The sequence below is a fragment of the Lygodium microphyllum genome, chromosome 16 (assembly GCF_053477565.2).
Source record: "Lygodium microphyllum isolate KBCC chromosome 16, Lygodium_microphyllum_v1.1.10, whole genome shotgun sequence".
Classification (NCBI taxonomy): Eukaryota; Viridiplantae; Streptophyta; class Polypodiopsida; order Schizaeales; family Lygodiaceae; genus Lygodium; species Lygodium microphyllum.
This window is the reverse complement of record NC_141150.1, coordinates 85,596,523-85,662,117: the sequence shown is the minus strand read 5'-3', so window position 1 is coordinate 85,662,117 and position 65,595 is coordinate 85,596,523. Positions and strand designations below refer to the sequence as shown.

At 40.9% G+C, this 65,595-nt stretch overlaps 1 pseudogene; it reads left to right on the top strand.

The window, feature by feature from the left end:
• The first annotated feature begins 5,015 nt into the window (after nucleotides 1-5,015).
• LOC148023065 (pentatricopeptide repeat-containing protein At4g18520, chloroplastic-like) lies at nucleotides 5,016-57,409 on the top strand (annotated as a pseudogene).
• Nucleotides 57,410-65,595: the final 8,186 nt, after the last annotated feature.

Sequence of the window (65,595 nt, the reverse complement as noted above, 5' to 3'; positions counted from 1 at the left end):
AGCCATATAGTGTTTCTTTCCCTTGCGTACGATGAAAAAGAAGTCAAATTCAAGAAGCAAAAGTAACCGTCGAGCTATATGCATCCTATAGCGCAAGGTTTGTTTACTAGATACAGCAAGGCTTGATGGTCAACAAAGAAAATAAAGGGCATAGCCAGAAGATAATGCTGAAATTTCTTTATGAAAAACACCATCACTAGCCCCTCTCCTTTGTTTGTGTGAGTAATTCATTTCTGTATAACTATGAGTTATTTGCTAGCAAATTTTAGTAGATAGTCGAGATTGTGGTCACCAAGCTAGCACAACACAGCTCCTAGTGTGGATTTCGATCACCAGGATGATTGTCCCTCTTGGTAGCAGCGTTTAACTTCTTGTAGTTGACGCACACTCTAATCTTTCCATTCTTCTTCAGTATGGTCACTATAGGCGAGACCCAATCTGTGTGCTCAATCTCATAAATGAAACGTGCCCTTAGCAGCTTGTCAATTTCTTTCTTGATAGAGTGAGCATGCTTGGGATTCATAGGGTACGATCGCTACTTTTGATCAGCATTGCATCGGGGGTCATGGGGATATTATGAGGTACGACACTTGGATCTACCCCTTTCAGCTCATCAAGGGACCAAGCAAAGACATCCATGTACTCTCACACAAGAGGGCAATGAGACTTTCTTCCTCTTCCTTGGTCAAGGAATCCGCAATAAAGACAAGTGAGGGTATCTCCCCTTCCTTAGGGAGATTAACCTCATTGACTTTGGTTAGCACCTCTATTAGTTCGCTTGCTTGCCCTTGTCATTTGTCTCCTAGCAAGATCACTACCCTCTTGCCTTTCTTAAACTTAGTAAATTGCTTTGGCAAGTCTTGTGGTTTCCTTTGATCTTCAGCCTGTATATCCCTAGACTACTTGTGTTGTTCTTCCTTCAACCTTCGACGCCTTAGGTGGAGTGGCAAGTCCCCTTTGGTGCGTCTGGTCTTAGGTGGTTGTGGCACCTCAAGATCATTGTGTGAACTTACCTCCGACTCATCACCGGTCAACTTGTACAACAACTCAAATTTGACAAGAGAAATTTCCTATGATTTATAGAAATTCAAAGAATAAAGAGAATTTGAACTCCTAAGGTGTTAGAAGGTTGAGTTTTATTGGGTATCCAAACCAACAAGCATTAACCAAATCTTTGTACAAGGTCTTCAAAAACCCAAAGTTAGGAGTTTTTAGGATTTTCACAAAAAGCATCACACCATAAAGGTGAAGGGAGTGAGCCCTAAAGTGAAAGCATGGAGCAGAAGCAAGAGCTATGGTGGAAGAAGCAAGAGTAAGAGAGAGAGACACACATAAGATATGGGAACTCTACTAATCACAATGTGTGATTACTCTTTCCTTTATTCAAATGTCATTGAAAGAATAAAGAATGAAGTGACAATGTGATGAGTATCCACCACTTGCAATGTATAAGTGTGCGGGTATGTAGGTACTGCCAGTGTAACTAATATACGAGTGGCTAGACATAGGCACCTTTATCCCCAACAACCTTCCACTTAAAGGAAAGTTTTCCCACTAATGAGGAGAGAATAAGAAAAAAGTGACAAAGTACAAATCTACATTATTACCACAAGATGAGAAAAGACGTCATCTCATCCAATGGCCATCAACTTCCTAAGGAAGGAAAAATGCTCCGCCGCTGCTGCTGAGAGACTTTTATTGAGCATATCTCTATGATTTTGATTACTTGAGATCATGACAAGCTCAATAAACTTATCCTCAATGACCTCTTGAATAAAGTGGTAACACACCTCAATGTGCTTCATTTTCACATGAAAGACTGGATTCTTGGCTGAGTGAATAGCACTCATAGAACCTGAATATAGTGTAGGGATTGCATCAATCACTACAAGGGATCGGGCTCATACCCGCGCTCCTAGCCGCACAAAATGACTTGGGAAAAAAAGTGTCGGGCCCGTGTAATAGCGCGTGTATCATCGCGGCCAGAGACATGCGTGTAAAAGCGCGTGTACAGTGACAGCCAGTCGCGCGAATACACGACCCCATACACGTGTTCTGCGCAGTTTTGCTGCAAATTTACACGCGAATCTAACAGACTATCCGCGCAAATATACGCGAGTTTGACAGATGACACGCGCTTATACACGCGATTACAGAGGGAAAAAAAAATCCAGAGAGTGCTTTTGGGTGCCTGGATGCTGTTCCAGCATCCAGCCACCCAAAGGCACTCTCTGGATTTTTTTTTTGGTGCATTGCACCATAAAAAAAGAGCGATTTAGATTTCAAGACACGAATCAAGACTCACTCTCTATGAATACACGATTCAATATTACTATCTAAAACTTAATACACGACTCAAGACTCCCTCCATGCCCTCTCTCACCGCGTGCCCTACTACCCCCCCCACCAAAGCACCCGCCACATAATCCTCCACTCCCGCTCTCCCTACTGCGGCGTCGGCTCTCATCTGTACTGCGGGAGTAGCCATGACTAGGGGTGGCTGCATGTGACTGTGTACGTGACTGTGGCTGTGAGGGAGCACGTGATGGTGGCCGTGAGCCCTCACGTGACGGTACAGAGGAGGGTGTGCGTGAGTGTGTCCGTGCAGGGGTGTGTCTCCTTGGTGAGCGTGTATGCGCAGGGGTACGTCTCGCCGGACTCGCAGGCGTAGACGGCAGTGGAGAGGCTTGTGTACTTGGGGGTGCGGTGTGACCTGGGAGTCTAGGAGGAGGATGGGCATACATATACTCTGTCAGCTCCACTGGATTAGGATGGCGTCCAAAATGGTTTATCATCTCTATCATCCAAGTGGCGTATGCCCACGGATCGGAGGAAGAGCCTGGATCCATGAAGAATCTGCAAAGCGTCGAAATTCCGCCTCAATGAACCAAGCAAAACATGCATATAAAAAATAAACATATCTCCTACAATATATCTCCTCAATATATCTCCTACAATATATAACCTACAACATATATCTACCATTCTAGAAAATAAACATATCTCTTACAATACCAAACATCGAATTAGTAGAAGATCATAAGCCAAAAGAAGAAGTTCATTTCGAATTAGTGACGAAATTCATGAAAAACAAAAACTCTTTCCTCTATCTTGACGGACATTGTCCATCAAGGGAGAAATGACTAAACACATACACAAGGGTTCCTTCTTCTCTCTTTCCTCTATCTTGACGGATGTCGTTTGTCAAGAAATAAATAGTTAAGCACATATACAATGTGTGTGAATTCTATCCTCAGTCGCTTTCAAGTACACATAGCACGGGTGGAAAGAAAGAAAGCGACAGATTTGCCAAAACAAACAAACGACAACCAACCTCTTTGAAAAGTCTTTGAAAAGTGAGTTCGTTGATTCTTGCTTCTCTCTCCCTTTCTGTGTTGTCTGCACCCTTTGCTTCTTTTGGGTAGTCCAAGAGGGAGAAGGCTGGTTGGAAGAGGCAGGTTCGGGGGTTTGGAAGAGCTGGAGGCAGAGGTACTGTAGCGACAAAGAAAGAAGAAGAAGAAGTGTTTTGAAAGAGGGCTTTTGAAAGAAAGAAAGCGACACGCGCGGTAGGTAAACGCAAAAAGCACGCGTGTAAAAGTGCGTGTAAAAGCGCAGCAGAATACATTGTAGACGCGCCTGTACACGCGACACAGAGATTGTTTATACTTTTTTAAAAAACTGATTGTTCTTGTGTATCCATTGTTTTGTGCATAGGATGTGTATGATTTCACTAAAAACTGATCCTACTTCTGTATTGGTTATTTTGGACATAGCATGTCATCATCCTCTTCAAGCAGTTCTGGTGAGGATGAGACAATGCGTCATCGTGATCGCGACGTGTGGCTGGCACAAAGGATCAAGTGTACGTGTAATCGATGTCAAGGGTGCATTGTACGAGCGCGTCGAATTACATTGAATCACATCTCGATGTATGGAGAATGGATTCAAACAGGTTTAGAGGTGAGAAGATGTGAATTGAAAGTATTAAAATAACTCATGGTGTGCAAATTAATGGAGCGCGTTGTAATATATATACTGTGATTGAAGCAGGATGCAGTACCACACCCTAACATGGTGCCATACGCACGGCGAGAGCATGCAAAGCGTCGACGAGATGATGCTGGAGCTTCGGGATCTGTTGTCGGAGATGAGTGGGAAAGGGATGACAATAGCCCTGCACCCCACGAAGTTGTGGAAGAGGAAGTGTTTGATGACATGGTGCGAAATCTTTTTAGGGATGATCACAAAGGTGTGGACGACAATGATATGGAACAAGAGCATCTCTACAACGCTTCATCGACACCGGTTTTTGAAGGGTGCACATTCTCTATTTTACGTGCTTCACTTGAACTGCTCAATATACAAACAGTTTATGGATGGAGCAATGCAAGTCTTGATGCATTATTGAAGTAAGCATTGTAACTTGCAAATTTGAGTTAGTGGTTTTTGGTTTACAGTATAGGGTTTAGGGTTATGGGCTAATTGATGATATTGGATGCAGGCTATTATCAAACATGCTTCCAAAGGGGAATAGACTACCCACCTCAAGAGACAAAGCGAGGCGCTATGTGACATCTCTTGGAGGATTGGATTATGATCGCATACATGCATGCGTCAATGATTGCATTCTCTTTCGTGGGACGCATAAGGAGGCTCGACAGTGTCCCACTTGTGGTGAAGCAAGGTATAGAATAGATGTGAAGAGTTTTGATGTACCTCGTAAAGTCTTGCGACACTTTCCTATAATTCCTTGCATCAAACACATGTTCAAGTGCAAATCCATAGCAGAGCTCATGTCATGGCATTCCTCGCATCGATCGGATGATGGCATGTGGAGAATTCCTGCAGACACTCCTGCTTGGAAGCATATTGAAGATGAGTGGCCCAGCTTTAAAACAGAGCCCAGAAACTTGAGACTTGGCCTAGGTATGGATGGAGTGAATCCGTTTGGTTTCAAGAGCACCGCATACAGCGTGTGGCCGGTTGTGTTGGTGAATTACAACCTTCCACCATCAATGGCGATCAAGAAGGGACATCTTATGTTATCCCTTCTGATTCCAGGGAAACATAAAGTCAAGCATATGGATGTTTATCTTGAACCGTTGATTGATGAGTTGGAGGAACTATGGAGAGGTGTTGCGGTAGTGGACATTAGTAGGCCTCCCTCCTCTCGACACTTCGACTTAAAAGCAGTGTTGATGTGGACAATGCATGACTTTCCAGGATACAGCGATTGTTCTGGTAAGAATTCTAACTACCTCCCGACTCTAATACTACTAGCTATATCAATTATAACTATTGACTTTATTATTCTAACTTTTTTTTTATTTTAACAGGTTTGAGGACATCGGGTAAACATGCATGTCCTATATGTGGCCCTTCATTGGTACATGAATAAGCTGATGGTTTGTGTAAGACCATATTCGATAATCATCATCGATTTCTCCCATCAGATCACCCTAAATATGCTCCTAGTAAGAGGAACATTCATCCACAGACACTTCGTGCAAAAGATTGGAAGCGTATTTGGGAGTCTTCAAATGTTCTTCCTCCAGATGGCATGAACAGGTACATCTCCATTGTTTTCAATCTTGTTTTGTGTAGTCTCTAAAGTTGGAATAAAGATGACAGTCTGCAATCCCTTGTGTAGGTACTCCATTTTTTTCCGGCTACCATATTGGACCCATCTCAAGATCAACCATCTTCTTGATCCCATGCACATCTTCAAGAATGTGGGATCTAGTATTTGGGAACATGTTATTGGTAAAAGAGACAATGTTAGCGTACGGGAGGACTTGTAGGTCGCAGGACGTATGCGTCAAGCTTGGCCACGAGAGGAGGGTGGGCACGTTCGTCTTCCGCCTGCTCCCTGGATTATATCAAAGAAGGAGGAGAAGCAGGTAAAGCAAGCCATCACCACTTTGCGTACTCCCACTGGATGCATGAGATCGTTGAAGGGAGCGTTTACAACCACTAAGAAAAGAGGGGTTGAGCAACTACATGGGTTGAAGTCCCACGATTGGCACAAGATGCTCCAAGTAAGTGTTTTCCAATTATTGTAGGTTGAAATTAAATTTTGTAATGCCCTAACCCAAATATACATGTGCTCTTATGTGCGCAGTTCATACTACCTACTAGCATCGACCATTGTGCAGACAGGAGTTTGAAAAGATGTATTTATAAGATGGGCGAGCTTGTGAGGTATGTAAATCCCATGTAAGATCACCCTTCATTATACCTTGCAAAATGAATGTGCATGAGGTATAACGTACTGTGCATTTATTTTTCAGATATGTTAGTTCCAAAGCAATTGATCCAGCCACATTGGATGATGCGCGTGTTATGGCAGTGGAGGTGGTTTGTATGGTAGAGGAGACTTTTCCGCGAACCATTCTCACAAGTCAACTACATCTCATTGTGCATTTAGTGGATGAAATTGCTTTATGTGGCACTGTGCATGCCCGTTGGATGTTCTTCCTAGAGCACTTCATGAAGACCTTAAAAGACTTTGTGAGGCAAAGTGCAAGGCCCGAAGGAAGCATGGCTGAGGGTTGGTTGATACAAGAGTCTCTTGTATATATATCAGAATTTCTTGATCAGGTGGATAGCTCTTTGCCGCGACTATGGAGCAATGAAGAGGACTTGAGGATGACATCTATTGTGCCTCAAGGAAAAGGACAGAGCAAAGTAATTGAGAGAACATTGATTGATGATCTTAATTTCACTTGCATCCTTAATAGTGATGTGATGGGAGACCAGTTGGGCATGCTCCTCCAGCTCCATTCTACTCTCATCTAGCTTAGCTTTAGCTTAGTCCATATCAAGTCTAGGAGCTCATCTCCCACTCCTTCTTCTCCAAATTTCGACCTTGTGGCAGCCATAGCCACCCTGCACATATCCTGCTTCAAGCCCTTACAACTCTTCAACCAGAAGAGATCTTGATAAACTTTCTTTTGGATAAGTGTTGTTTTGCTCCTAGAGCTTCTCTGTATCACCTTAGAACTTGACATTGCCCTGTCCACTAATCAACATTGTCATTTTTCTCAGGATCTATCATGTGGCCTCCATAGCCAAGCAATACCTAGGCATCTTGGAGCCTATGGATCTCACACTACAAGACACCATTCATCATGATGCCTTCTCGGAAAATCTTCCTCAACATCAGCCGCATCTCTATGCACATCATGCTGCAACATTGGCCATCATATGCTTCAGCATTGCTGAAGATTCGTCACGTTGTCAAAATATGTGCCCATGTTGATCGAATGCTTTGATCCATCTCTGTGCAGCACGATTTTAGTTGCCATCATAGGATAATGATAGCCCATGAAGTAAGCTTCATCCTCATATAAGAAATTTTCAAAATGATCAAGTATAGCTCCCACAATCAGTAAAAAACCAAGGCTGGGTCAAAACCCTAATCTAGGAAGCCATAGCAAAACTTCACCAAGCTCAAAAATCTTATCATTTTCTCTATCCTGCCACTTGGAACAAACCACTACCACTCCAATCTACTATCCCAGTATCAAATCAAGGAGGAGAAGAGCTTGGATTCATTGACAGAAGATCAACGACCCCGAACTAAGAAGATTTGAGTTCCCGGACATAGTCTTTACATAGTGTGTTTTCACATTGTCATTACTTGTGTCTCTTGACACACTATAATCTGCTCTTTCACTGATAAAATCTAAGAATTATGGAGTTATTTTCTATTGCTCTAGCCATTTAACATGGGCAAAGACTCTCCAACTTCTCGCTTCAAAGGATTCGGGTTTCATACCTGGCAGATCCACATCAAACTCATCCTGATGAAGAAGGGCCTCTGGGCCATTACTACTGGAAAAGAAAAGAAGCCTCATGATGTGGACCTTGCAGTCACTTGGAAAAAGAATGATGATAAGGCTCATGCCATTATGAAATTGGAGCTAGACGATAGCTATATCCACCATGTGGATAATTGTGACACTTCACAGGATACATGGAAGAGATTTGACACCTTGTTTAGTGCATAATCTAAATCATCAAAGTATGGTCTCCTGATTGAGTTTTCCAGGCTTGAAATGAAGTCCAGAACATCACTTGCCACACATCTGAATTACATGGAAGGACTTCTAACCCAACTTGCAGGAATCAACATTAAAATGGAAGAAGATGTTTGCATCAGCGCTCTACTTAAAAGTTTACCTCCTGAATATAATAATATATCAACAACTCTAATCAATATGCCAAACCCTGAACTTGTTGATATCCAGGCATCACTGTTAGAGGAGGAAAAGAAGCTAAAAACTAAGGAAGAACCAAGCATCTCTAGAGATGAACATGCATTATATGTTGGCAACAGGTACAAAGGCAAGAGGGATCAACTCTTTTGTGACTTCTACAAAAGGACCGAACACATTGAGAAGTTCTGCCAAGCCAAAAAGAGGTCCCAAAAGGCCTATCTAGTTGTAGTCAAAGAAGAAGAAGAAAACGGACCAAAGAAAGAAGAAGAAGAAGAAGACCACCACGAGAAGGACAAACCTCATCACTCCTTCTATTCAGATAGACTTTTTTAGCTTTGTATTTCCTAGCCCTAATGCTTCAGACCTAAACTTGTAAACTCCTCAGTTAGCCTTCTACTACAGCCTCTGTACACTTTGTGAGGCCCCTGCTACAGCCTCTAGATGACCACCATGTTTGTGGTATCCATACTTAGCCTTTTCTGCGATAGCCTCTGGTGTTTTGCCTTGTTTATGGTGTGCCAACACTTTACAAGTGTTGCTCTCACTAAAGCCTCTACACACTTTGTTCTTCTGATTGTGATTGAGGAGGGGTGTTGAGATATTTTGCAATCATACCTACTTCAATCCCTTTGTAAGGAGCAGTGAGGGCTCAGGACAAGAATCCCATATGCACAATTAAAAAAAAGGGCCACCACTCAATTCCTATAAAGCATTGTACTTGCACTCTTTTTCTAATGCAATGATAGTACTCTTTTCTTTTCAGTGAAGTGTCTATGTAACTATACACATACAATATTTGAAACGAGTATTTACGAGGCACCTATCAAGGTAAATTGTTATATAATTATATATGGTTTAGGATCATTTCCTTTTATATTAGAGAGGTACTATCTTAGAAATACATGAGTGATATAAGACTTGATAACAATATACGAAAAATGTAGAGTGCTAAGAATATTTTAAATGACAATAAGAAAGAAATTCACTCAAGATGATATAGAAGAGAAAAGGGATTTGTAAAGTTCAAGAGAAGAAGAAAAAGAAGATCAAAGCTCTGAGATCAAGAACCCCGATGTTTTTAGATATGCTCAATGTCGCACCCTTGTAAGGTGCCACCAAAGGTCCATGGTGCTCTAAGATGTAACGTCCCCATTATGAGGGGAAGCCATGTGTGAGCATAGACATTTGTTGGGTCTTGACTTGTATATCAGATGAGGTATATATGATTAGATGGAAAAAAGGTGACATTTGTGGATCTAGCCTTTGGGTTAGATACAGTAGTTATGATGGTAGCAACTGGAGGCACAATCCATCGAGTTGCCAGGTAGGTGTGGGAGTTATCAGGGACCCCTATTTTGGGATCTAGGGACCGCCAAAGTGGTCCTTCGCTGGGGGGATCTTAGGGGGGTCAACAAGCCCCTTGACAAGGATCAGAGAGTAGCACCCTTGGCCCCTTGGCCCAACCTTAAAGAAAATATTTCTTGGAATATTCCCTAGCCGACTAATGAATGTTCATAATATGGTTGGACATGCCGACTAGACTACAAGCAAAGCCCCTCAAAAGCCATCATCAATCTATCTTTCACCCAATGAGAGTTCTTCCAGCTATCCTTAAGGCCTTTGTCTATCATTTGTTTGGATCACCATCTAAGCCTCATAGTGAAAGCACAAGGATGACTAAATCTATCTTTGTATCAATTGGTTTGAAATTAAAGTACTTTTTTTATTCTCATAGTTGTTGTATGGTCTCTACTCCTTGCTAATATTTTGTTTATTACGTCGTGTAGTTTCTGCATGGTAGGGGGCTGTAAGGAGTAAAGAGTTCTTGAGAGGCAAGGGCTTCAATATGAAAGATAAGAAATTTCATTTGCTACATCAGGTAGTGGTGCTGGCACATCAAGTGGTAGTGGTATTGTATCGATAATTCAAACACTTAGGATTGGTCCACCAGCCTTCAATGAAGGCAAGTTAGATGGTAGAAACTACACTTTGTGAAAGTTTAAAATTACAACTATCATTGATTCTTATAAGCTTCTTAAGATAATGATGAGGGCATACCCAACACCCCAACCCATCCCTGGCCCATCAAATTTGAGTATCATGATTCCTCCAAATATAGATGCATTGTGTGACTTAGTTACACAGTATTCTAACTTTATTTTGACCTTGATTCAGCATACAACCAAGGCATCAAAAGCTTGAAACATAATGAGGAGAAAATAGAAAACGCAAAATCAAGCATAGATTTAAAACTTGGAGACTCAACTAGTAGTAGAGAAGTTTGCTAAAGGAGAGATAGATGAAGCATTCATCATTGTGATCAAGAATTTATGTGACTAGATGGTTGATGTTAGGATATAAAAGACTAGTGAGGAGCTAGATTAGAGATGTCTTCAAATTTTCCCACTAAAGTTTAATGGACGAATAACTACCCTAAACACTCAAGTGAGATTCCAAGCTTTGATGTTTAAGGAGTTTTATACACTACAAATGGAGGAGGAGTTGCAGGTAAAAGCTCACGAGAAGATAGCAATAGTGGAGATGCTGCATTATCTACAAATGAAAGGCAAAGGTGATTTCTCTACGAATGGTGACAAAAAGAAGAAGGGTGGAAAGAAAAAGGTGTTGCATTTTCTATGAACATGAAAAGAAAAGATTATTTCTCTACGAATGGTGACAAAAAGAAGAAGTGTGGTAAAAAAATTTTTCAAGAAGAGTGCTTCTACTACAAGAAGTAAGGATATGCGATTGTAGATTGCGTGTTAATAAGGCAGATGAAAAGAATAGCACCCTGAAGAGTAAAGGAAAGGAGAGAAGTCAATATGGCTGAACAAGAGTTGGATTTATTCATGGCAAGCATTGAGAAAGTTTGTTCCTTTAGTGCAAGAAATATCTACCATTGACTGATGGGTATTGGATAGTTGTGTCTCTTGTTGCATGACCAATAAGAAAGGTCTGATAGTTCTATAATGCCTTTGCAAGAATCCATTACTATGACTCTTGGAAATAATCCAAAATGTCCTACTAAGGATACAGGTACTTTTTCCTTTATTTTTCAAATGGTGATTTCAAAAATCCTTCATTGGCCATGAGGTGAGGTTCATTAAGACAAGTGTAAAAATCATTTACAGTTCTAGCAAAGCTATTGGCAAAGAAGAAATAAGGAACAACATGTATTAGCTCAGTTCTCTTACAGCCAGTGTTGGTGTGGGTGCAAGTAAGCCTCGGTATGAAAGATTTGGTCACATTGATTTTGCAGTGTTAAAAGAGATGCTTAAGCAATGTATGATTGCTCACCTACTCGCACTAGCTAAAATAAAGGACAAGAAAGCAAGATTATAGTGAGGGATCCTCTAGAGTTAGTGCATGCTGACTTGTATGGTAAAAGGCCTACACATGCATAATTTGGGAGGATCCTCTTGTTTTATGTTGATTGTTGACGACAATAGTAAGAAGATGTGGGTGTAAATCCTTCGTGATAAGGCTCAAGATTTTGGTAAGTTGAAAGGATGTCTAAAACTTGTTGAGAATGAAATAGGGAAAAGTGTGAAGAAGTTTAAAATAGATGGTGGTGCTGAGCTCAAATCAAAGGAGCTTGAAGTCTTGATCACGTATTAAACATGTTCAAATCCAGTATCACTATGTGCGTGACTTGATCGAGGATGGGATAGTAGAGGTCATCTACTATCCAAGGAAGGATAATGGAGCATATATCTTCATCAAAGCTCTTATACAAAGGATCTGCTTCGAGCTTATCTTTAGAGACTCACCATTAGGCTGAGGATGTAGTTCAAGGACATTGAGGGGGGATATTAGATATCCTCAATGGCTAACCTTCGTAAGGTGCCACATCAATGGTCCATGATAGTCTAAGTTGTAAGGCCCTCATTATAGGGAGAAGCCATGTGTGAGCATGAATATTGGTTGGGTCTCGACTTGTATTTTAGATAAGGTCAATGTGGTTGGATGGTAAAAAGGTGACCTTTGTGGATCTAGCCTTTGGGTTTGATAGAGTACTTATGCTAGTAGCAACTAGAGTCATAATGTATTGAGTTGTGGGGTGTGGAACTTATCAAGACCCTTATTTTGGGGTGTCAAGGTAGTGCCCCTAGTCCGCGGCCGTCGACAGTCCAGGGAATATTCCCTCACTAACTAGGGGAGGTTCATAATATAATTAGAGAGGCTGATCAGACTATTCTCTCAAGCTATAAAAGGAAGATCCTTCCAAAGCTATCATCAATCTATATTTCAACTAGTTCGAGTTCTTCTAGCTATCCTTAAGCTCTTCGCCTATTATCGATATAGATCACCATCTATGCTTCAAAGTAGAAGCACATGGGTGGATAGAACCATCTTCGTATTAGTTTGTTTGAACTTAAAGCAGTTTTTATTCTCCTTATAGTTGTTATGTGTTCTCTACTCATTGCTCAAACTCTGCCCGTTGTGCCATGTAATTTCTACATATGTTTCACCCCTTGCTGTAGAAATAAAATTGAAGTATGAAATCAAAGGACGAGGAAGTGGGTAAAGTTGAGGTCTCTCTAATGATATAGAGAAGAGGGATAAATGTAATTGAGAAATAGAAGATGATAATAAAAGTATGGAAGGTGATTAGCTTGGCAAAGTTGAGCTCTCTCTAATGATAGAGAGAAGAGGGATAAGCATAATTAAGAAATCAATGAAAACGTATGTTGAAAGAGATAGGAAGTTAGATTCCAACAGAAGATAATAGAGGTCTTCTGCTTTTATTTAAGAGATGAGAAAGAAATCTCCAAACTTTTAAAGTAAGAGATGAAAAAGAAAAGCAAGAGATTAAATTATATGGAAATCTGAGAAGAAGAGAGTCAATTGGAAGAGAATATAAATCCTTTTATCACAGTGGACTCACTATAAAGTTGGAAAAAGAAAGCTTAGAATGTAAGCAAGAGAGAATCGTTTAAAAAAGACTGTTCAGTCAATAGTTCTTAGTACATGTATAAAGTTAATGTTCGTGCTACTCAGGTAAGTTTCATAACCTTCTTTTTGGGATTTGGACTTAAGGAACATCGAGGTCTCTTGGTAAGAAAAATTTATGAATGTTTATAGTTTACTTAGTTATTTAAAAATACCTTTGATGTTCTTAAATATTTACATAATTATTGGATTTAATAATTAAACCTTGGGTGAGCATGTGGAAAGTGGCAAGCCCAATCTTAATTACTAACTCTTATGGATGGGTGGACACACTCAATCAAGTAACTTCTCAATCAAAGAAATTTTAGGAAGAATCATAGGAGCATAATCACCTTTAGTAGGATAGAACCCAGGCTAATACTATCTTAGGGGAGTGAGCTGAAATAATGCTAGGTTAATGGATGCAACTACCCCTCTCTAGAATTAAGTAATTTTTGGCTACTTGCATATTTCATTGGTTGCAAAGTGACAAATCTTAGATGGGTATTAGAATACTATGAGGATGACTCTCTAGGCTTTCTTTATAGACCATGTTTTCGCTAAGTTTGTTCTTCAACATAGTTGCAAACCTTTCAAGTAAGTTGCATGTTTCTCCTAAGGAGATTCCCTTGGATTCTCTAAAAAAACTTAAGAGAATGACTCATTTTTAAAAATTGGGTAAAAAATAACATATAAGTTTCTAATAATTTTAATTTTGTGCATTTCAAAATAAAAACTACTATGACACAAGGATGTTGATTTATAAACTAGATCATTTTTAAAGGATTTTTTTTCTAGGCAAGGTAGTATCTTAATATCATAAAGTTTATATAGCATAAATTTATATTTTTCTAGAAATTAATAATAAATTAGGCATGATACATTATAATTATCTCAAAACCTAAAAAATTAATTAGAAAAATTTTGATACTTAATTGACAAGAAATTTATTCATATATATCAATCTTGTATGAAAAAATGTGAAAATAACAATTTTCAAATGCTAATATGGGTTAATAACTTCATATGCAAGAAGAGGTGTCCAACTTCTCATGGGTACTCAATAAATCTAACAATTTGCATTGTCTAAGAATGCATAATTTGATGTCAAAGAGCTAGATGGAGACTCTTGAGTTTTACATGTCTGTGGATGCTCTTTAGGTTTTCATTTTATACATGAGGACTTTGATGGAGACTCTTGAGTTTTACATGTCAGTGGATCCTCTTTAGGTTTTCATTTTATACATGAGGACTTTGAAGGTAGAGCATGTTTTTGTTCAACACCTAAGGGTCCCTAGCTCCTTCATTATTATTTTGCCTCAATGCTTGTGCGGTCTTACTTTGTTCAGTAGAAGCATCACATGGGAAAAATGCTATCTTGCTTGGGGTTTGATACGTTAATGTGTTACCCAATTTGCTACCACTATCTCTCTTGCCACCAATTTCAATTTTGCTACTCTTCTTTGTCATGGTAGAGAGGGGAGGAGAATCAAATGGACCGGAGATATCCTATTTAAGAGTATACTCCCATGTTCTCTTTGACTTCTTGCTACTTTCTTCTTGACTCCTCTCTGGGACAAAAATGATTTAAAATTAGTGCAATAATTGCTCAATGTCTCTATTGTCCTTTGTCCATGGATGTGCTAGATGGGTACCTCACCTCTTTTGCAAGAAAATTTTTGAGAGATAGAGTTCTTGTGGTGGTCCTCTTTTCTAAGGCTTTTTAAAATGATCGTATTTTTTTACAATGTCAAGTAAGCTTCAACATATCCTTAAAATATTCCATCTTACAAAAGGTCTCAACCTTTATTTTCTAAGGAGGCATCTTTCTTTCCCTCTTGAATGATGCACATATAAGTTCCCTACCATGTAATCAATTCAAATGTCTTCAAATGAGGTAAAATTTAGAGGCTATGTGCCAGATTCATCTTAACACCCAACGTTGAAGGTTTCACAAGTAAAAATCCATATATGCTCTCTATCCATAGTGATAAGGCCCTTTGCAACCATAAGATGATTGTCTTTTTTAGAGATTTTTTTTTTGAAACCATTGGATGCTTTTCATGTAAGTGATACCAAGGGCAATGGAATGTCAGTCAGGCCCACATTTTCTTAAAAATGCCTCCCCGTCCAAAAATAGATTACCCATATACATACTGTCATCGTAGTTGCCCATGTTACTCTCAACATGCAGCTCGATCAGCGTTCCTATTGTTAGAGGTGAGAGTGCATGACCCCTGAGTTTTATAATTATAGAGGGGGTGAGACTCAGACTTAACTCCTCTACATAGCTTGTTCAAATCAACTAAAAGTTGCAGCCATTGAGATTAAGCTGTGCTATCAGCTTTGCAACTAATTGGTTACAATAAAAAAGGCAATCATCCCATGGCACATCCCTCCATATTTTGTCACCTATGGTGCTTCTAGGAGGGACATGTGAAGGGGAGACGCTTTTGCACATTCTCCCTTAGGTGAATAGTTATGATTTTTCTACATGAAATCTCACTTGCAACTCAATTTTTCTCATCCTACCAATAATAGAAGAGAATAGTTAGCCATTGAGTTATAGAGGGAGCATTTTACACATTGGAGATTGTGATCATCTCTCTTTTTGTCATCTTTTGGTACCCCCATAAAGGATTCAATATATTTTTATTTAAGAACTCAAGGAAACCTTCAATTGTATGAAGATGATGAGCTTATCGAGTCGAGTGTTTATGGGTAAGGAAGATCCAACGAAGTGGCTTGCACATTGTGAATGGTTTATGTTTATGAGTCACATGGTAACTCATGAAGAGAAGCTTTATGATTTTCGTCTAGTTATGCAGGGAGAAGTAAAGATTTGGTATGAAGCTTTGGATGATGCTGTGAAGCAAGATTGGGATAAACTAACAAGTTCTCTTGTATCACACTTTGCTCATCATGAAACAGCAATACAAGTTGATGAGAAGCTTCAACGTCTTCATCAAAATCCAAGAGAGGATTTCCAAAGTTTTCTACATCAATTTGAAGCTCTTTAGTTGAAGATAGGGAAGAATACTCATATTTAACATGAAAACAACCTCAAGCTTGACAAGTTTAAGGCTTGTCTTCACCAAACAGTTTGTGAAAAGGTGGAATTGGAAAAACCACATGTGCACGCCCAGAGCTCAGACATGAGGTCTACATTGTTGGAAACATTATTTGCAACTCTCCTATGTCTGTTCGTGTCTTTGTACCAAGCCTAAGTAAAGAAAGTGGTTCTATGTTGCCTAGTCAAACATGGGATCTATATTCTTGGACACCTTCTCTCTGGCTCTCCTGTGTCTGTCTATGCCTTTGTGTTCACCCTATACTACGGGTCTCTATATAAAAGGGCCACCCTTTTTAGCGGGTCAGCCCCTACCCCATTATATGGGCGTCCTCTCCATTAAATGGGTCTATAGATTTGTACATAAGACTCCACTTCAATGCAAAATATCTCATCACTCTTCTCCTCGGACTTGTCTAGCCACTCCTTGATTTTTGAATCGATGACTATGGCATGAGACAAGTAACCTGTGCATCATGGTCATGCATCCTCTTACATCCTTGCATTGTTGCCTCCTAGCTATTCCTACAAGTGGCATCCATGGCTATGGTACTAGACAAGCATCTTTGAGGAGATCTATAGGATGAGAAGCTTTCTATCCACACTTGAGTTTTTTGGGTTGATGCGGAGTTATGAATATATCTACCCATCTAGGTCATTTTTCGAGTGCTCACCCATGGATTCCTCTTCTGTGAGTGTTGACCCACTTAATAGATAGTTGTAGGTGACAATGTAAGGATGAAAGAGGATGCACGCTAGGACAAATTGGTACCTTATCCAGTACCATAGCCATCGATCCCAAAGTCAATGAGTGGCTAGACAAATACCCTTCTGCATATGCCTTAACCTACTCATGCATGTATGCCATGACTTGCTGTTACCCTGATGGGGTCCCTTCCCACCCGATCGTTCATTTTCCACCCACCCTTGGGGCTGTTCCCTTGCAGTTTTTCTTCATTCCCTAATTTTGAGGATCTGCCATGTGAATGCATCCTACATTTAGCGAAGTCCACATCCAACCTTATAGCCCTATTCCTCTCTTTGAACTGACCATTTTTCCTTTTTACCTACCCCTGTTCCGGTGTACGGTTTTCGCGTTATTAATTTTTGAAGCATTTTGCGCAAATTAGCCGGTTTTCCATATGAATGCACTTTTCTTGCTTCGAAACCGTGATCTGACGTCATAGCCCTACCAAGCACTTTTCCCTTGACATTTTTCCTTTTTACGCCGTGTCATTTTGATGCACGGTTTGTCCAATATTAATTTTCCGGTTTTTTACAACTTTTTTGTGCGTCTTTTTGACATTTTTCCATGAGAACCTGCCCTGTGTGCCTCGGAATTCCAATTTGATTTGACAGCCATGTCCCCGTGTCTTCCCCCACATTTTTCCTTTTTCCTCCCCCCTCTTTCGACTTCCGAATTTTTACTTATTAAATTTTCAGTGAGTTTTCAGGTGTATTTTTGGAGTTTTTCGCATGTGAACCCCTCCTACTTCCACCGGAACTGCGGTTTAACGTGATAACCCTATGCCACTCCTTCCGGCGAACGGTTCGTTCGATATTAATTTCCGATCCCATTTTCGGGGTTGTTTTTTGGGTTTTCTCCACGTGAATGCGTCTTATCTTCGTCGGAATTATGTGTTGATGTGATAAGATTGTTGGGCACGTCTTTTTGCACAGTTTTCCTTTTTTTTGCACCTCATTCCGATGCACGGATCTTCTGATATTAATTTTTAATTGCGTTTTTTAATCCGTTTTTTTGTGTTTTTTGCACGTGAACGGCCTGTGTTTCTCCCGGAACCCCCGTTGTCTATTTTTCCTGTCATCCCCCTGCAGTCTTGTCCACTTTTTGTTTTTACGCCATTTCATTTTGACGTCTGGATTGGGAGATATTATTTTTTCTTTATTTTTATGTGTTTTTGCGCGCCCGTCCCGCGCGTGAACGCGCCCGTTTTAAATTTTACGCATCTTAACGTGCCCCAATCTCATCCACGTGCCTCGTCCCCGCATCCGGGCACCCTTTCAATTCCGTCACGGCAAATTTTTTTACCCCGCCCCGCGCACGCGCGCGGGACGGGGGTACGCCTCTCTTGCCTGGGCCCCCCGCCCATTTTCTCCCTTGGGCACCCCCCCTATGGACCCCCCTGCCCCATCCCTTGGGTACCCTAACCCATGGGCCCCTGCCCATACCCTCCCACCCTTTTCACCCCCCCATACCCTTACCTATCCCCCCCCACCCTTCTCTCTCCCCGACCCTCCCCACCCCAACTACCTTTCCCTCTCCCTCTGTGTGTCCCCCCCTTCCTCCCTCCATCTCCATCTCCCTGCTCCTACCCTTCCCTCCTCCTCCTCTGTTCCATTCTCCTCCCCTCCTTCTTCTCCTCCCTCTCCTCCCCTCCTTCTTCTCCTCCCTCTCCTCCCTTCCTCCTTCTCTCCTCCCTTCTCTCCTCCCTCACGACGCCCTCCTTCCCTTCCCTCTTCCCCTCGTCCTCTTCTGCAGTCGCCGGCGCCCTTCTCTGCCAGCCCTACAGTGGTCGGCGCCCTCCCCTCGCCACCCTGCAGCCGTCGCCTCCAGGTGCGGGACGACGACGCCCTCTTGTGGCGTCCTGCAGCGCCGCCCTGCGCCGCCTCTGTGGACCGCTCTGCCTCTGCTCTAGCCTGCCGCCATCGCGCGACGTCAACCGCCCCGCCTATGCTCCAGCACGCTGTTGCCCGACGTCGATCGCCCGCCCCTGCTCGCCGTGCGAATGCCGTCGCAGCGCCCGTCGCAGCTGCCACGTGAGCCCCGCCGCCGCTCCACTGTGCAGCCTGCCGCCGTGACGACGTCAACCGCCCGCCTCTGCCACGACCTCCCGCTGCGTTGACCTCCTCCCACCCTGTCCGCCCTGCCACGTGCCCCCAGTTCAAACCCCTCCCCCCCCATTCCCCTAGCAACCACATCCACCCCCCATTTCCCTACCTTAGCCCTCATTCCCCCAGAACACACCCCTTCCCCCCCCCCCCCCCCCCCGCCCATACAAGCCCCCCTTCACACCCCCCATTAAGTACACACCTACCTCCTCTAAGCCCCCCTTCCCCCCAAACACACACACCAACCCTCCCACCCCCATTACCCCACCCAAGCCCCCCATCACACACATAACCACACCCCCCCACCTAAACCCCCCTTCCCCCCTTGCAACCAAACCCAGCTACCCCATCTAAGCCCTTTCCCCCCACCATTCCACACACACACTCTACCTCCTGCAAGCCCTTGTTCCTCCCCACCATTACACCTCCACCTAACCCCCACCCGCGCCCACAAACACACACAACCCCCCTACCCCGCTGTAAGCCCCCTATTCTCCCGGAGCAGCTCACCACACCCAAACCTCCATAAACCCCCGTCCCACCTGCAGCCACCCTCGAGCCGTCGACACACGCGTAGGTATGTACGCACGAGTGCGTGATCGCGATTGCTTGTGCGTGTTCGTGTGCGGGATCGTGTGCGGAAGATCATTAGCCCGTTGCTGACACGCAGCTGCCACGCAGCCTATTTCTGGGTATTTTCCCAGATTTTTAATTCAAACACCCGAAACCTTTCAACAAAAAAAAAACAAAACAAAACAAAACAAAACCATTGACAATTTAAAAAAAACATTAAAAGACACTTAAAATTTTGAAAAAAAATACAAAAAAATCTAGACACATTCCTACTATTTTTGCAACCAATTGCCTATTTTTTCTAACCTGTCAATTTCAAGAAAAAACTTCAACCTATTTTTTTAAAAAAATTCAACATTCTTTTAAAAATACTCAAAACCATGAAAAATTCTTTAAAAATGCTAAAAAATTTCCAAATTAATTTCCGAAAATTTCCTAAAACTTCCACTACCATTTTTACTTATTTTTGACATATTTTCTAAGATGAACAACTACTTCATGCAACACCTAAATTCATAAAAAAAAATCCAAAAAAAAAAAACATAAAAACTCATTTTTCATCCACATACCCACTAACTATCTAGGAAATAAAAATCCAGATATTTTTGGATTGAGGAGAGCGCATTCTTTGCATTTTCATACACCCACTACCAGGTATTTCCCTTTTTTTGTTATGTTTTTTAAAACAAAATAATAATAATAATAATAATAATAACAAAAGCTCCCCAAAACCCACGGTTAATATAAAACTACAAAACTCCACCACGAAAACCAACCACAACAAACAAACGAAACCCATAATTAACATAAATGACACCTGACTACTACCATGGCATGCGCATTCGCATTATATAACTACACCATATTTTTTTAATTAAAATAAACCCGCCGTTCACTTAGCACGCGCTACGTGCGCTACAGAGGCACTTTAATTTTTAATTAAAATGAACCCGCCGTCACAAGAGCACGCGCTGGCAAAAAAGCGCTCCACATCACCTTAATTTGTAATCCATGAACTTCCATTTAGAGACCCAATCTGGGTATCGAAGTCCGGGATTCGAATTAACGCACCGTTTTCACCTAATAATTGGTAATTAAATTTATAATAAGGAACCGCCATTTTTTTGCTAAGGTTTATCACTTAATAAAAATTCACCCATTCTTAATAAATTATTAAAATCAACCCTTCATTAAATTAATTCCCCCTCACTGCACTTAATTCCCCTTTTTAATAAACCGTTTCGTGGGATGAGTATGTTGAGATATCGAGCTCCACTCGTGATACGCCAGGGTGACCGTTGTGTATTTATGTCACCGACTTGTCAGTTGCAGATGCGGTTGGTACACCGCCCCTGAATAATAGCTACATGATAGCTATCCTTATCTACTCTAATTCGTGGCTCAGTTAGTATGCCACCTTAGTTAGTTGAGTTTGGTTTTGAGACCCATATCTAGGATTCTTCTATTTCTTTGTACTTGAGTTCTTTTGGCTTACACAACTAAGAAGAGGAAAACTGTTTTCAGCCTCCACCCTTGTGTGTATTCCCCCATTGTGCAAGCAAGAAAGCTACAAGTGAGACTCCTTCCTTCTCTCCCACAATCTTGACATGGTATCAGAGCCTTGTTCGTGGTAAGGAGCTCAAGAAAGCAAGCCAAGCTCGCGGTGTTCTGGTAAGAGGAGCAGTGTTGCTTTCATTTTCTGTTTTGGGAGCAGATCTCTGCAGGTAGCACAGCCGGAAAGTGCAGGAGTGCATTGTCTCAGGTTGAGACACCCTTCGCGGTGAAGCAAGAGGGCAGTATATGCTGCGGGAAATGGCTTTAGCCCTCGGCGACCTTATTTTTTTGATTTGAGGCCATTTCGGGGCCTGTTTTGGAGGCGGAAGTTTTCTGCACGCACTCAGAAAAAAGCCCAGTTTTATACTGTGCAGCCACTGTTCTACAGGTCGGTGAAAAGTTACTGTAGAAATTGCATCGTATGCTTATGTGCAGAGACATTGGGAGTTACAAAATCATCCCTGTTGCCTGTTGATGCAAAATCGTCACTAGGAAGTGACTGTGTGGTCAAATACCACTTTCGCCAGTTTTGCAGATTTGCCCTTGTGAGAGTGAAGCTGTGTTTTTTGCAGTGACAGAATTTTTTGCAGTGTTCTGTAATGGCGTCTGATTCTCTTTCACAGATTGTCACTGAAAAGCTTGACAAGAACAACTTCCAAGCATGGAAGTTTAGAATGACGAATTTCCTTATGGGAAAAGGATATTGGGAATTTGTTGCAGGAAATGAAGAAGAACCAGTTCTTCCTGATGTTCCCAATCAACAGCAAATGCAGGCATTCAAAGCATGGCATGAGAGAGCCAGGAAAGTTATGTACTGGCTGTCTATCAGTATTTCAGACTCTATGATTGTGCATATTCAGGATGCAAGTACGCCAAAGGAGGCATGGGATACTCTGTCAAAAATGTATAGTACAAATACGCAAGCCAGGAAAATGCAGCTCAAGCAAGAGTTGCATAACGTGCAAAGAGAAAGTATGAGCATCAATGACTACCACATGAAGGTGAAGAAGATTGCAGATGCACTTGCTTCCATTGGGTCGCCAGTGGAAGATGATGATTTAGTTTCTGTGACCTTGAATGGTCTAGGAAAGGATTACGCGCAGTTTCGGACATCCATTTCCGTCCGTGAAAGATTTCCTGATTTTGAGGAGTTGATTGCTCTTCTAATTTCTGAGGAGCAGAGAAATGGTGGTGCGTCTTCTTCAGGAGGAACTTTAAAGGAAGCTGTCTTCTACTCAAATGCTGGAAGAGGTAGAGGCAGAGGTAGAGGAGGCCGATTTGGAGGCCGTGGTAGAAATCAGAATATGCAGCAAACTCAAGAAAACCAGTCCTATGGAGGAGGACGTGGTAACTCTAGAGGCAGGGGGAGCCAAAGAGGTCGTGGTGGATGGCAAAGAGGCCAAAATGCAAACAGTAATGTTGAATGCTACTATTGTGGTAAAATGGGTCATATGGCTAAAGACTGCTATAAAAAGCAGAATGACATCATGAATGGAAAACTGTAACAAGGAAATTATGCATCTTCTAGTAGACAGGGTGATGACAGAAATGAGCATTTGTTTATGGTACAGCACATGAACAATTCTGTAACAAGTGCAGAAGAAAGCAATGATGTGTGGTATGTTGACTCATGTGCATCAAACCACATGACAGGTCATGCAGAATGGATGGAGGATGCAAGGAAAATGGAAAAACCAGGATTTGTGGAGACTGGTGATGATACTGCACATCCGATTGTGCAGATTGGAAAAATTCCTTTGTCTATGCAGGATGGGAAAAAGAAATACCTGTCCGATGTATTTCATGTCCCGAATATCACCAAGAATCTGGTTTCTGTTGGTCAAATGGTTGAGCAGGGCTTGCAGGTCAGATTTAATCCTCATGGATGCTTTGTTGAGGATATGAAAAATAAAGGTCGCGTGATAGCAAAAGGAAAGAAGAAGGGCAGAATGTTTACATTGGATGCAGACATGTCTGAATTGAGTGCAGCAATGTTTGCACATGGGACGGTGTAGTTGCAGATATTGATATCTGGCATAAACGCATTGGTCATGTTAATGTACAGCGACTTAAATCAATGCAAGCCCAAAATATTGTTGCAGGTTTGCCGAAATTCAAGGTTGCAGAAATGCATAAGGTATGTGAAGCCTGTCAGTTTGGAAAACAGGCAAGGAAACCATTTCCTAGACATGTTCAAGAGAGTGAGAAGCCATTGGAATTAATCCACTCTGATGTGTGGACTACTAAAGCTGCATCTCTTGGAGGCTGTCATTATTTTGTCACTTTTATTGATGACTATAGCAGAAAAGTTTGGGTGTATTTTATGAAAAAGAAAAGTGAAGTTTTTGGGCATTTCAAAACCCTTAAAGCTATGGCTGAAAAAGAAACAGGTCTGCAAATAAAATGCCTAAGGTCAGATGGAGGGGGAGAGTACCTCTCAAATGAGTTTGCAAAGTTCTTACAGGAGCATGGCATAAAGCAGCAATATTCATGCAATTATACCCCACAACAAAATGGAATTGCATAAAGGAAAAACAGGCATATTGGAGAGGTATCTCGTGCCATGCTCAATGAAAAAGACTTGCCAGATTTTTATTGGGCTGAAGCAGTTGCTACAGCAGTCTATATAATGAACAGGACTCCCATTGCAGCAATACATGGGATGACTCCAGAGGAGAGGTATACTGGTAGGAAACCAGATATTTCTCATTTGAAAATTTTTGGTTGCATTGCCTATGTACATGTGCCAGATGAGTTGAGATCCAAGTTGGATCCAAAAGCTGAGAAGTGCATCTTTATTGGTTACTCTCTGCAGCAAAAAGGGTATAGATGCTATAACCCTTCTACTCGTAAGTTTACAGTGAGCAGAGATATTGTTTTTGATGAGATGAGTAGCTGGTATAAACTAGTAAATGTGATTGATGATGTTGATGCAGAAAATGGTAATGCTGCACAGAATTCACAGCAGCAGTCACAAAATATTAGTGGACCTGGAGCGTCCTCTAGCAATGGTTCACATTCTTCACCGTGGACAGGCAGATTGAGATCAGGAGAATCTTCTCAAAGCAATGCAGATAGTGGTATGCAGGTATCACGAAAAGGAAAAGAGAAGGTTGATCAGCCCATGGTTGATGTGAATGCAGGTCACTCTTATGTGGATGGTGAATCCAGTGGCTCAGAACAGAGCATTGATGATGAGTTGGGTATTCCTTCTATTGTTACACCTGGAGTAAGGAAGACCAGGGATGTTTTGAGAGCACCTGGGAGTGAACCTACTTTGCGCAGGTCTACGAGAGCTAGGTATCCTGTGGATAGGCTGAAATATGATGGATTTACAGCCATTCACTATGCATATATGGTCAAAGTGATACAGGAACCAGAACCCACTTCTTTTGAGCAAGCCATGGGAAAAGAAAAATGGGAGAAAGCCATGGATGAAGAAATGGATGCCTTGGAAGAAAATGCTACATGGGAATTGGTACCTTTGCCTAAAGGTAAAAATGCAATTGGCTGTAAGTGGGTTTATAAGGTGAAGCACAATGCAGATGGTTCTGTGAACAGATACAAGGCAAGATTAGTAGTCAAGGGGTATGCACAAACATATGGCATTGACTATGAAGAAACATTCAGTCCGGTTGCAAGGATGGCAACCGTAAGAGCAGTCATTGCTATGGCTGCATCAAAGGGATGGTCTTTACATCAGATGGATGTAAAGAATGCCTTCTTGCATGGTGATTTGCAAGAAGAGGTCTATATGGAGCAGCCACCAGGTTATGTGCATGCTGTTCATCCTGAGTTTGTTTGCAGGTTGAAGAAAGCTTTGTATGGCTTGAAGCAAGCACCTAGAGCATGGTCTGACAAGATAGGACAGTATCTTGTCACTATTGGCTTTCAGATTTCCAAGGCAGATTTCTCACTTTATGTGAGAAAAACAGAGAAAGGTATTATGCTACTTGTCATTTATGTTGATGATTTGATTATGACAGGTGACAGTGATGAAGATATCCTTCATGTGAAAATGCTATTGAAGCAGAAGTTTGAGATGAAGGATTTGGGAGAGCTGCGTTATTTCTTGGGCATTGAGGTGATTAGATCACCAAGTGGGATACAGCTCTTGTAGAGGCAGTATGGATTGGACATGCTGTCCAAATATGGGATGACAGGCTGTAAGCCTATTTCAGTTCCTTTGGAGCAGAATGTGAAGCTGAGCGCAGATGCAGGTGAGCTTTTGGAAGACCCTACTATGTACAGACGCATAGTAGGAAGCTTGATTTATATGACTATTACCAGGCCAGATTTGAGCTATGCTGTTGGATTGGTAAGTCAGTTTATGCAGGCTCCAAGGAAATCGCATTTGGATGCGGCTAGACGCATACTCAGGTATGTGAAGTCCACATTGCAGTATGGGCTATTTTATGAGACTGGGGTTCAGATACAGCTGCATGGATACACTGATGCTGATTGGGCTGGTAGTATTTCTGATAGAAGATCTACCAGTGGATATGTGTTCTCTTTTGGGAGTGCTGCAGTCACTTGGAGCAGCAAGAAACAGCCTACAGTTGCCTTGTCGAGCACAGAGGCTGAGTACAGGGGTGCAGCAATGGCTGCATGTGAGGTAGCTTGGTTGCATAAGCTACTTTATGATATGCATCAGCCTACAGATGGGCCAGTTGTCATTTATTGTGACAACATGAGTAGTATACACTTGGCAAATAACCCAGTCTATCATGCTAGAACAAAGCACATTGAGGTGCATTATCACTATGTGTGAGAGAGGGTTTTACTAGGTCTTATTGATCTAGTTTATGTCAGCACAGAGGATCAGGTAGCTGACATATTCACGAAGGCATTGGGCGTAGAGAAGCTGCGCAAGTTCAGAGACCTGCTTGGTGTGCAGGAATTGGGATTGAGCTCGAGGGGGAGTGTTGAGATATCGAGCTCCACTCGTGATACGCCAGGGTGACCGTCGTGTATTTATGTCACCGACTTGTCAGTTGCAGATGCGGTTGGTACACCGCCCCTGAATAATAGCTACATGATAGCTATCCTTATCTACTCTAATTCGTGGCTCAGTTAGTATGCCACCTTAGTTAGTTGAGTTTGGTTTTGAGACCCATATCTAGGGTTCTTCTATTTCTTTGTACTTGAGTTCTTTTGGCTTACACAACTAAGAAGAGGAAAATTGTTTTCAGCCTCCACCCTTGTGTGTATTCCCCCATTGTGCAAGCAAGAAAGCTACAAGTGAGACTCCTTCCTTCTCTCCCACAATCTTGACAGAGTATGCGCAGTCATTGGAGTTATTTCCATGGTTAACCACTGGTTTATCAACGATGTAGTCTTGATATGTGTCGGATGTGGTATTGTTTTGGTTTCCTGTCTTTGATACGGTTACGGGTACGGTATGCAGTTTTTTCTTTCATTGCCTGATACGGGGTTCTGGGTGTTTGTCTGATGCATAGCATGAAGCTTTCGGTCGCATTTGTCTCAAGGTCATGTCGAATTTTTTCTAGGCTGTGGTTTGCTTGAGGTTAGTTGGTTGAGTCATGTTTTATTGTTTTGGTTATTCTCTTATCCTTGGATTTTTGTCTGTTGCTTTGCAGGCATTCTCCTTGATTGTCTGTGTTTGTGGTGTGTGTGTAACCATCTGAATGGTGTCTTCTCATGCTCCTCCGCCTATCCAGTACGTCCCATTAGTTAGTAGGGATTACTCTTCCCTACTTACTTTTGAGCCTCTCACGAAGGCAGGACTCGCTGCTTTTGTGGCTACCTCCTTTCCATTGCTTCCAGAGGATCCGTCGTTATGTGATGAGTTTCTGGCCTCCTACAGCAAGAAGACAGGACTAGTCCAGGGAATTTCTATGACTTTGACACCTCAAGGCTTAGGGAAGGCTCTGTCTCTTCCCTCCAAAGGTGAACCTTTTGTTACCACTCGTCAGCTTTTCTCTAATGAAGAGATTCTGAAGCTGTTGCAAAAGCAGACAAGGGAAATGCTGGATGTTAAGAAGGTGATCAACTCTTCAGGAGTTTCCTTTTCCATGATCACTCATTCCATATGGAAGACGATCTGTCAGTTTCTCTAGGACAGGTTTATGCCTGCCAAAACGCCATCCCAGTACTTGTCCAAAGAGCTTTTTACAGCTTCCAAGATGGTGTTGAAAGGAGTTGCTATTGATTGGAGCACTTACCTCCTCACTAAAATGGATCAACATTTCGTCAAAGTCACCAGGGGTAATGTTACCAATGTCACATATGGATCATATTTGTCTGCCTTCTTGACCTATTCAGGTTTACCGAAGACTCTGCCTCCACCTCCTCCATCAGATCCCGTACCTCCTCCTCCACCTTCAGATGAGTCCGAACCCATTGACATAGAGGATGATGATTCTCCGCCTCCCCTGGTCATCCAGCGCAAATGCTTGAAGAGGGTAGCGGATAAAGCTCCTTCCATACTTCCTTTAGTGCCCATTCCTGCTACCTCTGGCAGTGATCTTCCTGGGTATCTCACTTGTAATAACCTGTTCAGAGCACATCGAGAAGGATCATTGGACATATCAGTTCCCTCACTGAACAGTCTAGTCTCAGGAGATGCAATTCCTTTCCTCTGTAAAGATATTCAGAGTTCCATTGAGTTGTCAGTGACAGCCTGTGTTCAACAGCTGTACGCGTCTTTTTATGAAGAACTCATGCAGTCTAAGGACCAGTTGCATAAGGCAACATCCGAGTTAGCTTCTGCTAAGGATACCCTAGGAGATTTGTTTAAGCAAATGGAACAACAAACCCAACTGGTTGCCACCCAAAGCGATGAGATCTCTTCTTTGAAGATCCAGTTACTAGAGGCTCAATCCCAGGTTACTAGCCTTTCAGAGGAGAAGGAGAGGATGTCCAGAGAAGCAAAGGAGTTTCAAGCTATCTTAGATGACAAACTTTCAGCTTTACAGATTGCTAATGACACAGTGGTCTCCCAAGCCTCTCAAATCCAGCAATTGCAAGATCAAGTGGCAAAATCCCACTCTGTTCCTCCAAGCCCTAATGTTCCATTGATTCCTTCTCTTTCACAGCAGGACTTGGCTGCTCTTCAGAGACAGGCTACTTTGTGTCCTCTATTCCAAGATAAAGTGGAAAGATTGCAGTCCAGAATGGACTTGTTATGGTCTACATTTGAGCAGTTTCAGGAATATGTTCCACCAGACCATTCTTTCTTTGTCCACTACCACTTACAAAAGTTGGTCTTCTACATGAAGCTTTCCACGATGGATTTACCTCTTCCAGAGGATGGATGGAGTGGGGCTTGGTCTGTTGAGTTGCTGACAGAGGTAGTAAGGATGGTGTTTGAAGATTCTGTCATGCCAGATACCATGTTGATGTCCTACATGTATCTACGAGGAGACTTGTTAATTCCAGATGAGGTGGATATGGCATGGTATGTGGGGGATGTGGTCTTACAGGCTGTTTTGTATGTCAACCATTTGGAATTGCGCATAGCTGACATGTTCCAGAGTTACTCCTCCAAAGTGGCTGATTGTCATGATAATTCGTGGCATCCCATGATTGATTCTGTGGTCCTGAATCAAAGACAAAACACAGCTCCTATCTCTGCCCAGAGTACTAATGAACTGAGGATGGATCTCTTAGCCTATCTTTCAAAACATAATCCGTTTGATGCTTCCTTCTTTGATGCCTATCATCGACGATCTCTCTTAGGACCTTCTGTTCCTACCCTCCTCTATTACCAACAAATGGCTCACCGCTATGCTATATATCTTTCCCTTTGTCAATCTAATTCCACAATTATTTTACCCCTTCTTTTCCAACCTTCATCTTTCCCTCAAATTCCCATTTTTACATACTGTTCCTTTATTGAGGATAGGGTATTTTTCCCTTCTCCACCCTGTCCTTCTCCATCCATTCATGTACCCTCCACATTTCCTATGTATCAGTTAACACCCTTCCTTAGTGATTCCCTCCAAATTTCTGCCACTCCTTCTTTAACCTTTTCTTCCTTTTATGATTTTTCCTATCCCTCCCTTCATCCACTTTTTCTTATTCCACTACCCTCTCCTAACACTTCTATATCTCAACCACCTCAGTTGGTTAGTGACTATGACGGGTTTGATAATTAGATTTCCAGAAGAAGGGGATGGAGTTCGGATGATTCCCTTACAGGACCTCAGATCAATTGGCCAGTAATTCCAGGAGATTGGACAGCTTCCAGTCAAGCTTATCAGAACTATGTTCATTTTGCTCAGCAATATTCCCAGTCTGCGGATCCCTCAGTGAGATTAACTGCTCACTTTGCTTGGTACCTGGCGTATATGCATAGGCACTCTCATAATGATTCCAAGCCTATTCCAAAGTTGTGCATGAATGTCAATGTGAGCATTGATTCCCAACAGCTGGATATTTTGTATTTTCATGCCCTTTGTTTGCCTAGCAAATACCTGGTCCTGTTGGAAAGGATGTGCTGTCTTCAGTTTTTTCAAAATCCTCCCAAAAACTTTGTAGATGAATCCTTGTCTATGGATCGTTTCCGACAACATCAATCTTTCAAGAGGGATCATCTTCATTGATACCTTTCCAATGTATGGTGGATGCTTTTTAATGAAAATCTCTCTTTTTGGAGGAGTCATTCAGATGGTTGTGTTGTGTGTAGTGTTTGTGTTGTGAGTTCATTTATGTCAAACGAACGTGGTGGTTTCCTATTGGATTGGATTTCGTGTGCGAGTTACATTTTGGAGAATTGTTGTGCTGGGTCGTGGTTGCAGAGTTGAAGCTGATGCTGATGAAGAAGAAGAATCCTCTTATATCCTTTACAAATTTGTTGTGATTTTTTAGTTTGATGAGAAGTGTTACTGTAAAAAGGGTTTTCCTTTCTTTGTATTTTTATATCAGAAACAGGTTAAAAGTTGGGGTCATGGTGGATGGATTCTTTTTAAAGAGATATTGACGATCAAAGTTGAGCTTTTCCCTGAACTTGTATTCCCTTTTTCCTGGGTCGCGAGGACGCTTCCTTATTAAGTGTGGGGATATGTTGAGTGTTGAAATGACTTGTTTTTTGGCTGATTTTTGTTGTTTTTGAGAGCTGAATGGTTGATTTTATGAGATGCTTGATTGGTTTGGAAGTGGTTTGAGAGTGTTTTGGATGATATTGATTGTGTTTTGGAATTTCGTGATGTTTATTGGTGGTTCTATGATGTTCTGATAGGTTCTGTATACCTTCTGTTTTGCTCTGTTTTGGTCTGTTTTGTTCTGATTGTCTTCTGTAAGGAGGGATGGAGTGTTGATTGATGAAGATTGAGATCTTGTGAAAGCTTATTGAATGGTTTGTGAAAGTTTTGAATGGTTTGAGTACGAGTTATGTGGTTTTGATGACCTTTTGTAACCTTCTGTAGGTCTTCTGAGCTTCTGTCTCTGTTCTGTTTCTGTTCTGTACTGTAGCTGTTCTGGTACTGTTCTGTGACTGTTCTGTATGCTTCTGTATGTGTTCTGTAGAATGTATGTGTAGCTTGGGAAAGTTTTCTAGCCTTGGAAAGAGGTGAATACAAGTGCAAAAAGAGCTGAAAGAAGTGGAAGAAGTAGCTGGTGAAGACTCAAGTGAAGACTAGACTGAAGTGACAGTAGTGAGCTATGAAAAGACACTGTAGTGGCTCTGGTGACTCTTCATATCACACATACCTCTTGGGAGGGGTATCCACGACCTAAGAAGGATTTTTGAGAGTGATTTTGAGAGATTGTAGTGAGGATATGATGTATTATTGATGGAGAGAGAGAGAGAGAGAGAGAGTCAGAGATAGCCAAATCTACTGAAACAGAGTGATTGTATATGAGAGATTGAGAGAGAAGACTATAAAGATATTGAAGATGAATACTATGTGATGTATTTCCATTCCAAGATGGTGTATTCCTTTGCTTTCTTTGTTCTATTCATGGATTTTATGAAGATATTGAAGAATATGGTTGATTCTATCAAATCCGTGGGAGATCTACATGATGCTGCATGAAGATTTGTTGTGCCTGGTGTTCTTTTCTTCATTGTGATCATATGAAACATAATAAACAAGCTTGTTGGTGTTACAAGATAGACTTTCTTGCAAGAGAATTCCCTTTTCCTTGGTGTTCCTCTCGGGGCTCCACATCGGTGTTTTAGTTCCTGGTATGGGGGTATCTTCCCCCATTCCTTGGGCCATTTCTTTATTAACAAACTACTGTACCTGAGCCATGAGGTTGCTAGCATGCACTTTGGCTGTGGAGCTTAGAGTGGATATAGTTGTGGGGGTCGTGGGCACTAGGAGAGTAGGGATGGGATCGATTGGGGCCTTGCCCTTACCTTTTTTCACTACGGGTGGCGTGATCTCTAGTGCTTGTGTGCTTGAGCTAGGGTCTTCATCTCTAGTTGGCTCTCATGGCACACAACTCATCCTGTCTACACTGCTCCTCTATAGATATACGTGTTTCTAGAACCATGTCTTCATCTTCCTTCCTTTTCAACTCTTCCTCTTATTCAGTTGCCTTCCCTTTTCTCTCCTCCTCAGATTTTCTTGATTCTTCTTTCAGCCTCTCTGACTCCTCGTTTTATTTCTTCTTCCTCTCTTCCTCTTTCTTCTTAGACTCTTTTTTAGCTTTTTGTAAGTCTAATTTTTCTTTCTTCCTGCTTTCCTCCTCATCCTTCTCTTGCAAATCCTTCTTCTTTGGCTTTCGTTGGGCTTCTTGGCATTTATTTTTCTCCTTCCTCATCATCACTCACTGTCCTTTCACTAGAGTGTGGCTACTATTCATTGTGAGGAGGTGACCTCTCTAGTGTTTCTCCAATTCCTTCTCCTTCACCCTGTCCTTCCCCCAATGCTTCACTTATTACAGTTGTCAAAACCCCACCGAATCCGATGGTAGAGGCCTTTGAGGATGACACTTTTCTTTTTGCACTAGTAGTAGGGGACTCTCCTCCTAGCGGTCTTCCTCCCTCCTGTAGCTAGTTCTTTTGCTGAAGACTCAATGGTCTTCCACACAAAGCCATTTACATTTACTTCATCAAGGGATCTTGCTGCAATGCTCTCCAGCATAGGCACATTGATTCGGCTCATTATTGAGTTGTACCTTTGGCTAGAGAATAGTGTGTGCATCATTTTGGCTTGGAGTTGGATTTCGGGGTTGGGGATGTTTGCCAAGTTGATGCCATCATTTATGTGGACCATCAGCTTGTCCATTCCTAACATGGCATACACATCTCTCTTCAGCTGCCTTTCCACCTTATCATTGGCTAGACCCAATGCTTTCTCCACCAACTCTGGAGTCAATTCGATCTGGACTTGGCGGGTTTCTTCTATTTTCTGCACTGTCATGGTGCCGTGGCTCCTACCAAAGGTCCGAAGGAACTCCACACACTAGCTGTAGTCCACTCCTTGACCAAATACCTCCATGTACTTTTGCAGATGGCATTGTTCGACAATCTGCTTCACTACTTTTGCAAATAAGGGCTGGACTTGAACTGGTTAAAGGCCCTTATTTTCATGGAAAGGCCATATTTTGCTTGCTCTTCTTGTGAAAATGGCAACTTGCTGGCTTTCTCTTGGCCTGTCATCATGCTGGGTGCCTGTCATGAATCCGTGTTCACCATTAGTTCTTTTCAAAACAATTATATGCAGAGGAAAAAGATCAAATGCTAATGAAATTGAAATGCTTAATTATAGAATTAAATGTCTCCCTCAAGTAGTCCATACATTCCAAATTTTATGACCCTTTTTCTTAGCCATGAATTGGTTTTGATTTGTTTTCATTTTCTTTTGCGTTTTATTCTTATTTCCACCTTACCCCCTTCCCCTGCAGAAATAAGAAGAATCCTTCCTAGGATTATAGATTAAGGGGGTTCCACGCATGGTTACTGTGCTTACTTTTGCATAAGCCAAGGATAAAAATTGGGATTTTATTGCATTTGGGCATATTGGTCCATGTTGTAGGGTGGTCGAATGCTTTGAAAAATACGAATTCAGATTCCTCCCATGAGCAAGGTAGCATTCACACTTCCATTGCTAAAGGCTCATCCAAAAGATCTAAGTCTAGTCGATCGTAGCTTTCAGCAAGCATGGTCAACGTGTCATCCAAGCATCTGCGGAAAGCAACCAAGACATCGCATGTATTCTCACCTAATTCTACGGCCAAGGTTAGAATGGATCCCCTAAGGCTGACAAGTGATTGAGGTTTGGTTTGGCTTGACAGTTCAGTAGCTGACAGGTGCAACTCTGGTTGTGGTTCTGGTTGGGGTTGTGGCCTTCGTACACTTGGCATGGCCAGTGAGGTTGGTGGTGCACTACTAGATGCTTGGGCGGTGGTTGGGGTACTACCAGGGCAAGGTTGAGGTAGTTTAGGAGTAGCAGGCTACGATTTGGGTCTATAGACTTATTGAGTCTTGATGGATTTAGGTTTTCAAATGGCAATGGGCCTTGCAGCACAGCCAGAGGCTTTTGTGGCATTGATGCTTGATTCATCTTGATGTTTGGTGTGCTCATGCTTGAGGGTAGCGTTTCAATAGTGTCCTTAGCCATATTCATTGTAGGTATCCAAATCCAAGTATTACCTTCATAATATCCTTACGCTCGCAATATGGTTTCTTCTAGGCGTCCTAGGTTTTGAGGGGAGGTTTCTAGCCTTGCAAGCTCATGGTTGGGTGCTCCTAGGCGGCAGTCTTGGATGTTTTTGTACCCATTTGAACTAGTATTCAAGGGTTTTAGATTTTTGGTTGGCTTTTTTTTGGTGCTGAGGTTTGGTGGGTGGTGGCGACAAATCACGATCCCCCTCCTTAGGCTTGATGGTGGATTTCTCTACCGATGGTGATGGAGTCGCATAGCCCTTGCTGAAAGCTACGACGATTCGTACGTTGCCGATGGCTAGGTGAATACACTATGACTAGTAGTCAACATCACAGTGGGCCTACTTCTTAAAGGTTTGTCCTAACAACGATTTTGCACCTACATCTTTCGTGTTTGGAAACACATAAAAGATCATGGGCAAGATTTTTGACTTGATAGAGACTGCAACTTTGCACTTTCCCAGAAGTTCATATGATCGGCCCCCAAATGGGCTAAGTTTGGCATTAGTGGGCTGTAGCTATGGTTTGCCAATTTGAGTCCAATGATCGTGAGTCGTGATATTAAAGTTAACGCCCTCATCGATCAATGCATCAATGGTGTGTGTCTCCTGGGTTGTAATGGTCATGTGTAGGTAAGCCGACGGAGCTACAGCTTCCTCATCCTCATCTTTAATCTCCGTAATGGTGGCTACTCCTACATTGACAGGGGCTTCTAGCATAGGGGGTTCATGTAGTAGATGTGTGGGAGGGTAGTACTTTTTTATGTGGCTATCATTAAAGAAGCCTATGCCCTGACCCTTTAGGGTTTCAAGTTCTACATTACCAGTTTGGCGTATGGTGTGAACTCTAAAAGGTCTTAACCCCCTAAAATTCATTTTCTGCTTATGTCCCTTGATCGAGTAGAACAATACGAAGTCACCTTGTTTGAAATTTTACTGCTTGACATGCTTGTCAAACTAGCTCTTGCATCGTGTCTTTTTGCAGATCAGCGCATGGGTGGCTAGAAGTCAAGTGTTTTATAAGAGTTTTAGCTCAACTAGACATTCTGTCCATGCTTTCTTTCCCTCCCATATCTCTTGAATAGCAATTCTCAAGCTAGGAATGGAGAATTCCACAGGTAGAATTTCCTTAGTTTCATAGGTCAACCTAAAGGGAGTCTATCCCACAGCTACTTTATAAGCTATTCGATAGGCCCACAAGCCTGCCATTAGCTTGTTATCCTAGTTTCTACAAGAATAAGAGAATACCTTGGTCAGGACATTTACTAGAGTCTTATTTTTCGATTCCGCATCACCATTCTCTTGAGGGTAGTAGGGTGGGGATTTTCAATGGATGATCAAGAAGGTGGACAGGAGATGAGCAATCACCTCATTGATGAAGTGCATGCCTTGATCACTGACAAGTTCGATGGGGCAACCAAATCGAGAGATTACCTGCTCACATAAGAACTTAGCAGTGGCTTGTGCGTCATTCTTCCTGGTGGCTCGAGCTTTCGCCCACTTTGTGAGATAATTGGGGCAATGATGATGTATTTGGCTTGCAAATATTGAGCTGTGGGATTGATAGGCCCAATGAAGTCAATCCTCCATTTCTCGAATGATTGTCTTGCAATGATGGGACTTAGCTCCATTGTGTCCTTGAAAACTGGCACCTTGGTCCATTGGAACTCATCACATTGTTTCACAAATCATGTTGTATCTTGGAAAAGCGTGGGCTACCAGAGTTGAGACTATAGCACCTTGCGGGGTGTCGTATCTCCCCCCTAAAGTGTCCTCTGCAGCAATTCCACCGTGCACTGTCGTACTACTACGCATCCGAGGTGTGGAATCCACCAAAAAGTTGTGTGTGTGACATTTGTTACTTTGTACATACTTAGTTGTTGTGTTTACATTTTTGTTCTGCGTGCTAGTATAGTGGAGAGGGGTTTGGAAGTGAATATATTTGTGGGAAGCATAGTGGTGGAGATTTTTGGGAAGTTTGGCTCAGTTTCAGAAGCACTAGAAGATCGATTACCATCTACCTTGGATCTTGCAATGGAGGTGAAGAGGAAGAAGAAAGACTGAGCTTGTACATTCAAAATTTGCAAGGGATTGTTGTTCATAGTCTTAAGGGGCACAAAGATATCGTGTATTGTGTGGCCTATTCAAGGGATGGTAAAAGATTTGCATCAGGAGGAGCGGACAAGACAGTGATTACCTGGATTTATAAAGCCTCGGGCATAGATCTGGTCAGATTTGCTAGTAGATCAGTGAATTGCATTTGCAATCAATTTGTTAATAATGCAAATATATGCTGAAAGTATAAATCAAGTGAAGGCCATTTTGCAGCATATGTGGAACATGGCCTTGGTGATGAGGCACTGAAATGTTCTCAACAAATGCAACTTGAAGGTTGCAACCCGGATCCCATCACATTCGTTTCCATCTTGAAGGCATCTAGTATCACAGGAGCTCCAGAAACAGGTTATCAAATACATAGAGAAGTAATTACTAGGGGATTTGGAACATATGTGTACATGGGCAGCACACTGGTAGACATGTACATCAATTGTGGATCATTGGCAGAGGCATGCCAAATTTTTTATGCACTACTTGTTCGAGATGCAGTTGTGTGGTCTGCATTGATTGCAGGATACGCTGAACATGGTCTCAATGAGGAAGTACTGGAATGTTTCCAACATCTACAATTGGATGGTATTTCTGCAGATGCTGTCACATTTATTATTTGCTTGAAAGCATGTGGCAGTAGAGGAGCCATAAACGCATGTCGAGAGATCCATGCTGAGATCAGGAAATCAGGATTAGAAACAGATTTTTTAATAGGAAACACGCTGATAGACATGTATGGCAGATGTGGGTTGTATGCAGAAGGGCAGAAAGTGTTTGACAAACTGCTTGTTAAAGACATTGTCTCATGGACTGTAATGATAAAGGCATACGTTGATAACCATGAGGGCAATTTGGCTTTACAATGTTTTGAGGAAATGAAAGAGCAGGGTATATCTGTGGATACTGTCCTAGTTGTTCTCTGGTTAAAAGCTTGTGATACTACTCAAGCCTTGGAGACAGGTCGAGAAATACATGCAGAGTTGAGGAAATCAGGGTTGGAAAAAAACATTTTTGTTGGTAACACATTGATTGGCATGTATGGGAAGTGTGGATCAGTTTGCAGAAGGACGAGAGGTGTTTGATCAGTTGCTTGTTTGAGATGCAGTGTCATGGGCTGCATTGGTTGCATCTTATGCTCAGCATGGGCTCGGTGAATAAATTTTAGATTGTTTTAAACAAATGGTAGTGGAAGGTGTGTCTGTGGGTGCCATTACTTTGCTCTTTGTTTGAGAGCTTGTGCCACCTTAGGAGCTTTAGATACAGGCCGAGAACTCCATGTAGAGATATACAAAAGGGGACTGGATCAAGAGCTTCATGTTGGCAACACACTTGTGACTATGTACAACACAGCTGTGGCTTGTTTACAAAATCACGGCAGGTGTTCAGTTCAAGACATAGTTTCATGGAATGCACTTATCATAGGAATTACTGGAGGTGGGCGGCAAATTGTTGAAAACGGTGAAAGAGGGGAGGGGGCTATTGTGGGAGGAGGCCGCTTTTCTGGGAAAAAAGGAGGAGAGTGATCAGGAAGGGAAAAAACAAATGATTGCTAAGAAGGAGAGGACGCCAAGTTTGTGCGTTAAAAAAAAAATACCCGTTTAATCTCGCAGAACAGCAAGGGGATTATCAATTGCGATCCCAGCAGAATTCCTGAACGTATTGTCCATGCCAGAGGTACCAGCGCAAAGGGCTTCTTTGAAGTGACTCATGATATTTCACACCTCATATGTGCAGATTTTCTACGTGCTCCTGGTGTGCAGAGACCATTACTTGTCAGGTTTTCAACTGTGATTCATGAGCGGGGCAGTCCTGAGACACGGTTTTGCTGTGAAATTCTACACTGAGAAGGAAACTTTGACATGGTGTGGCAAATGGTCCAAAATTGTTCGAAAGCTTCCAGATCCTAAAATTCAATGCTACTCCTGTTGAGAAAGAAGTCCTCTTTATGCTGACTGTTCTTTCTTTCAGCAAATCAAAGAGCTATCTGCACTTCTAAGTGGCAGAATTCCAGCAAAGTGCCAGGGGGAGTAAAAATCAAGGACAGATTATGATGTGGAAATTACTAAACAGCCATAACAGATTCTGCTTTCAGATGATAACTGCCAATGATTGATACAATGATGTTGATTGATGCATTACTTATGGTTTTGATTAAACACTCTTTCTACAGTAATCTTCCACTGCTTGCAACCAAGTTCTGCTTCACCAAGGCTTAAACAATTGGGTCAAACCTTTGGAATTGTGCGAAATTGACAATTACCTGCATGTTTACCACTCATTACTTCCAAAACCCCTGAGAAACCATTGATGGATCTGGTCTGATTTGCCATTAAATCACTCTTCTGTACCTGAATACAAAGATGTCTTCTTGATCCTATTCCAACCTCTTAGATCTTAGTTCAGATTACTTTGTTCCTTTTGGGAGAGACAGGCTATTTATATGACATGAGTTTTTGTCAAGACATTTATTGGAGATGCTCCCAATCACATGTAGCTGATTGTAAGTCTCATATTATCTGAAATTGAGCTTTCAAATTGAATCTGATCTTACTAGATTGATCTTCTATCCTGAAATTAGACAAGGTCCTCCGTGGTTGCGACTTTGCTTTCGAAAACCCTTCGACAGCACCTCGACTAGTATGTGGTGCATTTCGTGCTCACACATGCATCTCTGCAACAATCTGTCTTGCCCTAGTTGATAGAGTTGGCCTATTATTAACTAATAGGGTTGGATTTTGAGAATGAGTCACCTTAGTCAGGCCTTTTCTATGGGTTGGTCAAGTAGTCTATACTCAAGCACTTGAACCATGTTGTATGCCTAGTATGGCATCAAGTTGGTTCTAAACACGTCTCTTTCGCTAGTAGATAGGGTGTATAGATGTGCATCTAGCAATTTGTCTCCAATGCCCTATCATCTAACGACTTCTCACCTGGGTATGTAAGACATATGATTAGCCATATAGTGTTTCTTTCCCTTGCATACGATGAAAAAGAAGTCAAATTCAAGAAGCAAAAGTAACCGTCGAGCTATATGCATCCTATAGCGCAAGGTTTGTTTACTAGATACAGCAAGGCTTGATGGTCAACAAAGAAAATAAAGGGCATATCCAGAAGATAATGCTGAATTTTCTTTATGAAAAACACCATCACTAGCCCCTCTCCTTTGTTTGTGTGAGTAATTCATTTCTGTATAACTATGAGTTATTTGCTAGCAAATTTTAGTAGATAGTCGAGATTGTGGTCACCAAGCTGGCACAACATAGCTCCTAGTATGGATTTCGATCACCAGGATGATTGTCCCTCTTGGTAGCAGCGTTTAACTTCTTGTAGTTGTTGCACACTCTAATCTTTCCATTCTTCTTCAGTATGATCACTATAGCCGAGACCCAATCTGTGTGCTCAATCTCATAAATGAAACGTGCCCTTAGCAGCTTGTCAATTTCTTTCTTGATAGCGTGAGCATGCTTGGGATTCATAGGGTATGATTGCTACTTTTGATCAGCATTGCATCGGGGGTCATGGGGATATTATGAGGTACGACACTTGGATCTACCCCTTTCAGCTCATCGAGGGACCAAGCAAAGACATCCATGTACTCTCACACAAGAGGGCAATGAGACTTTCTTCCTCTTCCTTGGTCAAGGAATCCGCAATAAAGACAAGTGAGGGTATCTCCCCTTCCTTAGGTAGATTAACCTCATTGACTTTGGTTAGCACCTCTATTAGTTCGCTTGCTTGCCCTTGTCATTAGGCTCCTAGCAAGATCACTACCCTCTTGCCTTTCTTAAACTTAGTAAATTGCTTTGGCAAGTCTTGCGGTTTCCTTTGATCTTCAGCCTATATATCCCTAGACTACTTGTGTTATTCTTCCTTCAACCTTCGATGCCTTAGGTGGAGTGGCAGGTCCCCTTTGGTGCGTCTAGTCTTAGGTGGTTGTGGCACCTCAAGATCACTGTGTGAACTTACCTCCGACTCATCACCGGTCAACTTGTACAACAACTCAAATTTGACAAGAGAAATTTCCTATGATTTATAGAAATTCAAAGAATAAAGAGAATTTGAACTCCTCAGGTGTTAGAAGGTTGAGTTTTATTGGGTATCCAAACCAACAAGCATTAACCAAATCTTTCTACAAGGTCTTCAAAAACCCAAAGTTAGGGGTTTTTAGGATTTTCACAAAAAGCATCACACCATAAAGGTGAAGGGAGTGAGCCCTAAAGTGAAAGCATGGAGCAGAAGCAAGAGCTATGGTGGAAGAAGCAAGAGTAAGAGAGAGAGACACACATAAGATATGGGAACTCCACTAATCACAATGTGTGATTACCCTTTCCTTTATTCAAATGTCATTGAAAGAATAAAGAATGAAGTGACAATGTGATGGGTATCCACCACTTGCAATGTATAAGTGTGCGGGTATGTAGGTACTGCCAGTGTAACTAATATACGAGTGGCTAGACATAGGCACCTTTATCCCCAACAACCTTCCACTTAAAGGAAAGTTTTCCCACTAATGAGGAGAGAATAATAAAAAAGTGACAAAGTACAAATCTACATTATTACCACAAGATGAGAAAAGATGTCATCTCATCCAATGGCTATCAACTTCCTAAGGAAGGAAAAATGCTCCGCCGCTGCTGCTGTTGAGAGACTTTTATTGAGCATATCTCTATGATTTTGATTAGTTGAGATCTTGACAAGCTCAATAAACTTATCCTCAATGACCTCTTGAATAAAGTGGTAACACACCTCAATGTGCTTCATTTTCACATGAAAGACTGGATTCTTGGCTGAGTGAATAGCACTCATGGAACCTGAATATAGTGTAGGGATTGCATCAATAATACCAAGGTCTTTGCCACCACTAGATAGCCTAAGGAAAGGCTTCCCTTGCAAGTCTTAGTGGCAGCAATGTAATCTGCCTCTATAGTAGATAGGGCGATGTATTTCTGCACCTTCGACATCCAAGAAACAACACCTTCAGCAAAGATAAAGACATAGCGAAAGGTGGACTTCTTCCTGCTATCTACATGTCCTGCACAATCAAAGTTAGTGTATCCCATGACTCCTATATCCTAGCCACCATAATAGATGCACATAGCTGTTGTGCCCTTTAAATATCTTATGATACCCTTGGTAGCATCCCAATGCCATCTTCTAGGTGTAGCCATATAGCATGTCACAACTCCCATTGCAAATGCTATGTCACACGATGAGTGTTGCTAGTGTCCACCTGGGTTGTAGAGCTAGGTGTGGATATGGTGGTGGTAGTGGTGGCCACCAAGAGAGTAACGTCATATTCATTCAACATTTGGTGGATCTTCTCTGGGAAACCTCCCAGATCAAGCTCCTCATTACGTGCGCGATCTAAGATGTATCCTCTGTGCCCCAAAGGGTGGGGTTCTACGCTCTCTCAACCAGTTGTTTCTCCCCAAGCCTTGCATTTTTACAAAAGGCATCTTGGCCATCTCAGCCTTCTACTCATCACATTGTGGAAAATCGGCTTGACTAACCTTCATGTGAGAAGGTAAAAGACAACCAATCCTACATATGAAACTGCTCAAGGACCTTTCGGATGTACTCCTTCTGCGATAAGTAGAGGATCCCCTTAGAGAAATTGTGCATAATGTGCATCCCAAGAATATGTGAGGCCTATCGCATGTCCTTGATTTCAAATATCTTCTTAATTTGACCTTTCAAGGCATTCAACTCATCATGAGCTCTCCCAACAATCGACATATCATCCACATAAAGGATCAAAATCATAAGGTTGTCATTATGAGCCTCACATAATACCACTAGAGAGTTTCTATTACATATGTTTAAAGGAGAGGAAAATAAAAAATAGAGAATGGTGGTTGGTTCTCGGCGTGCCGGCAGGTGGTACTTCTCTACTTTTCCTCATTTCTTTCACATGCTTCGCTTCAATGCAATGATTCTTCTTTTTCTTTTATTTCCTTTCTATCTAGCTAGGATGCAAGTATGAATCAATCCAAATCCAAATGCATCGTATCTCCACCAACGCAGGGTCTGCAACAAGGAGAGCCTCCCGGGGACAGACGAGGTAGGCGACACTGCTCTCCGCACAATTTATACTCAAAGCCTGGATTGCACGCCGTTGCATGGGATACGCGGGATGCAACAGTGTTGAAGGATAAGGCATCCTACCATCCCACGTAACTAACGGTGTTATATATGGGTTCGTTGCGGAACGTTGCAAAATGATTGCATAGTCAAATCCATGAGCTATAACCACTCAAGGTCCATCAACTAAAGAAAAGGATAGGAGTGCACTTCATGGTGTATGGGCAAGTAGATGTAGCACCAGCACAAAGAGAATGAGAGAATGTGAGAGATGAATCCAAAACTAGCAAAGTATGGTAATGACATAGGACAAAGGCAAACAAAGATCTTAAAGAACAAAAGAAAAGGCTAAAAATGATGCAAAGAAAAAGGAGACAAAAATAGAAGCTCCTTGAAAACGTTGTCATGCGGCTAATATACCCCTAGGTGAGGGTGAAGAAGACTATAATTTATGATATGATTTAAGGGAAAGAAGAGCTAATATATCTTTTGCTTAGCTCATGGAATTATATCCAAGATGCACAAGTCAATGGAAAAGGTTGATAAACCCGAAAGCCAAAGAAAAAAAATGAAAGGAACAATCAGAGTGGTAAGTGTAGAAGAGCTTCCCAATATATTGTTGAGATATTTTGCAATCACACCTACTTCAGTCCCTTTGTAAGGAGCAATGAGGGCTCATGACCAAAATCCCATACATGCACGGTAGGAGAAAGTGCCACCACTCAATTCCTATAAAGCATTGTACTTGCACTCGTTTTCTAATGCAATGATAGTACTCTTTTCTTTCCAGTAAAGTATCTATGTCAATGTACACACACAAGCTTGTGTTTATGAGTCCAAGTCTCAATCTTGGAACCTAATTCAGTTGTGTGACAATTTTTCCTTGTCTGGGTCAATGTCTTCATGAGTTTCTTCTTCCTCTTTCAACCTCCATAGCTTTTGCAACTGCCATGCTCTAGATCCCGCATATTTTAATACGGTATCAGAGACCAGTTGGGCATGCTCCTCCAGCTCCATTCTATTCTCATCTAGCTTAGCTTTAGCTTAGTCCAGATGAAGTCTAGGAGCTCATCTCCCACTCCTTCTTCTCCAAATTTCGACCTTGTGGCAGCCATAGCCACCCTACACATATCTTGCTTCAAGCCCTTATAACTCTTCAACCAGAAGAGATCTTGATAAACTTTCTTTTGGATAAGTGTTGTTTTGCTCCTAATTGCCGTGTCCACTAATCAACATTGTCATTTTTCTTAGGATCTATCATGTGGCCTCCATAACCAAGCAATACCTAGGCATCTTGGAGCCTATGGATCTCACACTACAAGACACCATTCATCATGATGTCTTCTCGGGAAATCTTCCTCAACATCAGGCGCATCTCTATGGCACATCATGCTGCAACATTGGCCATCATATGCTTCAGCATTGCTGAAGATTCGTCACGTTGTCAAAATATGTGCCCATGTTGATCGAATGCTTTGATCCATCTCTGTGCAGCACGATTTTAGTTGCCATCTTAGGAGAATGATAGCTCATGAAGTAAGCTTCATCCTCATATAAGAAATTTTCAAAATGATCAAGTATAGCTCCCACAATCAGTAAAAAACCAAGGCTGGGTCAAAACCCTAATCTAGGAAGCCATAGCAAAACTTCACCAAGCTCAAAAATCTCATCATTTTCTAAAATACTTGTTTATGACATCTAATATCTCTTGCATTTCTTTAGGCTATATACCATAGTAATCTCAAATCCTACTCTAGATATTGAGAGCATGGGTTTGGTAGAAATATATAGCCAATGGTGTTGCATCTTCTACTATGAGTAGCAACACTTTATGCACTTGTGAAACCTTTTCATTGGATTTTAACTCAATAACTACATTATATTTTTCAAAATCAGAAAAAGAACAAGTCAAGTTATCCATAATAATATCCTCATCGAGGAAACCATGATCCTTAAACTTGTCACCCATGAAAATATCATATCTTATCAGTTTTAATCATGAATTCAGATCCCATTAAATAGTGCTTCCATTGACGTAAAGCTTGTACTACAGCTAGCAATTCCTTATCATAGGTAGAATACTTGAGTTTAGAGGGCTTAAGCTTGCGGCTAGAGTAGGCTATGGGATGGGAATCTTGCATAAGGATAGCTCCTATTCCAGATCCACTAGCGTCAGTGACTACTAGGAAAAATGGCCTATTAAAGTCAGGGAGTTGCAATACAGGAGCATGTGTTAAGTCATGTTTTAATAAATCAAAAGACTTTTTTTAATTTTCAAACCAATGATATACAATACCTTTCTTTAATAATTTTGTCAAAGGTAATGCAAGCAATTAAAAATTTTTCACAAATTTTCTATAAAAGCTAGCAAGACCTAAGAAAGAAAGTAATTCATGCACATTTTTAGGTATCAGCCAATTCAAAATTGCTTCTATCTTTTTAGGGTCAACTTTAATACATTCAAAATTGCTTCTATCTTTTCTGATTTTGAAAAATATAATGTAGTTATTGAGTTAAAATCCAATGAAAAGGTTTCACAAGTGCATAAAGTGTTGCTACTCATAGTAGAAGATGCAACACCATTGGCTATATATTTCTACCAAACCCATGCTCTCAATATCTAGAGTAGGATTTGAGATTACTATGGTATATAGCCTAAAGAAATGCAAGAGATATTAGATGTCATAAACAAGTGCCCCTAGTCCACGGCCATCGACAGTCCAGGGAATATTCCCTTGCTAACTAGGGGAGGTTCATAATATAGTTAGAGATGCTGATCAGACTATTCTCTCAAGCTATAAAAGGAAGATCCTTCCAAAGCTATCATCAATCTATCTTTCAACTAGTTCGAGTTCTTCTAGCTATCCTTAAGCTCTTCGCCTATTATCTATATAGATCACCATCTATGCTTCAAAGTAGAAGCACATGGGTGGACAGAACCATCTTCGTATTAGTTTGTTTGAACTTAAAGAAGTTTTTATTCTCCTTATAGTTGTTATGTGTTCTCTACTCATTGCTCAAACTCTGCCCGTTGTGCCATGTAAGTTCTACATATGTTTCACCCCTTGCTGTAGAAATAAAATTGAAGTATGAAATCAAAGGAGAAGGAAGTGGGTAAAGTTGAGGTCTCTCTAATGATATAGAGAAGAGGGATAAATGTAATTGAGAAATAGAAGATGATAATAAAAGTATGGAAGGTGATTAGCTTGGCAAAGTTGAGCTCTCTCTAATGATAGAGAGAAGAGGGATAAGCGTAATGAAGAAATCAATGAAAACGTATGTTGAAAGAGATAGGAAATCAGATTCCAATAGAAGATAAAAGAGGTCTTTTGCTTTTATTTAAGAGATGAGAAAGGAATCTCCAAACTTTTAAAGTAAGAGATGAAAAAGAAAAGCAAGAGATTAAATTATATGGAAATCTGAGAAGAAGAGAGTTAATTGGAAGAGAATATAAATCCTTTTATCATAGTGGCCTCACTATAAAGTTGGAAAAAGAAAGCTCAGAATGTAAGCAAGAGAGAATCGTTTAAAAAAAACTCTTCAGTCAATAGTTCTTAGTACATGTATAAAGTTAATGTTAGTGCTACTCATGTAAGTTTCATAACCTTCTTTTTGGGATTTGGACTTAAGGAACATTGAGGTCTCTTGGTAAGAAAAAATTATGAATGTTTATAGTTTACTTAGTTATTTAAAAATACCTTTGATGTTCTTAAATATCTACATAATTATTGGATTTAATAATTAAACCTTGGGTGAGCATGTGGAAAGTGGCAAGCCCAATCTTAATTACTAACTCTTATGGATGGGTGGACACACTCAATCGACTAACTTCTCAATCAAAGAAATTTTAGGAAGAATCATAGGAGCATAATCACCTTTAGTAGGATAGAACCCAGGCTAATACTATCTTAGGGGAGTGAGCTGAAATAATGCTAGGTTAATGGACGCAACTACCCCTCTCTAGAATTAAGTAATTTTTTGCTACTTGCATATTTCATTGGCTGCAAAGTGACAAATCTTAGATGGGTATTAGAATACTATGAGGATGACTCTCTAGGCTTTCTTTATAGACCATGTTTTCGCTAAGTTTGTTCTTCAACATAGTTGCAAACCTTTCAAGTAAGTTGCATGTTTCTCCTAAGGAGATTCCCTTGGATTCTCTAAAAAAACTTAAGAGAATGACTCATTTTTAAAAATTGGGTAAAAAATAACATATAAGTTTCTAATAATTTTAATTTTGTGCATTTCAAAATAAAAACTATTATGACACAAGGATGTTGATTTATAAACTATATCATTTTTAAAGGATTTTTTTTTCTAGAAATTAATAATAAATTAGGCATGATACATTATAATTATCTCAAAACCTAAAAAATTAATTAGTAAAATTTTGATACTTAATTGACAAGAAATTTATTCATATATATCAATCTTGTATGAAAAAATGTGAAAATAACAATTTTCAAATGCTAATATGGGTTAATAACTTCATATGCAAGAAGAGGTGTCCAACTTCTCATGGGTACTCAATAAATCTAACAATTTGCATTGTCCAAGAATGCATAATTTGATGTCAAAGAGCTAGATGGAGACTCTTGAGTTTTACATGTCTGTGGATGCTCTTTAGGTTTTCATTTTATACATGAGGACTTTGATGGAGACTCTTGAGTTTTACATGTCAGTGGATCCTCTTTAGGTTTTCATTTTATACATGAGGACTTTGAAGGTAGAGCATGTTTTTGTTCAACACCTAAGGGTCCCTAGCTCCTTCATTATTATTTTGCCTCAATGCTTGTGCGGTCTTACTTTGTTCAGTAGAAGCATCACATGGGAAAAATGCTATCTTGCTTGGGGTTTGATACGTTAATGTGTTACCCAATTTGCTACCACTATCTCTCTTGCCACCAATTTCAATTTTGCTACTCTTCTTTGTCATGGTAGAGAGGGGAGGCGAATCAAATGGACCGGAGATATCCTATTTAAGAGTATACTCCCATGTTCTCTTTGACTTCTTGCTACTTTCTTTTTGACTCCTCTCTGTGACAAAAATGATTTAAAATTAGTGCAATAATTGCTCAATGTCTCTATTGTCCTTTGTCCATGGATGTGTTAGATGGGTACCTCACCTCTTTTGCAAGAAAATTTTTGAGAGATAGAGTTCTTGTGGTGGTCCTCTTTTCTAAGGCTTTTTGAAATGATCATATTTTTTTACAATGTCAAGTAAGCTTCAACATATCCTTAAAATATTCCATCTTACAAAAGGTCTCAACCTTTATTTTCTAAGGAGGCATCTTTCTTTCCCTCTTGAATGATGCACATATAAGTTCCCTACCATGTAATCGATTCAAATGTCTTCAAATGAGGTAAAATTTAGAGGCTATGTGCCAGATTCATCTTAACACCCAACGTTGAAGGTTTCACAAGTAAAAATCCATATATGCTCTCTATCCATAGTGATAAGGCCCTTTGCAACCATAAGATGATTGTCTTTTTTAGAGATTTTTTTTTTGAAACCATTGGATGCTTTTCATGTAAGTGATACAAAGGGCAATAGAATGTCAGCCAAGCCCACATTTTCTTAAAAATGCCTCCCTGTCCAAAAATAGATTACCCATATACATACTGTCATCGTAGTTGCCCATGTTACTCTCAACATGCAGCTCGATCAGCGTTCCTATTGTCAGAGGTGAGAGTGCATGACCCCTGAGTTTTATAATTATAGAGGGGGTGAGACTTAGACTTAACTCCTCTACATAGCTTGTTCAAATCAACTAAAAGTTGCAGCCATTGAGATTAAGCTGTGCTATCAGCTTTGCAACTAATTGGTTACAATAAAAAAGGCAATCATCCCATGGCACATCCCTCCATATTTTGTCACCTATGGTGCTTCTAGGAGGGACGTGTGAAGGGGAGACGCTTTTGCACATTCTCCCTTAGGTGAATAGTTATGATTTTTCTACATGAAATCTCACTTGCAACTCAATTTTTCTCATCCTACCAATAATAGAAGAGAATAGTTAGCCATTGAGTTATAGAGGGAGTATTTTACACATTGGAGATTGTGATCATCTCTCTTTTTGTCATCTTTTGGTACCCCCATAAAGGATTCAATATATTTTTATTTAAGAACTCAAGGAAACCTTCAATTGTATGAAGATGATGAGCTTATCGAGTCGAGTGTTTATGGGTAAGGAAGATCCAACGAAGTGGCTTGCACATTGTGAATGGTTTATGTTTATGAGTCACATGTTAACTCATGAAGAGAAGCTTTATGATTTTCGTCTAGTTATGCAGGGAGAAGTAAAGATTTGGTATGAAGCTTTGGATGATGCTGTGAAGCAAGATTGGGATAAACTAACAAGTTCTCTTGTATCACACTTCGCTCATCATGAAACAGCAATACAAGTTGATGAGAAGCTTCAACGTCTTCATCAAAATCCAAGAGAGGATTTCCAAAGTTTTCTACATCGATTTGAAGCTCTTTAGTTGAAGATAGGGAAGAATACTCATATTTAACATGAAAACAACCTCAAGCTTGACAAGTTTAAGGCTTGTCTTCACCAAACAGTTTGTGAAAAGGTGGAATTGGAAAAACCACATGTGCACGCCCAGAGCTCAGACATGAGGTCTACATTGTTGGAAACCTTATTTGCAACTCTCCTATGTCTGTTTGTGTCTTTGTACCAAGCCCAAGTAAAGAAAGTGGTTCTATGTTGCCTAGTCAAACATGGGATCTATATTCTTGGACACCTTCTCTCTGGCTCTCCTGTGTCTGTCTATGCCTTTGTGTTCACCCTATACTACGGGTCTCTATATAAAAGGGCCACCCTTTTTAGCGGGTCAGCCCCTACCCCATTATATGGGCGTCCTCTTCATTAAATGGGTCTATAGATTTGTACATAAGACTCCACTTCAATGCAAAATATCTCATCACTCTTCTCCTCGGACTTGTCTAGCCACTCCTTGATTTTTGAATCGATGACTATGGCATGAGACAAGTAACCTGTGCATCATGGTCATGCATCCTCTTACATCCTTGCATTGTTGCCTCCTAGCTATTCCTACAAGTGGCATCCATGGCTATGGTACTAGACAAGCATCTTTGAGGAGATCTATAAGATGAGAAGCTTTCTATCCACACTTGAGTTTTTTGGGTTGATGCGGAGTTATGAATATATCTACCCATCTAGGTCACTTTTCGAGTGCTCACCCATGGATTCCTCTTCTGTGAGTGTTGACCCACTTAATAGATAGTTGTAGGTGACAATGTAAGGATGAAAGAGGATGCACGCTAGGACAAATTGGTACCTCATCCAGTACCATAGCCATCGATCCCAAAGTCAATGAGTGGCTAGACAAGTTCGAGGAGAAGATTGATTAGATCCTTGTGGAAGCCATGATAAAGACCTTGTAAAAAGTCACACTTTTAAGCCTTAGAATGCATAAAATGATGTGCCCTAGTAGACATATACAATGCAAGGATGAAAGAGGATGCACCACTAGGACAAACTAGTTTCTCATCTAGTACCACAACCATTGATCCAAAAGTCAATGAGTGGCTAGACAAGTTCAAGAAGATGACTAATTAGAACCTTGGGGACGCCATGATAAAGGCCTTGTAAAATGTCACACTTTTAAGCTTTGTGCATAAAATGATGTGCCCTAGACATATACATAAGGGTTTGGGAAGCACACATCACAATAGGATCATCCTAGCATCAATAAACATCACCTTTGACTACTCCTCGAAGGAAAAACATATTGTATCCAAACTCCAACTACGTAGTGTCTTATGCTTTGAAAAATTGAACTTGTATATCTAGGCAAAAGAAAATGCATTGTACCTTCAAAGGGATTAAACCATAGAATTATTCATTTATGAACCCACAGCACCATTGAGATCTTGTTTTCCTTCATTCACATATTCAAACGTTTAGTTGCAAGAAGCTTCAAATCTCACAACTATGGTGAATATCCCTATCCTCAATTGTCAATAGCACCTTCATAAAACATAGCATGTGGCATAAGAAGTCATGGAAGATCCCAAAGAGCTCACTCGTGAGTATCATTTCCTTGCAAACTCGCCACCCTTTCTTTTAGAAACAATCATGGACTCCTCAACATGCTACTCTTCAACATTGAACAAGGCATCGTGCTGCATTTGCTAGGGCCCCCAAGATAATTACAACCATAGCTCCTCATAGGTTTATTGTGGCTAAAACTTTCCAAAACAGTAGCTAGCATGTCTCTTTCACACATCCATAATTTTCAAGCTTGACATTATTGTAATGAGCCTTTCAAGCTCCCCCCTAATGAACCCTCAATCTCAAGGCTGATAACCTATGTCTTCTAGCAATAAGGCCCCCTAGGGATTTCCTCCTACTCACATGACTATGTTACCAAAGACTGTAGAACCCTCGGCTTCAATTTGTGTAGTAGGCTAGTCTCCGACTCTAGTAGTGTATCCCCCCAAGATAACCATAGCCTCGGATACTTGTGGAATTATTCCAATCACACCTTATTGATCTAAGATGTATATTTCTTTAAAAATATAGCAACATGGCTACTAAACTACCTCTTGTTTTCTCTTATTCTGTAGGTAGTTCTACTTTTCCAAGTGGCTGAGTCATAACAGCGGCACCTTCATATTGCAACTCCATCTCAATCCATGTATTTGGGCACTCTCTCATAAAGCCTCACGATCTAAAGATATGGCATCCTCAAGACCCTAGTGATTACACCATACTCAAGACACAAAGTTGCAATACAAGTTGGCAATTCGAACATCAAATATATAACCCTTTTTTTGTACAAAATTTGTTACTGGAAATGTAAAAGCATGAAATGATTTGATTTAGGAAAAACAAATAAATACTACAATTTGTATATAAGCTAGAGTGATGATTATAAAGAAAAACACCTACCTACCAACCTCTTAAGGGTAGGATGCCCAAATAAAACAAGGTAGAAGAGGGAGCACACCTCATCAAATAGCCATGCATAGTGGGCTATGAATTTATTAGGCACTTTAACAAAAATTATTTTATCATTGTAGCCTCCCTGTAAAGTTGTAGAAAGAAATCTTATGATGTAAGTAAGAGAAAAGCCTTGTGAGAAGACTCTTCCAAAGTGTTTTCCCTTTTTTTTTGGGGGGGGGGGGGGGGGGGTGGATTGAAAGGAACATCGATGTCTTTGGGTAGGAAAATATTTTACATGTTTTTGTCATGTAATGGTAATTTATGATGTGTTGATATTCTTGCTAAAAGGAAGAGGTTGTGATGAACTTTGTTTGAAAAAGAAGAATTGAAAAGAGTTTCTTCTTGATCCTAAGCTTTGAATAGTTTTATATTTAAAAAAAATCTTGGATCCAAAAAATCAAGAGTTATTATAGTAGTTACAAATCCATAAAAACCTATTGAGAAAAAAGGAGCATGCTTTCCATGTGTGTCTCATGCCCCAAGCTAAATATTCTTGGTAATAAAAGCTACAACCAAACAAACAAACAAACAACAATTTAAAATAAAAATACAACAAAAGACCTTAGATCCTTACTTTGATCACTAGGAAGAAAACCTATGAAACAAAGTAAAATAAAGTCCAACCTAGAGACCATAAAGAGAATAGGAAAATATGTTCCAAGAATAGAGAGTGAGACCCTACACTCAGAATATTATGAAGGATAGATTATGGGTTGTGATCATAGATTACACTTCATCCTTAGAAACAATGAATGGTGGTAGATAAAAGAGTTTTTTTTTTGGCATTCAAGATTAGGGCCTTCCTAGAAATGATTGCTTCTAGATTTTGTATCATCTCAAAGATAAGATAAATCATTAGAGTGAACCAGATAGTTTGAATATATGGATGAACCCCACTATCTCTAAAAGAATTAGAGTATGAGCAATACCCTTTTACAAGGAAAAGAGCACTCTAGGGTCTTAGGAAAGTGGATCAACATGGAAAACCTCAACTTCTCTTTTTCTATGAAAATGTACATGTTATATATGGGTTTGTTTCAAGTCTTTGAGTTTTTTTTACCTACTACTTGGGTTTAAAAAGCTAGTTGTCAAGGGCAAAAGTTTAGTTGCAGTTTTCTTTTGTGGTGTAATCGTAATTTGAATGTATAAAGTGCATTTAAGAGGAATGTGAAAGGAGGAAACACACTTTGAAATCCAACTCAGACTGAAAGGAAAGTTTGAAGCATGGTTCGAGATCTTGAGAGAATTTTCCAAATAAGTTCCGAACGAAAGATTGTGAAGCAAGAAACCATGGAAGTGCACCTAACTAAGGGAAGCCAGGATCTTTTGAAAGAGATCGAGGAAGAAACTATCTAAGGGTTTAATCAAAGAAGCGTTTTGCCAAGGAAAGAGCCACAATTGTTCCCTACAATCTAATGATTGAAATGTGAAACGAGAAAGTTTAACAAAACCCTCAAAAGATTCTCAAAAGTTTGTATGCAGAAGGGCGGAAAGTGTTTGACAAATTGCTTGTTAAAGACATTGTCTCATGGACTGTAATGATAAAGGCATACGTTGATAACCATGAGGGCAATTTGGCTTTACAATGTTTTGAGGAAATGAAAGAGCAGGGTATATCTGTGGATACTATCCTAGTTGTTCTCTGGTTAAAAGCTTGTGATACTACTCAAGCCTTGGAAACAGGTCGAGAAATACATGCAGAGTTGAGGAAATCAGGGCTGGAAAAAAACATTTTTGTTGGTAACATACATCCAGAGTTTAGGGCTGTTCCTATGCAATCCATAGAGTAGAGGGATGAGGATATTCAACCACCAGAGTGCTGAATTGTTGATTTACAACAAGATTTGAGTAATGCAGAGGATCATAATGAAGCCAGGGTTGACATGAAATACAAGACTGTGGATAAGAAGGTGAAGCCGGTAGCTGTACCGCTTCCACCTGACAGTGATCAGCAAATAGAGAGGGCTGCCAAACAGTTAATTTTCAACAGAGACTCTTGCTGAATTAAAAATTGAAAATGGTGATTTCTTGCTACCCACAGAGAAGCAATGCTTTCAGGATATGCTTGAGTGACATGGAAGGGGGTTTGCTTTTTTCTCGCATGAGATTGGATGTGTGAATCCAGATATTGTTGCTCCTATGGTGATCTTTACTATTCCTCATAAACCATGGAACCTCTAACCTATTCCAGTGCCTAAGGCACACCTGCCAAAGTTAATTGACTTGTGGAATGAGAAAATCAGGATGGGAATCCTAGATCCGTCATCTGCACCATACTCAAATAGGTGGTTTACGGTTCCAAAGAAGAATGGTACTCTCCGATTTATACAGGACATGCAGCCAGTAAACATAGTTATTATCAGAAATGTTGGTATAGGTCCAATTGTGGATGAGTTTGCAGAAGCAGTTGCTGGACGTGACATCTATTCTTAAGGTGATCTGTATTCGGGATATGACCAGTTTCAGCTGGCTTTGGAAAGCATGGACATAACCACTATGAGAACTCCTATTGGGCTTGTCAAGATGTGTACCTTGCCTCAAGGTGCCACTAATTCTGTTGCGCATATGATGAATGCCATGCATAAGGTCCTTCGTGAGTATATACCTCAGCTTACCATGCCTTTCTTGGATGATGTGCCCATTAGGGGGTGTGCAGAAGAAGAGAAGAATGAGAGTCTAAATGAGCAGGGATGCAAATACTTTGTGGCTGATTATATTTCAGCTTGTGAGAAGATTTTGGCCAGGTTAGAAGAAGTGACCTTGACACTATCAGGGCAAAAATCTGTTTTTGGAGTAAATGAGGTTGTCATTGTTGGACATATGTGTGGGTATTATGGCAGGAAACCTTCACCTGAGAAGGTGGATGCTATAGGCAAGATTACAGAGTATTGTTCTACCACTTCAGAGGTACGGAGATTCATTGGAGCCTGTGTGTTTTACATGATTTGGATTTCCCATTTTACACACATAGCAGATTGTTTATATCAGCTGCTTCGAAAGGGGCAAAAATTTTATTGGGATGAGAGCCACACTAGAGCCATGCAAAAATTGAAGAAGTTATTGCAGATTGCTCCTACTCTCAGGAAAGCAGATTATAATTGCGGAAGGCCTATTGTATTGACAGTTGACACTAGTCCAATTGGCATAGGTTGGGCTGTGGGTCAAGATGATGCAGATGGAAACATGTATGCTATTCGGTTTGGGGCGAAAGTCCTAAATGAGAGACAGAGGAGGTTTCTGCAAATCAAGAGGGAATTATTGGGAATTGTTATGGCTTTCAAATGTGACAAGGAGTACTTTATTGGAGCCTCAGTTGTGGTAGAGACAGATTGCTTGCCATTGATAGGTATGATTATGAGTTGCTCTACTTCGGATATAGCTATGCTGAGATGGATTGCATACATCAAGTCATTAAATCCAGAATCTAAACACATAGCAGGGAAGGATAATCCAGTGGCAGATATGCTGTCTAGAGCCAGATATGATGATGAGGAGACACTATTTGCAGAAGAGGATGATGCAAAAATTTCAGTCGCTATGGTTGATCATGTTTGTCATGTCTATGATATTGTGGCTTTTATAGAAGAACTCTATGTTGGAGATTGGTTGCAAATTGGCAAATATCTTAGTACCCTAAGCAAAAGAGATGAATGGACAGATAAAGAGTTCAAGAAGATAAGAAGAAAAGCCTATGGTTATTTCATGAAAGATGGATTTCTTTGGAAGCACCCGAAGAAAAGAGGTGGATTACCATTGCGGGTTGTCTGCGATAAAGAGACCCAGTTACATGTGATGAGGGAGTTTCATAAGAGTCCTTGGGCTGGTCATAGAGGAGTGTGGGCTACTTATGAGAAAATCAAGGAGAAATATTGGTGGAAAGACATGTACAAAGATGTTTCTCACTTTGTAGAGACTTGTAGAGACTATCAGATGTATTCCGTAGTGCGTCATCGAGATGAGCTTCATCCAACCTATCCACTATGCGTTCATTACAAGTGGGTAGTTGACTTGGTTACTATGCCAATGGGTCTATGGCAGATGAGGTATATTGTTTTGGCTAGAGAGGATCTTACCAATCATGTTGAGGGTAGACCTTTGAGAACGAAGACCACTAGTGCAGTGTGTAAGTTCTTATTAGAAGAAATTTTCTGCAGGTATGGCTGTGTGGGTAAGGTCACTGCAGATCGTAGAGAATTGGATGCAGATGAAGCTAGGGAGTTTTTCTCTCAATTAGGAATCAAGTTGACTCTAACCACATCATATAATCCAGAGGAAAATGGAAAGAGTGAAAGAGGGCATCCGCCGATAGTGAAAGCATTAGCCAAAGCATGCAGAGGAAGGTTTGGAGAATGGCCGAGACTTCTACCATTTGCTTTGTGGGTTGATCGTACGACTCAGTGTTACCACAGGATATATGCCCGCAGAGTTGATGTATGGTCAGGAACTGATTATGCCGACTGAGACTTGTGCTTTGACTTGGTCAGTTTTACCTTGGCAGGAGGATTTGATGAGAGAGGAACTTTTAGCTCTTCGGATTTGGTAGTTGGAGAGAAGACCAGAGGATATTCAACTAGCTATTGACAGGTTGAAGGTTGCTAGACTAAGAAATAAGGACAGGTTTGACAACAGGCATTGATTGCGGCCTAGAGCAATAGAAGAGGGAGACTGGGTATTAGTCTTTGATAGCAGCCTTGAAAACCAGCATACTGCACTTTGGAAGATAGTGAAAAGATGGTTTGGGCCGTACATAGTCAGACATGTCTTTGATAATGCAACATATGAGCTAATAGAATTGGATGGGACAGTGCTTAGAGTGCCTATTGCAAGAAAAAGAATCAAGATTTTCAAGAAAAGAGATGATGAGGATTATGCATTGGAAGAATTTGCAAGAGAAGAGCAACGAGAAGAAACTCCAATAGAAGAGACAGATGATATGACAAATAATCTTGGTGATATACCGGAAATACACAATGAAGAGATTGATCTATTCGTGGATCTTGATGATAATGATCATGGATAGTTGGCCCATCCGGAGGATGCACAGGATCAGAGGGGGTGGATGTCATACTACTGCGCATTCGAGGTGTGGAATCCACCAAAAAGTTGTGTGTGACATTTGTTACTTTGTACATACTTAGTTGTTGTGTTTGCATTTTTGTTTTGCGTGCCAGTATAGTGGAGAGGGGTTTGGAAGTGAATATATTTGTGGGAAGCATAGTGGTGGAGATTTTTGGGAAGTTTGGCTCAGTTTCAGAAGCACTAGAAGATCGATTACCATCTACCTTGGATCTTGCAATGGAGGTGAAGAGGAAGAAGAAAGACTGAGCTTGTACATTCAAACTTTGCAAGGGGTTGTTGTTCATAGTCTTAAGGGGCACAAAGATATCGTGTATTGTGTGGCCTATTCAAGGGATGGTAAAAGATTTGCATCAGGAGGAGCGGACAAGACAGTGATTACCTGGATCTATAAAGCCTCGGGCATAGATCTGGCCAGATTTGCTAGTAGATCAGTGAACTACACTTGCAATCAATTTGTTAATAATGCAAATATATGCTGAAAGTATAAATCAAGTGAAGGCCATTTTGCAGCATATGTGGAACATGGCCTTGGTGATGAGGCACTAAAATGTTCTCAACAAATGCAACTTGAAGGTTGCAGCCTTGATCCCATCACATTCGTTTCCATCTTGAAGGCATCTAGTATCACAAGAGCTCCAGAAACAGGTTATCAAATACATAGAGAAGTAATTACTAGGGGATTTGGAACAGATGTGTACATGGGCAGCACACTGGTAGACATGTACATCAATTGTGGATCATTGGCAGAGGCATGCCAAATTTTTTATGCACTACCTGTTCAAGATGTAGTTGTCTGGTCTGCATTGACTGCAGGATACGCTGAACATGGTCTCAATGAGGAAGTACTGGAATGTTTCCAACATCTACAGCTGGATGGTATTTCTGCAGATGCTGTCACATTTATTATCTACTTGAAAGCATGTGGCAGTAGAGGAGCTGTAAAAGCAGGTCGAGAGATCCATGCTGAGATCAGGAAATCAGGATTAGAAACAGATCTTTTAATAGGAAACACGCTGATAGACATGTATGGCAGATGTGGGTTGTATGCAGAAGGGCGGAAAGTGTTTGACAAACTGCTTATTAAAGACATTGTCTCATGGACTGTAATGATAAAGGCATATGTTGATAACCATGAGGGCAATTTGGCTTTACAATGTTTTGAGGAAATGAAAGAGTAGGGTATATCTGTGGATACTGTCCTAGTTGTTCTCTGGTTAAAAGCTTGTGATACTACTCAAGCCTTGGAGACAGGTCGACAGATAAATACAGAGTTGAGGAAATCAGGGCTGGAAAAAAACATTTTTGTTGGTAATACATTGATTGGCATGTATGGGAAGTGTGGATCTGCAGAAGGACGAGAGGTGTTTGATCAGTTGCTTGTTTGAGATGCAGTGTCATGGGCTGCATTGGTTGCATCTTATGCTCAGCATGGGCTTGGTGCATAAATTTTAGATTGTTTTAAACAAATGGTAGTGGAAGGTGTGTCTATGGGTGCCGTTTAATCTCGCAGAACAACAGGGGGATTATCAATTGCGATCCCAGCAGAATTGGGGATTCTTTCCTTCTTCTCCTCTGCTACTACTGATCAGTAGAGGATTCCTGAACGTATTGTCCATGCCAGAGGTACCAGCGCAAAGGGCTTCTTTGAAGTGACTCATGATATTTCACACCTCATATGTGCAGATTTCCTACGTGCTCCTGGTGTGTAGAGACCATTACTTGTCAGGTTTTCAACTGTGATTCATGAGCGAGGCAGTCCTGAGACACGGTTTTGCTGTGAAATTCTACACTAGAGAAGGAAACTTTGACATGGTGTGGCAAATGGTCCAAAATTGTTCGAAAGCTTCCAGATCCTAAAATTCAGTGCTACTCCTGTTGAGAAAGAAGTCCTCTTTATGCTGACTGTTCTTTCTTTCAGCAAATGAAAGAGCTATCTGCACTTCTAAGTGGCAGAATTTTGGCAAAGTGCCAGGAGGAGTAAAAAGCAAGGACAGATTATGATGTGGAAATTACTGAACAGCCATAACAGATTCTACTTCCAGATGATAACTGCCAATGATTGATACAATGATGCTGATTGATGCATTACTTCTGGTTTTGATTAAACACTCTTTCTACAGTAATCTTCCACTGCTTGCAACCAAGTTCTGCTTCACCAAGGCTTAAACAATTGGGTCAAACCTTTGGAATTGTGCGAAATTGACAATTACCTGCATGTTTACCACTCATTACTTCCAAAACCCCTGAGAAACCATTGATGGATCTGGTCTGATTTGCCATTAAATCACTCTTCTGTACCTGAATACAAAGATGTCTTCTTGATCCTATTCCAACCTCTTAGATCTTAGTTCAGATTACTTTGTTCCTTTTGGGAGAGACAGGCTATTTATATGACATGAGTTTTTGTCAAGATGTTTATTGGAGATGCTCCCAATCAGATGTAGCTGATTGTATGTCTCATATTATCTGAAATTGAGCTTTCAAATTGAATCTGATCTCACTAGATTGATCTTCTATCTTGAAATTAGACAAGGTCCTCCGTGGTTGCGACTTTGCTTTCGAAAACCCTTCGACAGCGCCTCGACTAGTATGTGGTGCATTTCGTGCTCACACATGCATCTCTGCAACAATCTGTCTTGCCCTAGCTGATAGAGTTGGCCTATTATTAACTAATAGGGTTGGATTTTGAGAATGAGTCGCCTCAGTCAGGCCTTTTCTATGGGTTGGTCAAGTAGTCTATACTCAAGCACTTGAACCATGTTGTATGCCTAGTATGGCATCAAGTTGGTTCTAAACATGTCTCTTTCGCTAGTAGATAGGGTGTATAGATGTGCATCTAGCAATTTGTCTCCAATGCCCTATCATCTAACGACTTCTCACCTGGGTATGTAAGACATATGATTAGCCATATAGTGTTTCTTTCCCTTGCGTACGATGAAAAAGAAGTCAAATTCAAGAAGCAAAAGTAACCGTCGAGCTATATGCATCCTATAGCGCAAGGTTTGTTTACTAGATACAGCAAGGCTTGATGGTCAACAAAGAAAATAAAGGGCATAGCCAGAAGATAATGCTGAATTTTCTTTATGAAAAACACCATCACTAGCCCCTCTCCTTTGTTTGTGTGAGTAATTCATTTCTGTATAACTATGAGTTATTTGCTAGCAAATTTTAGTAGATAGTCGAGATTGTGGTCACCTAGCTAGCACAACACAGCTCCTAGTGTGGATTTCGATCACCAGGATGATTGTCCCTCTTGGTAGCAGCGTTTAACTTCTTGTAGTTGACGCACACTCTAATCTTTCCATTCTTCTTCAGTATGGTCACTATAGGCGAGACCCAATCTGTGTGCTCAATCTCATAAATGAAACGTGCCCTTAGCAGCTTGTCAATTTCTTTCTTGATAGAGTGAGCATGCTTGGGATTCATAGGGTACGATCGCTACTTTTGATCAGCATTGCATCGGGGGTCATGGGGATATTATGAGGTACGACACTTGGATCTACCCCTTTCAGCTCATCGAGGGACCAAGCAAAGACATCCATGTACTCTCACACAAGAGGGCAATGAGACTTTCTTCCTCTTCCTTGGTCAAGGAATCCGCAATAAAGACAAGTGAGGGTATCTCCCCTTCCTTAGGGAGATTAACCTCATTGACTTTGGTTAGCACCTCTATTAGTTCGCTTGCTTGCCCTTGTCATTTGGCTCCTAGCAAGATCACTACCCTCTTGCCTTTCTTAAACTTAGTAAATTGCTTTGGCAAGTCTTGTGGTTTCCTTTGATCTTCAGCCTGTATATCCCTAGACTACTTGTGTTGTTCTTCCTTCAACCTTCGACGCCTTAGGTGGAGTGGCAAGTCCCCTTTGGTGCATCTGGTCTTAGGTGGTTGTGGCACCTCAAGATCATTGTGTGAACTTACCTCTGACTCATCACCGGTCAACTTGTACAACAACTCAAATTTGACAAGAGAAATTTCCTATGATTTATAGAAATTCAAAGAATAAAGAGAATTTGAACTCCTAAGGTGTTAGAAGGTTGAGTTTTATTGGGTATCCAAACCAACAAGCATTAACCAAATCTTTGTACAAGGTCTTCAAAAACCCAAAGTTAGGGGTTTTTAGGATTTTCACAAAAAGCATCACACCATAAAGGTGAAGGGAGTGAGCCCTAAAGTGAAAGCATGGAGCAGAAGCAAGAGCTATGGTGGAAGAAGCAAGAGTAAGAGAGAGAGACACACATAAGATATGGGAACTCTACTAGTCACAATGTGTGATTACTCTTTCCTTTATTCAAATGTCATTGAAAGAACAAAGAATGAAGTGACAATGTGATGAGTATCCACCACTTGCAATGTATAAGTGTGCGGGTATGTAGGTACTGCCAGTGTAACTAATATACGAGTGGCTAGACATAGGCACCTTTATCCCCAACAACCTTCCACTTAAAGGAAAGTTTTCCCACTAATGAGGAGAGAATAAGAAAAAAGTGACAAAGTACAAATCTACATTATTACCACAAGATGAGAAAAGACGTCATCTCATCCAATGGCCATCAACTTCCTAAGGAAGGAAAAATGCTCCACCGCTGCTGCTGAGAGACTTTTATTGAGCATATCTTTATGATTTTGATTACTTGAGATCTTGACAAGCTCAATAAACTTATCCTCAATGACCTCTTGAATAAAGTGGTAACACACCTCAATGTGCTTCATTTTCACATGAAAGACTGGATTCTTGGCTGAGTGAATAGCACTCATAGAACCTGAATATAGTGTAGGGATTGCATCAATAATACCAAGGTCTTTGCCACCACTAGATAGCCTAAGGAAAGGCTTCCCTTGCAAGTCTTAGTGGCAGCAATATAATCTGCCTCTATAGTAGATAGGGCGATGTATTTCTGCACCTTCGACATCCAAGAAACAACACCTTCAGCAAAGATAAAGACATAGCCAAAGGTGGACTTCTTCCTGCTATCTACATGTCCTGCACAATCAAAGTTAATGTATCCCATGACTCCTATATCCTAGCCACCATAATAGATGCACATAGCTGTTGTGCCCTTTAAATATCTTATGATATCCTTGGTAGCATCCCAATGCCATCGTCCAGGTGTAGCCATATAGCATGTCACAACTCCCATTGCAAATGCTATGTCACACGATGAGTGTTGCTAGTGTCCACCTGGGTTGTAGAGCTAGGTGTGGATATGGTGGTGGTAGTGGTGGCCACCAAGAGAGTAACGTCATATTCATTCAACATTTGGTGGATCTTCTCTGGGAAACCTCCCAGATCAAGCTCCTCATTACGTGCGCGATCTAAGATGTATCCTCTGTGCCCCAAAGGGTGGGGTTCTACACTCTCTCAACCAGTTGTTTCTCCCCAAGCCTTGCATTTGTACAAAAGGCATCTTGGCCATCTCAGCCTTCTACTCATCACATTGTGGAAAATCGGCTTGACTAACCTTCATGTGAGAAGGTAAAAGACAACCAATCCTACATATGAAACTGCTCAAGGACCTTTTGGATGTACTCCTTCTGCGATAAGTAGAGGATCCCCTTAGAGAAATTGTGCGTAATGTGCATCCCAAGAATATGTGAGGCCTATCGCATGTCCTTGATTTCAAATATCTTCTTAATTTGACCTTTCAAGGCATTCAACTCATCATGAGCTCTCCCAACAATCGACATATCATCCACATAAAGGATCAAAATCATAAGGTTTTCATTACGAGCCTCACATAATACCACTAGAGAGTTGCTATTACATATGTTTAAAGGAGAGGAAAATACAAAGTAGAGAATGGTGGTTGGTTCTCGGCGTGCCGACGGGTGGTACTTCTCTACTTTTCCTCATTTCTTTCACGTGCTTCGCTTGAATGCAACGATTCTTCTTTTTCTTTTATTTCCTTATCTGTATTTATTACTCATTCTCCTATTTCTATGTAGCTAGGATGAATCAATCCAAATGCTTACAAGGGCCTTCTGACCTCAAAATTGGCGAGGCGGGTATTGCATTACTCGGTGTCTTTGTATACGCAAATGGTTACTTCAGGTACAATGCATGCGGCCTCTTCGTAGGAGGCAACTCAACCATCCATCTGTTTTTATGTATGAGTCAAACTAAAAACAGAAAACGGTGGGTGGGATCGTTGGCCGTGGCCGGGCAGCTAGGGGGGGGGTCAATTTTCTTCATTTCTTTCTTTTGCTTCCTTATTTTTTTATTAATTATTACTTTTCTTACTCTTCTCTTCTTGTGGTTTGTTGTTGTTGTGCTGTTCCGTTCGTTGTTATGTTAAGGTAAAGTAAGGTGGTGGCAGGGGGCCGTCCCAAGCCTCCCGCGACAAGGCCGAGCATCCCCGTCCATGCCTTACCCCTCGCGAGAGACAAGCTCTCGGACGGCGGGTGGCATGGAGAGCTCACTCGGCCAACGACGACTCCGTTGCATCGTATCTCCACCAACGCGGGGTCTGCAACAAGGAGAGCCCACCGGGGACAGACGAGGTAGGCGACGCTGCTCTCCGCACAATTTATACGCAAAGCCCGGATTGCACGCCGATGCATGTGGGATACGCGGGATGCAACATTGTTGAAGGATAAGGCATCCTACCATCCCACGTAACGAACGGTGTTATATATGGGTTCGTTGCGAGGCTTTAAAGAGCTAGTTGTTAAGGGCAAAAGTTTAGTAGCAATTTTCTTTTGTGGCACAATCCTACTACTTTGAATGTATAATGTGCATTTAAGAGGAATGTGAATGGAAGAAACACACTTTGAGATCCTACTCAGATTGAAAGGAAAGTTTGAAGCGTGGCCCAAGCTGTTGGGAGAATTTTCCTAATAAGTTCCAAAGGCAAGATTCTCAAGCAAAATGATTGCATAGTCAAATCCATGAGCTATAGCCACCCAATGTCCATCAACTAAAGAAAAAGATAAGAGTGCGCTTAATGGTGTATGGGCAAGTAGATGTAGCACCAGCACAAAGAGAATGAGAGAATGTGAGAGATGAATCCAAAACTAGCAAAGTATGTTAATGACATAGGACAAAGGCAAACAAAGATCTTAAAGAACAAAAGAAAAGGCTAAAAATGATGCAAAGAAAAAGGAGACAAAACTAGAAGCTCCTTGAAAACGTTGTCATGCGGCTAATATACCCCTAGGAGAGGGTGAAGAAGACTATAATTTATGATATGATTTAAGGGAAAGAAGAGCTAATATATCTTTCTCTTAGCTCATGGAATTATATCCAAGATGCACAAGTCAATGGAAAAGGTTGATAAACCCGAAAGCCAAAGAAAAAAAATGAAAGGAACAATCAGAGTGGTAAGTGTAGAAGAGCTTCCCAATATATTGTTGAGATATTTTGCAATCACACCTACTTCAGTCCCTTTGTAAGGAGCAATGAGGGCTCATGATCAAAATCCCATACATGCACAGTGGGAGAAAGTGCCACCACTCAATTCCTATAAAGCATTGTACTTGCACTCGTTTTCTAATGCAATGATAGTACTCTTTTCTTTCCAGTAAAGTGTCTATGTCAATGTACACACACAAGCTTGTGTTTATGAGTCCAAGTCTCAATCTTGGAACCTAATTCAGTTGTGTGACAATTTTTCCTTGTCTGGGTCAATGTCTTCATGAGTTTCTTCTTCCTCTTTCAACCTCCATAGCTTTCGCAACTGCCATGCTCTAGATCCCGCATATTTTAATACGGTATCAGAGACCAGTTGGGCATGCTCCTCCAGCTCCATTCTACTCTCATCTAGCTTAGCTTTAGCTTAGTCCAGATCAAGTCTAGGAGCTCATCTCCCACTCCTTCTTCTCCAAATTTCGACCTTGTGGCAGCCATAGCCACCCTGCACATATCCTGCTTCAAGCCCTTACAACTCTTCAACCAGAAGAGATCTTGATAAACTTTCTTTTGGATAAGTGTTGTTTTGCTCCTAGAGCTTCTCTGTATCACCTTAGAACTTGACGTTGCCCTGTCCACTAATCAACATTGTCATTTTTCTCAGGATCTATCATGTGGCCTCCATAGCCAAGCAATACCTAGGCATCTTGGAGCCTATGGATCTCACACTGCAAGACACCATTCATCATGATGTCTTCTCGGGAAATCTTCCTCAACATCAGCCGCATCTCTATGGCACATCATGCTGCAACATTGGCCATCATATGCTTCAGCATTGCTGAAGATTCGTCACGTTGTCAAAATATGTGCCCATGTTGATCGAATGCTTTGATCCATCTCTGTGCAGCACGATTTTAGTTGCCATCATAGGAGAATGATAGCCCATGAAGTAAGCTTCATCCTGATATAAGAAATTTTCAAAATGATCAAGTATAGCTCCCACAATCAGTAAAAAACCAAGGCTGGGTCAAAACCCTAATCTAGGAAGCCATAGCAAAACTTCACCAAGCTCAAAAATCTCATCATTTTCTAAAATACTTGTTTATGACATCTAATATCTCTTGCATTTCTTTAGGCTATATACCATAGTAATCTCAAATCCTACTCTAGATATTGAGAGCATGGGTTTGGTAGAAATATATAGCCAATGGTGCTGCATCTTCTACTATGAGTAGCAACACTTTATGCACTTGTGAAACCTTTTCATTGGATTTTAACTCAATAACTACATTATATTTTTCAAAATCAGAAAAAGAACAAGTCAAGTTATCCATAATAATATCCTCATCGAGGAAACCATGATCCTTAAACTTGTCACCCATGAAAATATCATATCTTATCAGTTTTAATCATGAATTCAGATCCCATTAAATAGTGCTTCCATTGACGTAAAGCTTGTACTACAGCTAGCAATTCCTTATCATAGGTAGAATACTTGAGTTTAGAGGGCTTAAGCTTGCGGCTAGAGTAGGCTATGGGATGGGAATCTTGCATAAGGACAGCTCCTATTCCAGATCCACTAGCGTCAGTGACTACTAGAAAAAATGGCCTATTAAAGTCAGGGAGTTGCAATACAGGAGCATGTGTTAAGTCATGTTTTAATAAATCAAAAGACTTTTTTTAATTTTCAAACCAATGATATACAATACCTTTCTTTAATAATTTTGTCAAAGGTAATGCAAGCAATTAAAAATTTTTCACAAATTTTCTATAAAAGCTAGCAAGACGTAAGAAAGAAAGTAATTCATGCACATTTTTAGGTATCAGCCAATTCAAAATTGCTTCTATCTTTTTAGGGTCAACTTTAATAAATTCAAAATTGCTTCTATCTTTTCTGATTTTGAAAAATATAATGTAGTTATTGAGTTAAAATCCAATGAAAAGGTTTCACAAGTGCATAAAGTGTTGCTAGTCATAGTAGAAGATGCAACACCATTGGCTATATATTTCTACCAAACCCATGCTCTCAATATCTAGAGTAGGATTTGAGATTACTATGGTATATAGCCTAAAGAAATGCAAGAGATATTAGATGTCATAAACAAGTGCCCCTAGTCCGCGGCCGTCGACAGTCCAGGGAATATTCCCTCGCTAACTAGGGGAGGTTCATAATATAGTTAGAGAGGCTGATCAGACTATTCTCTCAAGCTATAAAAGGAAGATCCTTC